Raw genomic sequence first — 72,089 nt, forward strand, 5'->3', positions numbered from 1 at the left:
ATTGGGCGTAGTACCCGGAGCAGTCAATATAAGGCGTATCTTGTGAAGTGGAAGGACAGACCAGTTGAAGATTCATCTTGGATTTCTCGGGAAGAGGTAGACCGCCTTGGTTTTCCTCTGACCCCAGCAAAGTGAGAGACTCAGTTTTTCAACAACCTCGGATGTCTGATGGAGGAGAATCCCTAGTTCATAGCAATCTTGCATCAACCAAAAATATTTCCTTTATGTTTGCAGTTTCAGCATTTCTTTTTGTGTGCCCCGAATTTGGCTCACTGGAACCTGTGGAGTAGGATTTTGCTTGAACGCTTGATCATCTTCCTTATTCCCAAACCGTGGAGCATTTGAATCATTTTCCCGCATGTTATTGCTACCGTTTTCTGAGACAGTTTTCTTTTATCGGTTGTCTAGACCTATTTGCATTAGTGATCTACCAGATCCTTTTCGTAGCTTGCGGAGCCTTGAACGTTCAATCCGATGTTCCTTGGCATGTGGCCGACCTTTCCCCATGATCTACACTTCATCCTTTGGATTTTTCGGAGGAATTTCTTTGGTGGAGGCTGACCTTGTTGGTTTTACATGTTAGGTCTTGTTCTTTGGGTTTTGATCCCTTTTGGACCGATTGGATCCCCTTGTATCATATAAATCATTGTAATAGAGCATTAGAATGTAATCAATAAGTTAGACAGAGCATAGAAAATAGATCTTAAGACTGGAGGTCCCAGTTGTGACTTGTTCTGTATTTTGAGCATGATTTAGCAGGCCTCTGAGCCGGTTACTGTAACTCGGTTGTTATCGGTTGATTGTAATCAATTTTCATGATATAATTCAATTTGTTTTGCATTACCTTCATCATGTCCTTATGTTTCCGTTGTTTTTACTCTTGTTGATCGGTCTGGATTGATCTCATTGAGGTCCCTCCTAGCCAGTGACTGCCTCAGATTCCCCATGTAATAGATCCTTGGATCTTTGGGGTAACAGAATCTGGTATGCTCGAGAAGTAAGTGCATGTAAGGGGGATCCAGTGCTACCAGAATATGTATATGTCCTCTTGTTTGAGGTATCGCTTGCATGAGAGGCCTATTGAATGGTTTCCACTTTCCAGCCTAAGTTGTATATCTTTAAGCATGTTTTCCTTTGTGCAAAACCTATAAAATTTGTTTGGGCTAATCTAGGCCCCGTTCACTTTCATGCTTGTTATAAAGTGTTTTTTTTTTGCGCCAATGTGCTTGTCATTGTTTGATTTCTCTTGCTGAGTCAAACAAGTCCAACATTCCCACATCTAATCAAACCCTTCAAATTCCACCTTGTCACTATAAAATCCCTATCTCCTTGTCTTCATCCAAATGATCATCAATCCCTGACCACACATCTTTATCCCATCATCAATCCATTCTTGGGTAGCATTCCCCTTCTTCCTTTCATCAATCCATAATCATTTTCTTCTACCTTCGAGGACTTAACACATCAACCTAATCAAATCTTTAAAAATCCCAATCAATCAATCAATATTACTTTAATCCAATCATCAATCATCAATCATCAATCTAAAGTCAACACTTTGTGAAAGTTTGATTTAGACCTTTACCTTTAATCAATCATCAATTAGCTTTTGTACTTGGGAAAGAATCTCCCCCAAGTACCTTTTCTTAATCATTTTGGGTTGATCAAAACCCTAATCCTTTTTCCCTATTTTGTTTAGGCACGCAAGTCCACCCTAAGTCGAAGAAGGCTTAATCATTTGGGTCCTTTTGCCCTATTTTTCTTAGGCACACAAGTCCACCCCAAGTAGAAGAAGTTTTAATCATTTGGATCCTTTCACGCCTCACTTAGGTCCTAATCCAAGGGCCAAGGTTTCATTTTAATCCAAATCAATCTTGTCCTAACCCAAGGACCAATCCAATCTAATCAAATTCAACTTGATCCAAGAAAATAAATCAAATCAAATCAATCCATCAATCCAATAAAGTTGCTAAGTCCTAGTCCTCATCTTCATCTAACATCATCTAATTACTTTTTTTTCGATCAAGTCTATCCAATCCCAACTTTTCCCCCCATTCTCATCATTTCGAGGTTACATGGCTACCCAAAATCCACATTCAAACTTCAAAGCATGGTACGAGAAAATGCTCATAGAAGTCCATGGATCACCCTATCAACCATCCACATCTAGCTCATACATGCCTCAAAATTATCCAACTTCCACCTATCCATGTCTCCCATCCCAGCCCATTTACCATGTCAATCCCAGTTCATCTCGCATCTCTTATCCTTCTTGCTCTATTATAGCATATATACTATCCATGGAATTAGATGCTTGAAACAAGTGTCATGTGTAGTTCCACCATCTTCTTGCACTCTACACTTGGGGGAAAGCTTCATACATACTAACCCTACCGTCTGCATTATCCATATCCATTATCCTCTACCCACATCCTATCTAAGTCCATCCTCCATTCCTATCTTTGATCTTGACCATGCTAAAGGAAAAATAATATCCATGCATGCTTTGGGAAAATGCAAGTGTTAATTCCTCCACCATATCATACATCTTTATTCATATCATACATACCATACATCTTTATCCACCATCTGTCTATCCTTAATTGCACTACCTTTAGTGGGGCATTTTGCCTCCTTTGCAACATAGTTCTTGGATCCCCATTCCACCTATCGTCCATACTTTATTCCTCCACATCCCATCACCATTCATCTTCTTAATCCCTTCACCTCCTATCCAAGCAATCTCCCCATCCATCCATCCTCTTACCAAGCCTTGGTTCTCCCTTGTCATTGGTCCCCCTCCATTTATCCTATATCCACAAACCAATCCCATCATATCATATCATATTCCCCATCCCATCCAATCCTATTCAATCCCCCTCCCATTTTATCCAATCCATTTATGACCCCCATCACACTGAGCTTTTCCCATCTATCTGAACTTATAATGACTTTTGCGTAATCCAAACACCCATCCATATTGTGTTAATCAAATCCAAGTGGCAATCCTCTCACCTAGAGATCTCGCGCACCATCTTGTCTCTTGCATCTATCAATTTATCTGTACCCTGCCCATCGGGATGCATCATTCCCATGTCTGGCAGTTTATCCAAATCCGTCTTCCTGCCCATCGGGATGTATCCTTCCCATGTCTAGCAATTTATCCAAATACATGTCCTAATCTTGGCAAGATATATCAATTGGTCATGTGCATGTTGTTTGCATGATTGAGTTTTTCGCTTTGATTTTTATCTTGTGTCCCAGGACTGTTCTTGTTCAGGGCTGCCCTGATCATCCTATATCTCGGCATGTCTTGGTTGGTGTATAATGGGGCATTTTTTTTGTGGTATGGCGTGTTTGATGGTTTCTCTTGTACGATCCTACAGTATCACATGTACATCATCATCAATGTTTGTGAACCTCTGTATATAGAGATACCTATTATTTGGGAGTATAGTCCACGCCTCGAATATTCAAAACATATTGATTCTTATAATCAGTAGTGTGGATAATCTGTGGCAATAACAAAACTATGTTTGCTCTCCACAACTACACAACAAGAAATCTCATCCACTCAATTTCATTCATTCATCCCATTTCACCCATTTATCTTGGAGACTCCAATTTATTCATTCACTCCCCCTTCATCGTCTTCATCTTATCATTATCTAGTCCTCCTATCCATTTCGAGAGCACACCTGTGTTCTTAGAGCCCGCATGTCCTCTCGAGGGGGCATACTTCTACCTCCTCTTTATCCTTCCTTATTTCACCTATGACCGGAGCATCATGCTACTAGTCCGTATTCTTTCCATCTACTATGTTTTATTCTTATTTGATATAACATCACTTCATGACACTATATCAAAGAGGGGCAAAATGTAGGCACCTAGAATTAATTAAATTCATATTTAATTAATTTAAGTCTCTCCACATAATTAATTAATTTAATTATGTGAGTCCCTTTCTTCTTTAAATTAATTAAATCAAATTTAATTAATTTTATCACTATAGTCCAATAATTAATTTGTCAAAATTAATTATTTCTCATTCTTCTAAAGTCATTTCAATCATTAATCCTTCTAAATTCCTCTTACTTAATTAATTCTAATTAATTAACTTAAGTCAAGTGATTCCTACAAATCACTTCTCCTAATCCTCACTTAGCCTAATTAATTCTTCCTTAATCATAATTATCTCTTGAATCCCACACCTTGTCCTCCCAAATCATGTGCTCCATCTTAGATCGATCTCAACTCTTCATTCCAAAATAAATCTTGGCCCTCCATTTTGACCTCCTCCAATCTATAAATTTGAGTCTCCTATCTTCACAAATTATATACTTTTCATCTAATTTAATGTTGTGCATTTGAGATCCAAAATCATCCATCATGTCATCATAATGCCCAAATATTCCTTCATCTAAGCCAAATCCCTCTCATCCATCATCATCATTCAAATCCAAATCCACTAATCTTGTTGTGTGTGGAGAGCAATCCACATCCCATCTAGGAGCCAATCTAACCAAGTGGAGCATTTGGGCATATTCAACTTCATCAAAGACTCAATTAGAGGAAGAGTAGGAGCTAAGATATAATGGTTTACTTGTGTATTTGAATGCATTATTTTGTGTTTTATTTGGTTTATACACTAAGCATTAGGCTTTAGATTTTCCACCTCTTCAATGGGAGAACTAAACAATATCCATATGCAGCTAGCGACCAGCCCAAGAGTCCAAAGTTGCATCGACATTTTTGTAGTTGACATCCCAAATGGATATGGCATGCTCCTGAGTAGAGATTGGTCAAGGAGATTGAATGGATACATTTCCACTGATTTCTCACACATGTGGCTGCTATGGAAAGGAGTTCCTAATCAAATAAAGATGGAAAGCACACTGAAACTCAAGATGATGATCACTAGGTATGGTGAAGATAATGAGACCCTATTTCTCAAAATGGATTTGGGATCCTACAGGCCTAAGGTGGAAGAAATTCTAATGCTACAAGGGTCAACTAAAGAGACCATCTTACAGGAAATGTCTGATTCTATGAAAGTATTTAGTAGCAACAATCAAGATGCACAATCAGATGAGAATGAAAAAATGTTTGAAAATTTCAGAAGCTTTGTCTTGAGAAGTGTGAAGCAAGAAGTTGAATTAAAAAAAGAAACCTACATTCAAGATAAACTGCTACCCAACTAGTGTTGGATTTATAACACTCCCCACTCTAAATTCAAATGCAAGATGTGTCAAAAGGCTATAGAGGAAGAAAGCAAGAGGATTCCACAAACGTTGAATCTTATAAGCACTAAAGAGGTTAACAATGTTGGAAACTCTACCACAAAATTGAGACCAAAGTCGAAACATAAAAGAGTTGAACTAGATTGAGAACAAAATTTCCACAACAAATGCAAGCAAGGGGTTGCTAACCCACAAGCTCAACCTTGTCAACTAGCTAAACAAGTTTGGACCTTACGGTTCGATAGGTTGAGGTTGAAAAATGGAGCTGGAGTTGGTTTCGAACTAATCAACCCAACTAGAGAAGCCTACCTTGCAGCATATAGATTGTAATTTCCATGCACCAACAACGTGACCGAATATGAATCTTTGGTTCATGGATTATTGCTCTCTATCAAAAAAGGAGCCAAGATCTTCCATGTGTTCGAAGATTCCAAAATAGTCATCAAGCAAGTAAGAAAGCTATACGCATGTTATGATAAGAGGCCAAATCATTACCACAATAGGGTATGGGACCTCACTGAAAATTTTGATGCTTTTAATATCAAATCAGTGTATCGGTCAGAGAATCAAGTGGCAAATTTGTTGCAACTCATTAGAACCACTTTCTATGGATGGTTTGAACAAGTTTACAGTAGAGCTAACATCAATACCCTCATTTCCTGACAACACCAATTTCTAGATATTTTTAGATCAACAAGCATATAATTGATTTTCTAACAAACTCTGATGTCTTTATCACTCCAATTATTGATGAAGAAGAAGCTAAAGACGTTAAATTTGATACAAAAGGGATAATGAACTTAAAAACAAATACCATCCCTAGGGATATAGTACAATTAGAGAGAATCTTCGACTCAGATAAGCTAAGTGCCCTCAAGTATCAAAGCTTTGAAGGAAGTGTGAGACCGTAAACCTAGGGACAAGTGAACAAATAAGAAATGTTTTCATTGGAAAGGTATGCACACCAGAAGAAAAGGAAGGTATCCTTAAGAACATGAGATAATTCCTAGATGTGATAGCATGGGGGTATGAAGATTTGAAGACCTACAACATGTCTCTCATCACACACAATTCCGCTCAAACCAAGAAGCAAGCCTTTCAGACAACGACAAAGACCAATAAGCCTATTGTTCGAGCCATTAATATATCACGAAGTTAAGAAATTATTGTCAGCAAAAATCATCTTTCCAGTAAGACATTCGAAATGGGTCACCAATCTAGTTCCAATGAGGAAGAAAAACCATGAAATAAGGTCGTATATTTAATTTTGAAATCTAAACCGAGCTTCACAAAAGGACAACTACCCACTGTCGTCACTAGATGAAGAGTGAACCAACAATAGTGGGTTACACTTTTTTGAACAAAGAAATTGCACTTGTTTGTCCAAAACATAATTTTTATCACTTTCGATCGAATGCAAACTTTCCAATGATTATTATTTTAATATATATTGAGTTTATTAAGATTATTTTTTTTAGGTTAAATAAACATAGGTTTCACACCAAACATCAACTTTTGAGTTCAACACTTATGGAAAAATAGTAAAACGAGTATATTAAGATTATTTTTTTTAGGTTAACTGAACATAGGTTTCACACCAAACATCGACTTCTAAGTTCAACGCTTATTAAAAAATAGTACAGCGAAAAAAAATTTAAAAAAATATTTACGCACTAGGTATTGAAGTCCTCTTTCGAAGAAAAAAAATCGATTTTCGTTACATATACAACAAGTTATATAATATAGAATGGACATATGTCAAAATTATAGTTAACAACTTCAAATATTAATAAAATATAAAATATTGAAGATAATGTTACAAAACCAAATTCGAAAGAATCACATTCATATCTATTATAGAAAAAAGGTTATGCTATATAGAGTGAGTATCACTCATTAAAAATGTTGCTTTTTGAAAAACCTAGTTTTTGAGGGAGATAGAAAAATGGAAATAAATTGATTTCAAAAATTATCAAAAAAATATTTTTAGAATCTACATACAAAATGACACAAATCACTAATTCACATCATCTACAAATTCCTTACGATTTAGTAGTAATAGGTGTCTAGATCTGAAGTTTTATTTGAAAATGAATATTGCAGTGTCAAAGTTCGCAAAAAAGTGTAACCCACTATTGTGGGTTCACCCTGAAGTGCTACAAATAGTCAACAGATCCCAGATGATGTGCTTTTTGGATGGATATTTAGGATACAAACAAGTGATGGTAGAACACGAAGATAGGATAAAGACAGCTTTTATGACTAAATGGGGAACATTCACTTAGAGAAGAAACTCTTTTAGCTTAATCAATTCAGGAGCAACTTCCCAAAGGACCATGGACATAGCTTTCCAAGACTTAGTCGTTAAATGCATCATCATATGCATGGATGATCTCACAGTATTTTCAAAGAGAAGAGAAATACATGTAGGAGACTTGAGGAAGATGTTTTAGAAATGCAAGAGGTATGAAATATCGTTAAAGCCAAGGAAATGCATGTTCGATGTCATCGAGGGAAAACTCCTAGTGCATGCAATCTCTGAGAACACAATTTCAATCAAACCTAGTCGCATTGAAGCTAATTCAAGGTTCATCTTCTGACAAGTCAAAGGGAGCTTAAACCATTCTTTAGTAAGATAAATTTTGTGAGGAAGTTCATAACAGGGTTTGTCGAAATAGTAAAACCAATGAATGAAATGTTGAAGGGTGCCAACATGGAATGGACACATCTAGCTAAGAGAGCGTTCAAGGAAATCAAGCAAGCAATTGCAGATGCTCTTGTGCTCGTCAGTCTTAACTATTCCAAACCATTTTACTTGTATTCCTTTGCCTCAGAACATACATGTGCAGTGATTCCCACTCAATGAACAGAAGAGAAAGACGAAGATCTGATTGCCTTCATGAGTGCACCCTTGAAGGATGCAAAATTGAGATACTCGAACATTGAGAAACAAGCATATTGATGAATAATGATGAACAGTAAGTACCAAACCAGTACTGAGAGGGGGGGTGAATCAGTATAGACAAAAACTTTCCCTCAACCAGTTTGACTGCAAATACTGCACTTAACTGGTAAACCGTAACACTGGTCTAAATCAAGGCACTACCGGTTACACATAGTGAGTGTATGAATACCATAAATCGATAAACACTTAGATCTCTACACAATCTAACATCTCATTTTCACTTCACGCTTATGCATAAACAGGTAATATCATCAGAAATATAATGACTGTCGGTTCAACATGCTTTACCACTTAACAGAAAATATTAAAGCATCACACATGACACACTGATTTTTCACGTGGAAACCCAACTGGGAAAAACCACGGTGGAGATGAATACCCACAAGTTGTTCTTTGAACTCTTTTGAAGTCCGCTCTGTTAGGAGCCTATTCCCGTTAAAGACTTTCACAATAGGTTCTGCTAGGAACCGATCCTGCTAGGGATCACCCGGTTAAGGGATGGCTAAATACCCGATTAAAGGTTAGAACCCTGTTAAAGGTTACCTCGCAAGAGGATTTGAAGAACTCATTGAATTGACTCACCCTGTTAAAGGATTTACACAAAAACTTGTTAAAGCTACCTGGTTAAGGGATTTTCCAACTGCTGAAATGGTTAGAAGTCAACAGGTAATACACTGATTTGATAACAACACTCAATGCCAAGGCAAATCCACTTCAGCTCCTCTTCTTCTGCAATCACACTCTGCAGGTATCAATACACTTCTCTGGTCTGGCAAGAATCAAGTATCTCTTCACTTGGATACACACATAGCATTTGCCAACAACTTCAAAATGAAAAACATCATCGACCTTATAGGAAATAGATAGGTCGGTATCATAAACCCTAAACCCTAAACATTTAGGTTTTACAATTCAATCGGTTCAATCATGACCGTTAATCACATTGCATTGAATAAAATAGTCTTAAATAGATCTCAAGATGTTCTCCAACGTTCATTCTTTGCCGCTTCAGGAAGCTGATAACCCATCACGCGCTCTCCACCGTTTACAGAGACTTTGCACATTCCCGAGGTAGATAAGATCAATCTCCATGCAAGATCCTCAAGGAAATCCTTCACGCGCACAAGGTTGACGTGGCAACACTATCTGGTCTTCATTGCAATGTTAACTCATCACAAGATGTCATCGGTTGAATCACACAAGCTATGCATCAACCGAAAACCCTGAAGCTGAGACTACCAACCGGTAGGCATGCCAAATGAAACCCCGATACAGAACTTTCATATACCGATTCTCATTCCAACATACCGATTCACCTTGAACAAACATACCGCTTCACTTTTTCACATATATCGGTTTACATCATCATACCGGTTCTATTGCCAATTAGCTTACTACAATATATCGGTTCATACTTCAGCATATTGACATTAATGACAACATACAATATCATCATGTCATCATGCTCTGCACATATGCCAACAATCTCCCCCTTTGGCATTGATGGCAATATACAAAGATATCTTTCTCTCCACATCTTTTCCCCAATATTGCAGATATCTTCTCCGCTTCACATCTTCTCCCCCTTTAACAACAATGCCAAAGTGGAGACACAAACAACTATGTTCCACTATGTTGCTCCCTCTAAGGAGTAGCATCCTTCAACACACCAATTCTGAAAAAGATTTATCAATTGCAATACATGACTGATGTGGAGAACACACCTTTAGTTCACCTCTTGAAGGGGCAGCACCCCTAATTCACCTCTCAAATAGGTAAAAGTAGCCTTCGGTAGAGGCTTGGTGAATATGTCTGCTAATTACTCCTTACTGGAAACATGTTTCAGTACGACCTCTTTGTTTTGAACATTCTCCCTCAAGAAATGATACTTGAGTTCGAAGTGCTTGGTTCTAGCATGTAAAACCGGGGAAATGTTAATTGCACTTGTGTTGTCACAAAATATACTTACCGGTTCAGATACAGGAACTTTGAAGCCACTTAATACATGCTTCATCCAAATTGTCTAGGTGCAGTTCATAAATGCTGCAACATATTTTGCTTATGTTGTAGACTGAGAGATACAACTTTGCTTCTTACTCATCCATGAGTCCAATCTACCACCAAAAAAGAATTCACCACCGGTTGTGCTTTTCCAGTCATCCACATTACCAGCCCAATCAGCATCTATAAACACTTTCAGGTTGAAATCATTACTGTATGGATACCATAATCCATAGTCAATAGTTCCCTTTAGATATCTAAGAATTCGCTTGACTGCTACCAAGTGGGATTCTCTTAGACTTTTCTGGAACCATGCAGTAATGCCTACTGCATGTGCAATGTCCGGTCTGCTATGTACTACATAGTGCAACTTACCAATCATTGATCGATATTCCTTCTCATTCACCAACACTGAGTCATCCTCTTTTGATAATTTACAATCGGTCACCATCGGTGTACCAACTGGTTTGTTGTCTTCCATGCCAAAGGTCTTCAACACCTCTTTGACATACTTGGACTAAGTGATAAAGATTTCATCTTTCATTTGTTGAATCTGTAGTCCAATGAAGAACTTAATCTCCCCTGTAAGTGACATCTCAAATTCCTTTTTTATCTCATTTGCAAAATCATGACTCATCTTGTCATCTACACCAAAAATTATTTCATCAACAAATACCTCACAGATTAGAATCTGATCTCCTTCTGACTTCAGATAGAAATTCCTATCTTCACTTGTTCTCTCAAATCCAATCTCCACAAGATGGGAGTGTAAGCGTTCATACCATGCTCTAGGTGTCTGATTCAATCCATACATGGCTTTATGTAGCCTACACACCATGTCAGTGTCTTCTGATAGAGCAAACCCATCTGGTTGCTCTATATACACCTCTTCTTCAAGTATTTCATCAGAAATGCAAATTTTACATCCATTTGATATACTTTGAATCCCTTGAAGGCTGCATATGCAAGAAGCATACATACTCCTTCCAATCTGGCTACTGGAGCAAAGGTTTCTCCATAGTCTTCTCCTTCTTCTTGAGCATATCCTTTACACACCAGTTTGGCTTTGTTTCCTACCACTGTGCCATCTTCATTCAGCTTATTTCTAAAAACCCATTTGGTGCCTATGACATTTGTATGCTCAAGTCTGGGTACCAAAGACCATGTACCATTCTTTTCTATATGGTTAAGATCCTCTTCCATTGCCTTGATCCAGTCTTCATCTTTATGTGCCTCTTTAAATGTTTTAGGCTCAAATTCAAAGATCATGCAAGAATTTTCTCTGACCTTTCTTCTTGTAATAATTCATGCATCCTTGTCTCCTATGATATGCTTTGGATCATGACTCGGCTTTACATACTTAGGAATGATCTTAGTTGTTTCCTCTTTCTTTTCTTCATCCTCATCTTCATCAGCATCGGCATCTACCAGTGTAGGAGCACTGTTACTGGTGCTAGGTTGTTTTGCAACCGGTTCATCTCCTACTTGCTCACTGTCGATTTTCTCAAGTTTCTCAGAGGTTTCATCAACTCTACATTGATACTTTCAACAATTCTCTGAGTCCTATTGTTGAAACATTTGAGAGCTTTGCTCTTTGTGGAATACCCTAGGAATATTCCCTCATCACATTTTGCATCAAACTTGCTCTGATGTTCACTCCTCTTGATATAACATTTGCTACCAAACACTCTAAAGTAGCTTACCACTGGTGTCGTACCAGTCCAATACTCATAAGGAGTTTTATCCTTTCCTTTCTTGATGAGTACCCGGTTCATTGTGTAGACTGCAGTGCTCACCGCTTCTCTCCAAAAAGTGTGAGCAACTTTTCCTTGGATCGGCATTGTTTTGGCTGCTTCAACTATAGTCTAGTTGTTCCTTCCTGCTAGACCATTCTGTTGTGGAGTCTGGGGGGCAAACAGTTGCCTCTTGATGTCGTTCTCTTCACAGTACATGTTGAATTCACCGGAAGTGAATTCTCCTCCTTGATCAGTTCTTAGGCACTTAATCCTCTTACCACTTTCCTTTTCAACCAATGCTTTGAAGGCTTTGAATTTTCCAAAAGCTTCAGACTTGTCTTTCAAGCATGTGACCCACATCATTCTTGAGGAATCATCAGTAAGAATCATAAAATACCTATCTCCCTACACACTCCTAGTTTTCATAGGACCACACAAATCAGTATGCACAAAATCAAGTAAATTGTTTGCAGTGAAAGGTTTACCTTTGAAGGTTGAGGAAGACATTTTCCCCAGTTGACACTCTTTGCACAAAGGATTCTCTGGTTTGCTCAGCACAAGCAATCCTCTAACTGCCTTGATTTTACTAGCCTTCACAATATTATCAAAGTTTACATGGCAATCTCTCCTACACCATATCCAGCTATCATCAAACTTAGCCATTAGACATGTACTGATATTTGCATTCAGCTGAAATAGGTTACCTCTGGTCTGCATACCAGTGGCCATGAGTTCACCACTCTTTCCTTTTATTTTGCACACTTCATCTTTGAATTCCAGAGTGAGTTCATTATCATTCAACTGGGCAACACTTAAAAGGTTGTGCCTGAGACCTTCTACCCAATACACATTATCAGCACTGCTTTTTCCATTCAGAGAGATGGACCCTCTGCCTTTTACCATACATGGTGCATCATTACCAAATCAGACCACACCACCATCATAATCTTCCAGAGACAGAAACTTACTTCGGTCACCAGTCATGTGGTGAGAACAACCACTGTCAATAATCCACTCATTGGAATTATCAAAGCAGGAGACGAGTCTTCTTGTCTGACACATCTTCCTTAACTGCTACAAACACAATGTCTTCACTTTCTTCATCTTCTGATTCCTCATCAGTGACACCTTCATCAACTGCTACAAAACAGTTTCTCATGTTTCCTCCTTTGAACTTCTTGAACTTCTTCGGTTTGTCCTTATTATCACCATTAGGACAGTTTACAGCAATGTGTCCTATCCTATTGCAAGAAAATCATTTCAAAGAGAGCTTACCTCTGTATTTACAAGTTCCCTTAGGAAGACTCTTGGCAAGAAGAGCTTCAAATTCCATCAGGATCTCCTCATCATCCATTTCTCTTCTTTGTCTTGGTTCACAACTGGTACTAGCTTCTTTACCCTTTCTAGATGGTGTTGTAGATGCTCTAAAGGCTGATTCAGTCTTCTGAATACTGAGATCATAATTATTTAGCTCAGAAGTTGTCAACTTAGAAATGATGGAGTCTAGGGATACCTTTGTCTTGTCTATAGACCTCAACTCCTGAATAGTAGCAACCCTTATTGCATAGACCGGTAATAAAGATCTCAAGACTTTGCTAACAACAATGGAATCATCTATTTTACCACCTGCACTCTTGATGTCTCCAACAACAATTTTGATTCTTATTCCATATTGTTGAATGGTCTCTCCTTCAACCATCTGCATGTCTTCAAACTTTCCCCTAAGGCTCTCTTCCTTAGCTTGTTTCACATACTCATCACCGCCATAGATATTCTCCAGAGAATCCCATACTTCTTTGGGATTATCTTTATCTTGAACATCAATAAACTCAATGTCAGATAGACTGCTGATTAGGGCTTCCATGACTTGCCCATTCCCCTGAATCTCTCTTTTTTGGTCATCGGTGAGAGTACCGATAGGAATAACATAAGCATTCTCAACATAGCTACAGTGTTGAGCACCCATGCTTCCAATGTAGATCTTCATTTTGTCCTTCCATATCTTAAAGTTATCTATGTTGAACTTTGGACCTTCCCTCTTCATCATTAGAGTAGGATCTTTTCCTCAAGCGGTTAAGCTTACAACACAGAGGACCTGGAAGATGCTCTGATACCAATTGATGAATAATGATGAACAGTAAGTACCAAACCAGTACTGAGAGGGGGGTGTGAATCAGTACAGACAAAAACTTTCCCTCAACCAGTTTGACTGCAAAGACTGCACTTAACTGGTAAACCGTAACACCAGTCTAAATCAAGGAACTACCGGTTACACATAGTGAGTGTATGAATACCATAAACCGGTAAACACTTAGATCTCTATACAATCTAACATCTCATTTCCACTTCACCCTTATGCATAAACAGGTAATATCATCAGAAATATAATGACTGCCGGTTCAACATGCTTTACCACTTAACAGAAAATATTAAAGCATCACATGAAAAGCATCACACATGACACACTAATTTTTCACGTGGAAACCCAACTCTGTTAGGAGCCTAGTCCGATTAAAGACTTTTACAATAGGCTCTACTAGGAACCGATCCTGCTGGGGATCACTCAGTTAAGGGATGGCTAAATACCCGGTTAAAGGTTAGAACTCTGTTAAAGGTTATAACCCTGTTAAAGGTTACCTCGCAAGAGGATTTAAAGAACTCATTGAATTGAGTCACCCTGTTAAAGGATTTACACAAAAGCATGTTAAAGCTACCCAGTTAAGGGATTTTCCAACTGCTGAAATGGTTAGAAGTCAACAGGTAATACACTGATCTGATAACAGCACTCAATGCCAAGGCAGATCCACTTCAGCTCCTCTTCTTCTGCAATCACACTCTGCAGGTATCAATACACTTCTCTGGTCTGGCAAGAATCAAGTATCTCTTCACTTGGATACACACATAGCATTTGCCAACAACTTCAAAATGAAAAACATCATCGACCTTATAGGAAATAGATAGGTCGGTAGCATAAACCCTAAACCCTAAACATTTAGGTTATACAATTCAATCGGTTCAATCCTGATCGTTAATCACATTGCATTGAATACAATAGTCTTGAACAGATCTCAAGATGTTCTCCAACGTTCATTCTTTGCCGCTTCAGGAAGCTGATAACCCATCACGCGCTCTCCACCGTTTACAGAGACTTTGCACATTCTTGAGGTAGATAGGATCAATCTCCATGCAAGATCCTCAAGGAAATCCTTCACGCGCACAAGGCTGACGTCGCAACACTATCTAGTCTTCATTGCAATGCTAACTCATCACAAGATGTCATCGATTGAATCACACAAGCTATGCATCAACCAGAAACCCTGAAGCTGAGACTACCGACCGATAGTCATGCCAAATGAAACCCCGATACAGAACTTCCATATACTGGTTCTCATTCCAACATACTGGTTCACCTTGAACAAACATACTGCTTCACTTTTTCACATATACCGGTTTACATCATCATACCGGTTCTATTGCCAATTAGCTTACTACAATATACCGGTTCATACTTCAGCATATTGAGATCAATGACAACATACAATATCATCATGTCATCATGCTCTACACATATGCCAACACATATGCATTGGTGAAAGCGATCAAGAAGTTTAGACACTATATCCTGAGAAGTAAAAATTCACGTCATTGATCCTGATGTGGCAATGAAGACACTCTTGATGCAGAATGAAGTAGGAGAGAGAAGAGGCAAGTGGGTTGCCACTATCCAAGAGTACGACATTGAGATACAACCGATAAAACTAGTTCGCGGACAAGCTTTAACCCAAACAATTGCCATTAAAGGACCAAGATTAGTACAACAAACGTATGTGCTAACTTATGTCTCTCTAAATGAGTGGTACAATGACACTATATATTACTTGCTAAACCATAAGTGTCCTCATTTGAATCCTATTAAGAAAAGAGCCTTAAGGATGAAAAGTCAACGCTACACGCTCCAAGGATCAATGTTATACAAAAAGAACCATGAAGGAATATACCTGAGATGTGTTGGAAAAGATGAAGCTAAACTATTTATAGAGCACTTTCATAACATGTTTGGAATAGGTCACAAATGTAGTCTGGCCACATCACATCAAATCTTGAAAGCAGGCTATTATTGGCCCACATTATTCAAAGATGTGTATGGACACGTGAAAGCATGTCACATATGGCAGGTAGTTGTTGTATGCGAAAAGAATCATGTTATGCAATTATAGCTAGTTGTTGAAGTGCGACCATTTGCTAAATGGGGTTTGGATTTCATTGGCATGATTAATCCACCTTCTTCACCACAACATAGATATATCTTAACTACCACTGATTACTGCACCGGATGGTCTAAAGCTCAAGCATTAAAACTTTGCATAACAAAGGTGGTAATCAAGTTCCTAGAAGAGAACATTGTCACTCAATTTGGGTGTCCATATGCTTTAGTTTGTGATAATGGTTTGGCCTTCTCATCACTGAAATTTTCAAATTGGGCCTTTGAGCATGGGATAACATTGAAGTACTCATCGAACTACTATCCACCAGACAATGGTCTAGTTGAATCAACAAATAAGAATTTGTTGAGCATGAATAAGAAGTTGCTATACAAAAATCCCAAGAACTATCACACACAATTGAAATTTGCCCTTTGGGCAGATAGAACCCAAACTAAGCTCCCTAGGAACATCCCCGTATCATTTGGTTTACAGACAGGACCCAATCTTCCCTGTTCAATTAAAGATTCCAACTACATTTTTTACAAGAATTTATGGATGAAGGAGATAGAGTCCAAGCAAGGCTATCACAATTTTACATTTGGAGGAAAAATGAGATCAAGCCCTAAAAAAATTTGCAAAACATCAAGGCATAGTCAAACGTTGGTTCGACAGACAGGATAAAGTTAAGTCCTTCTAGATTTCTGACTTGGTTTTGTGTTGGGACAAAACCCATGAGTGAAGAGGGGATCATAATAAGTTTGACAAGTTATGGATGGGCCCATATCAGATTTCTGAAATCCCGAGAGGTAATGCATTTAAGTTGAAGACTCTAACAGGAGAGGACATTCCATTGACAGTTCCTCGACATTATTTCAAATCGTAGGTTTCCTTTGGGAATCTATTGTGTACATAATTAGATTAGATTTTCCTTTCCGTTTGATTTTAGGTTTTCTTTCCTTAGGCTAAAGTTAGGTTTTCTTTGCTTAGGTTTAGGTTTCAGGTGACTTGAATGTCAGGGGTTTGCATTTGGGAGAAAGGTGATGTTTGTCTTTTCCACAATCTAGTGTACTTTCACTAGCTTGTGTTAACTCATTTCTTGGATATCTCGTCATGAAGGTCTTTAGAACCCGAGGTTTTTTCTTCTTTTCATTTATCATCTAGTTAGGATGTATACTTGACTTGGAAGTTTAATCACTTATTGTGTTTTAACACATCAATCCTAATATTACTATATTACAAACTTAATCAATTGCTCTAAGTCATTTTGATTTCTTGGGAAAATTTATGGCTAGTGAAAATCTTACATCTTGCTTCAACGCCACTATAATTTCCAAACCCATAGTGAGCTTCATTGCTCACAAGCCAATTACGGAATTGACGGAGAAAGGGGAAGGCTATATAAATAAAAAAGCACAAAATGAGAAAAAGAAAAGAAAAACAAGAGAAGGAAGAACGGGTAATAAAAGAAATATTACAAAATCATAGACGATGACTTTGGGAACATACGAATATGGATGCTCGATTGGCAATGGAGCAATATTCGTGGGAATTACAGTGATAACCTTATTGGGGCTATGGATTCTTGACTAGCAAGGAGGCAATGTCCATGATACTTTGGAAGCTACGCTATTTGTATAAGTTTGTCGTGGTCGATTGTAGGAATCATGATAGTCTTGTAAGATGGAACCAATGCATTTGCACACACTTAAGCAATATCAAATGAAGGTGTTTTGATCCAATATCTGATTCTTCTTCCTTTTTTAGTATGTTTCCTCTCCATATGATAGCTTAAGAGGAATCAATTGAATTGAACTTTTATCCATGAACAGTTTTCAAACATTTCACCCATGGAGTTGCCAAATGTTGTGACCCTTTCACACATCGCCTCATTGCAGATGGGGACCCCTCATTTTTGCTCATCTGATCATTTGCTTTAGGTATTTTGGCAGTACCTTTGTAACTCTCACAATTTCAAGAGTTAAAAGGGAAATGCAAAAAAACTAAACATTCAATTTTAGGGTTTTTGTCTTGCCGGTTTTGAAAGAAGAGGCTTGTGATGAAGAGCATTTGAGAAGGTGAAATTTGACTAAGGGGAGTTTTAAAAAAAAGGCTTACCAGTGAAATTTGAGTATTCTTCATGAACTTTCTTTTTTAGTAGTGTCTATTCTTAGCAGTCTCTATTTTTAGAAAGTCTATTTTTAGCAAATTTCATTGTCTCCAATTGGTCTAATTTTTCGTTTGTCCAAACTCTCTATTTTTAGCAGCTGCATTTTTTAGCAAACATGTGAATGTTGACAGTAAATGGAGCAAGTATCCAAATTCAAGTCCCGTAGAACGAAGATGAAATGCAAAGTGTAAAAGGAACAAGTGCAGAAGAAAAATCCTTCCTCCAAGCTAAACTATGCCCATGAGGATAAAAATCTAATGAGGGAGGAATTTGTCGAAATGGAAAAATCCTCCACAAGCATAAAAGTGCGCCTAGGAGTGAAAATTCTTCTACATGGAGGAATTTTCCAGCAAGAGCAAAAATCCTCCACCAAGCCAAAAGTGCACCTAGGAGTGCAAATTCTCCTCCTCCGAGGAATTTTCCACATGAACAAAATCCTTTACCATGCCTAAAACCCGCCCAATGAAGATATGAAACGTGGAGCAATAAATAATTAATATTTTAATGTTTCTTTTTAATGATTTTGGGGTGTGGGGTCCACACATGGAGAAAATTAATTAGGTTTTTAATGAACAAAATTGATTAACCCTAAATGAAACTGATTGTTTTCTCCTTTGGTTGACCAATAAGGCAAAGAGGTGCGAATTCAAGAGCCAAAATTTCCTATAAAGGTAAGTTGGTAATTCATTTTAACCTCACAACTTGGAAATTTATAGCCAAAAGAGTAGGTGCGACTTTAGAGAGAAGGGTAATTTGGAGCGAATTTTACCAAGGAGTTATTTCTTCATTATTTTAATTTTGGAATTCCTTCCTCGCAAGGTTAGTTATTTATTTACATTTTTCGGAATTTCAAGTATGCAGTCATTCCAACCAAAATCGTGCAATAAGCTTGTTTTTTTTTTCTTGTAGTTAAGAATTTCGAATTTATATTTTATCAATCTTTTTGACAATAGATCAACCCATAGAATATATTGATTAAATTTTCAAGTTAAAAAAGGAAATAATTTTAACATTATTTGTCCATGGAATTCGAAGAAATTGAATGGCAGAAGTCAAGGTTGGAGCTGAGTCTAGACATGCACTAATGAAGAAGTAGATGAAAGGATTTCTTCTCGAGTCCACAATCTAGTCAAAGTGGGAAAATGTTGGTGACATCAACTTTGGGACATTCAGTTTAGAAGATTTCAGGCAAAGGATGTTCGGGCATGATGGTGTTGTTCCTTCAACAATGGCATAAACAATGGTCCATAGTGGGATCGTCCATGCAGTTGGATTTCCTCCTTCCATCCAATGTCAAGAATTGATCGTTGAATGTGCAAAACACTACAATCCAAAGAGAAGAATGATTGCAAATCCTAATGGCAAGTTACTAGCTAACCTCACTCCAAGAGTGATCTAGGCATTTGGAATCACCACATGTCGTTCCATGGACTATAAGAATAAAGATAAAGCATTGAAGTTCTACCACACATGAGCAAATGAATGTGCAGCTACTATCAACCACAAGTGGATGGAGAAGCCTAAGCCTCATCATTCTAAACTACATAAACAACTCATCATAATGGACTTTAGGCAGGAGTACAATGATATGGTGATCTTGATTAACACTCATGGGAAGTCAACATGCCTACGCCTATGAACCATGGATGTTCTTATACATTGCAAAAGTTATACAGGGAATAAGATTTATAGACTAGTCTAGATTGATGTGATAACTTGGATGAGTAGTTGAGGAACTTGTAGCAAACTCGTTCTTTCTACATGAGTTCATACTTAGCATACTTGATCGCTAGAATTCAGAAGTATGATAGACTTATATGCCAAGGACCGATTGGACAAGGTGAAGGAAAGTTCAAAGCATATGAATGCTTTCCTTAGTCACAATTGACCAACAACATTCATTACAGGAGAGTGAACGATGCATTTTTAATGCATATTGTTCAGAGTTTGCAAGGGCAAACATTGATCCATATAACAAGATTCGGATGGCAGACGGCTAGAGACGTTGGCATAGAGCACCCCTGTAAGATTACTGGGCAAATGCCAAAGATGATTTTGAGATTAGAAGAAGAATGTTTTCTAGATTGTCACTGAAGCTAGTGCGAACATGTGAACTCTTCAATTAGGAGAAGATGAACATAGAGTGCACCCAGACTTTGAAAGGGAAAAGAAGAAGCTCATTTTTCCACCAAATTGGACCGATCCAAAGATATCCAATCTTGATGCTTTGATAAGACAAGTGACTATAAGAACCAAGATCTGGATTGATAGGCAAGTTAGTAGATTCCAAGCCCTAAGTACCCAATTGACATATGATTTTATGGGCGATCCTGAATCATGATCCACTCAAAATGGAATTACTGAGGAAACAGAAGATGATATGGATGGGCATGAATAGGGCCAACAAGAAGATAATAGTCAAAGGAAAGACAAGGAGAATGTCGGAAGTCCGAGTTCAAGGAAGGCAAAAAAGAAACATGCACCAAGTAAAGGACTAAACTCAAAGAAGCAAAAGATAGTGACCTTAGCCATCACCAAACAATTCTCCAAGCATAGAAGATGTGTACCTATTTACAGGAGAAAAGATATCTCGTCCCAGGAATGAAAGCCAAATGCAAATTGAGTCTAGTGTACTTGACAAGAAGAGTGGAAATGCTTCCATGGAACCTCCCCACCAAGAAAACATTGAACATGAATTCCGTTAGGATAAAGATTTGAACATCATGGATTTCTTTGATCGGTATGATATGACAATTGAAGTGGAAGGCTTGTGGGACCCCAATTTTCCCCTTCCCGGTGGATATTTTCTTGAGGATGAAACTTTGCCATGACAACAAAGAATAAATGGAAGTGCATAGTCAGCCATCAAAAGTACCAATGTGGCTAAAAGATAGAATGAGAAAAAATCCAGAGCATGGGATGGGGTGATCCGATGACGAAATTAGAAGAACTCCTCAATTGAATAAACAAGCCAGAAGAAAAGAAGACAACCAAGAAGTACTCTGAGATGATAAGAGGAAAATCAGGATCAACAATTCTACATGTTGTTCCTAGAGTAGACAAGACAAGGGATGAGATTACTCTAGGGAAGAGATTGATTTAGAACCTACTTCAGGAACCCAAGTCATTGAAGGTTTTGATGATTCCACTCAAGCATTGAAAGATCAATCAAGAAATTGGAAGTAAAGTACAAGAAGCTGAAGATTGACCATAAAGCCTTAGGTGGGTATGTGTGATGCCTAACGAAGCCAGTTAGGCGAGAAGATGAGATATTTGTTCCACCCATTGCCCTTCCAAGGCAATCAATTGAAGCCCTTGAAGAAATGAAGGCAATTGCTATGGGAACTAAAGATTGGTTGACGAATGTTCACAAAGAGGCGGATACATTCATTGAAGATTTTGTGCAAATGTATAACAAGATTTTGGTCATCCTTAGTTTAATCCAGGATATTGATCACGCTTGGGAAGACACTCATATCTACCAAGACAAGACTATTCCATGCCTAGGGGCATTGATGGAGATTCCTCGAGACACATTGATGGAAGGAGTGATCAAGGAAAAGAAGCATATGACTTCTCTAAATGGTACCGTGCAGTGATATCAGGAAAGGAAGCCTTCGAGAAATCAAATGAAGAATCAACATAGCTAAGGAGGATACTCAAAGAAATTCAGATGAAAATCCCCTACTCAACGGAAGCATTGTTGATGCACGAAATGGGAGATGAGGAGATGACTATAGATAATTTGAAGAGAAAGGTTGAGGAACACCTTTTTATGGACAAGAGTTCTTTCTCGAAAAGTCGCTTGGATGACATTTCCATATTCATCTGTTTCATGAAGAAGATTCAAGTACTCAAGCCAGCATGGGAGAAGACTCTCATCCAACGTGAAAAGGATACAATAGTCATGGAGAAAAAGCATTAGACCATGCCATGTGTCTTCGTAGATGCACTCGAGATAGTGATGTCTAGGTTCATTGAATTTGTCAACAAAGAGAGAGATAAGACACTTACTGCTAGATGAGGAGATGTTTAATGCTTAGTTGGCATCTAATTATTAGTTCTTTACTCTAGTTCATTTTGCATAGAAGGTGGTCATTTACTTTGAAACCATAATTAGGGTTTACTCTCATTGCCTTTTGAAGGCCTATATAAAGGGATTTGCCCCCCTCATTTGTAATAAGGAGAGATATTGTGAAATTGTTGCTAAGATACTCTCAAGATAATAATAATTCATTCATTCATTCCATGGTGAATATTGGTGTCATCTTGAAGTTGCATGGTTTCCTATCCTCCAAAGTAAAGTAGAATTTGTTTCTTTCAAAGTTGTTTAGTGAATGAAAGATCTAAATAGTATTGATTGGTGGTGAAATCCTTTGCCCATATCTTTGATAAATAGATGATTTATTTTCATTGTGTAAGGTTAATTTGAGCTTGTTTTTGTGTATGTTTAACTTCTACCCTTAGATAAATATCGTTCACTATGATGGTAATTATTTAAGGTATGAAAATCATAAGCACAACCTTTGAAGACTGCACCCACTTTGTCTAGTTGTTTCTTTCGATGAACCTAAGTGTGGTTTGATTTCACCCAATCATTAGTCGTCTCTTGAATTCTTAGGAGTAGAGTAGAATTCCTAACCTGATCCTTTTTCCCATTTTTTTTTAATTCAATGATCCAAAATCCAAAATAAGAGAACCTTCATTGCTATATCTTCCATACCATACATTCCTGAAGAGCATATCATCCCAAGTCCTCATTGTGATCAAAGAACAATAAAAGCGCAAGTCCCCCTTGAATTACCAACACACATCATGCCAAATAAGCTATATTCATCATAAAGTCAAAACCTTGGAGACAATTCTATGATCTTTGCAATCTTAGCATATGAGGGGTCTTTGCTCAAGAAAGGATAAAGTGTCTTTGGCATTTTTATTCTTTATTGGTGTGGTCATAAAACACCCATCAACAATATGCAACAAAGCTATTTTCAAAATCCAAAATCCAAACCATAGCTTGCTTCTTTTCTAGTTACAATTCATGCTAGAGTCAAGTTAAAGACTATGCACTAAAAAAGAAAACCCTTTCAAAAATAAATAGCCAATGACTATAGAGACAACTGCTCAAGCCATAAACAAGTCAGAGCCTACTAAATATATAGTACATATTAATGCTAAGACATTTCCACAATCCATATTATAGAGCACAATTAGTTTCTGGATTCAATTGTGTATAAGATTTTTGCATAGGAACACACAGTTCCCTCCCATGAAGGGTATCATTCAATGCTAAGAGATTTCCACAATCCATAGTATAGAGCAAAAGTAGATTTGTATTCAATTGTATATAAGACTGCTACATATGTACACCTAAATAAATCTCTTCCAAAAGGATCCACCACCTATCACACCCAACGAAAGCTATTCATTCTATTGGGGAATGGATAAGACATAATGAAGAGTTGTTTGGTCCATTCCGGTTCTATGGTCCCCAAGAATCCAATGACTAAAGATAACCATCCAAGCCAATTAGATTGGAATCCAAGGAACTTACTATTAAAACCCAACAAGTACTGCATTTTTTTCCCATTAAGACTTAATGCTGCAATAATAATTCAGCACGAGGAAAAGTGATTATAGTATGTATTCTTAAAATGTTAAAAAGTCGAAACTATCCACTACTACCCTAAGTGCATATCCCAATGAATGAAATCATGAAAAATAATGCAAAATCCTTCCCACCCAAGCAAAATCTACCTCAAAACATGCATTAGCTTGCTCTTTTAATCTAAAATATGAAAATAATGGAATATTTGATTTCTCTAACTAGTCCCATTGATGATCTAAAATGGATTAAGTAGGGAAATAAGAGGGAGTGAAAGATGGGAAAGAAAAGCGTTTGATAGAACCAGAGGAAGGAGATTTAATCCAGGTGAGGTGGCTGTTTTCTTCCATATGAAATTAATAATTTTGGGATCATAAAGATACTCTAATTTTTTTGTTATTTTGAAAAAAATATAAGGTGAATTATAATTCTGCATAGAATGGCCAATTATAGATCAAGGTGAGGATTTCTTACCTTCCAAGCAAACGTAAATAGGTCTGGTATTTATCTACATATCAGACACAAATAGTACAATGGCCACAGGTCTCAAAAATACCCGGCATCATTGTGCAAAATCGTCCTCTTAACATGAACTGAAGCCATCACAGTTTCTTCTGTAAAAGCAATAAAAAGTGATTACACGACAATAAAAAATGTCTGTATCAGTATCTCATTATCTATAAAGATCAGCAATATTCTTGCATGCAGTATCTTTACTCATATATTGCAAAAATAAATGAATTAATGTACTAACAAGTGTTAGGTCCATCTAATCTATGGAATATGGTGGTTAAAAACTGGCACTAAACGTAAAAGTAACGTTACCATGATGTGATGAAACAATTAACACTTACACAAAAGTGATTATTAAGACAGGTTAAAATGTGTAACTACAAAAAAAGATGCAAGACAAATTGGTGACCACCACTATCAATGAAATTAGTCTAAATTCTACAAAAAAATCTGCTACAAATGTCAAATAAGAGCAAAAAACTAATTGATCCAACTTATAATCTCTAATAGTGCCCTTATCTGACACTGACAAACTCTTGTAGAAGAGAAGAAACAAAAAAAATATATATCCATGATAAAAACAGATCCAAGATCTGATACAATGAATAATAAACGATACTTAATAAATATGGCACTATGTCCATATGAAACTTACATGAAAAGTATTTAAAATGATCCATCATTTCATTGTGTATGGCACCTATTAGGTATGTCACAAGTAGTATTAGATCCAACAACATGCTTTTGCCCTTGGCCTTATACGTACATCCTAGAAAGCATTGTAGCAATCTGGAAGGATATGGAATGGGCTAATGCTTCTGGTGAATAGCATAGTAGCATGTCATTTTGGCATACGTTAGAAAGCTCAGTATTGGGTCAAGACACACTAAGGTTGTTTTCACAACATTTTCAAGTGCCTTAACTAGTATCACTATCAACAGGTACCCTAAATATTTTGGCCTTCAAAGTTGCAATGTATCCTAATCCTTGTATTCTTTAGCTGTTGATGCCCTAATGTATCTGCTTGAGCACATAGCAAGTTTGGGTATTCCTAAAGGAATATATTTCCCATAGTCTGGTTTACTAGTTATGACTAGCCATTTTTGTTAAAAATTCTTTCCTGGTCATCCAGTTTGAGAAAGAATCTGTTACAACAACTAAATTTTTTCTGAAGCTTTTAAATTAAATTTGGGAAACATCTTGATATCTGCCACGATACTAAGCTAAAATTGTCCTGAAATTAGACTGGAGGAACCTCCCCTACGCATCCCTTTTTGGATTCTGTAGTCGTTACATAAATTATGGGGTAAGATGGCAGGTTACCAGGATCGGAGGTTACAATATAAGTTACTGGTAAAACTCTAAATCTGAGCTCGCTTTAGAAATTGATCCATTCAGTTTAACTCTCCAAAAGCAGTCAGTTGAAGCAAGAGACAAATGCTTAGTTCTTCCTTCAAGTTGGTGCTCAACGCTTTCAATTAGTTCCTCCAGTTAGTCTCAAGAATATAGAAATGTCAAAGACAACATCTCCATTTATGAAAGGCTCTGGAATCCTGAACGTTAAAGAGAGATGGCAAGGTTCCCAAAAATGATGGCACGCTTTATAAATTCTACAAAAGCTACACCAGGCTTTCATTGCACACCTCTCCTTAGGATTTACAACAAAGCTTTAAGAGCCCATTTCCTGCATTCAGTAACTAATCTACATTCCTCAGCATCATCCTGTCCTTTCTGTGCTAAAAAACAGACTGTCAAGCATGCTTTTTGGTTCTGCCACCAAGCTCAACGTCCGTGGGAGTATTTTTTTCCCAACCTCCCTACCCTTTTTTCTCAGGTTTGGTCTAGAGCAGCTTGATTATTCAGGCTATCCTTGCACCTAAATATCATATCACAGACCTTCAGGCACATTATTCTGAAGAAAATTTGGAAATTTCACTACCTTGCTGCCTTCTCCCACACTTCCTATACTGTTCAAATGGAAGCCCTGATCATTTGTGTAAAGCTCTCCCCACATCTCAGTCTTTTGCAGTTCTCCCTTCAGTCCAACCCTGACCTGCATGCCACGCTGGGAGAGATGCAAATTCAATTCAACGCTTTTAAGGCAACAATGACAGGTGCTGATTGCAGAAATAATGAGAACGCTGTTCTCCCAAGTGTCTAGTTCTCCAGGTGTGAGTATTGTTTGGGATGCTGAAACTTCTGCCGGTTAATTCGTCTTCTGCTACCCTTCAGTGAGTTGGAGCATTGTGGTGGTTTTTGAATGTACAATCAGTGGAAATGAAGGAGAGCCCTCATCAGTCATGCAAGATGAACTGCAGGAAAAACATCCAAAGATTGCACTCAGGCTTGGTCATGATCCATGGCACCAGTTGGGCTTCCTGCTTGCTTCTATGCAAATTGGTTGCTTTCAAAATTGTACACTCTAAAGAGTTCAATATTTGCACTTGTAGATGATTGACTTTTAAAAATAAGTGGTGCCTGTTTCTTCTATGACAATCAGGCCATCTTGAGGAAAAAGCATGATGCTGCTGCTCAGTTGAGGGTGGCTTCTTGTAGATGTATCTGAAGTTTGTTAGTTTTTGAACTACTTTAGCTTGGTTTTGTTTCTGCTAAGAAGCTTTGCTTTTTTATTCGATCCTTTTGCTGTTGCTGCTGTGCAGCTGTTGTTGACTCAAGAATTGTAACTAAAGTATTTTTACTCCTATAAAAAAAAGAGAAAAAAAATAATAGATTTCTTCACACTGTAATGATCCTGAGATAATTATAACAGGATACCAATCACTCTGCATACTCTTGTCTACAAGATTCTGAATTTCTCCCTAAAGACTTGCTAGGAGAATTAAGTTCATACCAAGAAGGCCGTTGAACTCAAAAAAAATTAAAGCCATTGGGGAAAGCACATCCTAGAAAACACCATGAGTCAAATTGGCTAGAGCATATAGAGGTAATTCATTTTGGCATATGCAAAAAGCTTCGGGTGCTGGCTCAAGATTCTCTAGGGGTAGTTTATGACTCTTCACAAGGGTCCAGTGCCTTAACTAGTATCAACATGAGTAGATCCTTTGAACATTTTAGCTTTCATAGGGCCATAAAGCAATGTTGCACTCTAGCCCCATCCTCATACAATTTTCCTAGGACATCTGCTTTTGGGTATTTTAAAGGAATCTGTTTCCCAAAGTCTATTATACCCATGTTTGCTTAAGATTCTTTTCTACATATATTTAAAGAATTTGTTAGGAAATTATGGCCTTCTAATTAAAATTTTCTGATGCTTCTAGTCCCAAAATTGATCTCAGTTTAACAACTTACATGCGAAAAAAGAAAACAAACGAAAGTTTCCACAGCAGACTATAAGCTACAGATGGTTCTGAATTGAGACTGGAGAAACCTTCAGGTTTCTAAGCACTCCCTTTTGTTTTCAGCTTCTCTTGAAAACATGAAATCAGATTGTACCAAAAAATAACTAGAAGGTTGGGCAGCTAGCAAACAAAATCTTGAATCTGATTATTACATGTTGTTCTTTCTCTAAATCCTGGAAGCCGTTCTTTCTCTAAATCCTGGAAGCCATATGCATAGTATATTGTGCTAGTTTCCATCTGAAAAAACTTAATAACTTTCTCGCTGAGGTGCAAAGAAACATCTAGCAGTCTCTTAGAAAGGACAGAAAAACTTTGCTAAAAGTCGAATGGAATATTTGTTTCCTTAACAAAGATTAAGGGGGCTAAGTTTGATTCATATGGCGAACCATGTCATTGCACTGAGAGTTAACTGCCGAGTGGCAAATTAACAATTATTAAAGCTAATGAAAGTTGGAAGATTCACGGTGGACCTATCACCATTTTCCCTCTCCATCCAATTTTTACTGATAAATTTTCTATTTTCTAGGCCACCTAACAGAATAGCAGAAGAAATTCTATGGCCGATAACCTATGGTCAGAAACTAAGAGATAAGCCAAAGAAATAACTAGCACACTAACTCCTATGCCTATAAAAGACATGTGATAGCATCTCTAATCAGATGCTTACACGCTAACCTGTGGTCAGAGCCTAAGAGATTGAGAATCGTTGTAATAAAAAATTAAAATATGCAATATGAAACTTCAAACAATATTATTCTGAAGAAAGTTTATAATAGCATCTTCGATGGCTTTTTACCTGAGCTGGCAATAGATAATTACAAATCCTGGCAGAAATTGACCATGAAAATATGTTTAACAAGTGACCTCTCTTTCTGCTGATCATATTTATATTTAATTTGAAGGTTACAACGAATTGGCAAAGAGGCTAACCAAGAGATGGGGCTGCTCTATTGCTACATTAAGCAGTCCCCTTGTTGTCACACCCAGAAGTCTCACCTAAACCCCAAAACATATAGAAGCTTCCTCTATTTAGTCCCTTATTCACTGGTGACAGGCTTTTACAAAATGAGCATCTGTAGCCCTAAATGCCCTTTGCACAATTATGAGTCTGTGCAGCAGCATGATGTAGGATAGGCCTACATTATCCTCCTCAGCTAAACACTTCTAGCTTTGTTTCTTGCACAACCAAGAGATGCTAGCCCTTGCTCACTCATTTTGGGCACCGACTGGCAAAACATATTTCTAAAAATTCTGCAAGCATATTGAAGCATTAAAGTAGTGTGATTTTCATTACTGATCAGCTTCATCCCTATAATCATATGACCATTCAAGGTTAGTAACTTATTCTTGCTTCTTTCATATTTCTGTACAGTCAAGAAAGGCACAAGCAGAGTTCAACTGCTTCAATGAGTTACTGGATCCAAATATTTGCACCACTATCAAACACCCCTCCACAATTGTAGCAGGCCTTTGGTGACAGAACACAACAGCCGTGGTTTTCTTTTGTTATGGGGATATACCAAAACAAACCCATCATGTTTCAACCATGAGTCACCCACAAAGACATAAATAAAATGTTATTGTCTAGCAGGCAAATTGCAAGAAAGGCTTTAGTGAGGTGCAAAATGTCCAAGGCTGGCTTAATTCTTGAATACAAAAAATGAACTGGTCAACAAGTTCAGCTAAGCAATGCTCCAAGAAACAAAATGGCTGGGCAGAAAACGGCCTTGTTCATGTTGTAAATCTTGAGCTTTCCTGTGACAGTAGTCGCCTCCCATGAGAGAATAGTTTTTCTTTATGTTAATATTAATTTGGAGAGCGTTCTGTTGCTCTTTCTGGTAAATGTTGGGCTGTGAGGAAGCTATCATTTTCAAATGCACTCTTTACTACAATACCCAAGAATGGTATTATTGTTTGTCAAGAAGTCTACATAGTTCCTTCAGGACTTTTCAACTGCATGAAACCCAGAGATGCTTTCGGTTTGCTCATAAGTGAAATTCAAAATCTGCAACCAAAAGTATATAAGAACTCCCAAATAGATTCCACAGCTTACCACAGCTTTGAATTATTCCAGGAGACCTTGCAACTAATGTATCCCCTCTCATCAATATTTTGCTAACCTCAAACCTTTTCTTGCTCCGTTTACACAGAAGCGAATTTGCATGAACCATGTTTAGTCCATTATTGTATGAATTGTTTTGCAGCTTTCCTATAATGCATGTTTGTATGCCAGAAATTTTCCAAACCGAAGTTGTCAATAGGGAGTAGGATATCTAGCATGCAAATACACACTACATGAGCAACATTTGCTGTACTTACATAAATGTGAATTTGCCTGAACCACATTACTCCATAATTGTACGAATAGTTTTGCAGCTTTTCTGTGAAGCATGTTTGCATGCCAGATATATTCCAAACCTAACTTGTTGACAGGGAGTAGAATACCTCGCATGCAAATGCGCACTACATGAACAGCATTTGCTCCATTTAAATAGAAGCGAATTTGGATGAACTACTTTTATACGATAATTGTATTAATGGGTTTGCAGCTTTTCTGCGGTGCATGTTTGTATGCCAGATATTTTCCAAACCTTAGTTGCTGACAGAGTATCTGGCATGCAAAAGAAATGTTAAATCAACAGCGTTTGCTCCATTTACATAGAAGTGAATTTACTCTATAATTGTATGAATAGTTTTGCAGCTTTCTGTGGTGCATGTTTGCATGCTAGTTATTCAATAGTGTTAGGAGATAATAATGAGAGCTGTTAGTTGACGATACACTCCCAAAATCTCCTTTAGTCTACCCCTATTAGGAATTGGTATGTGACTGCAGTTCTCTCCTGTTCCTTTAGCTCCGTCTCTTCACCCTTGCAAGCTCCATTTAACTTGATCCTGGATTTTGTAAGTCATCTCTTATATAACGTTTATTAATATTTAAAGTAGAGCTTCTGTCAAGAGTATACAGCACAAGGCATACTTGAAGAGTATTACATATAGCAGTTATACTTGTTAATTACTTAATTACAAGTTTAGTACTGCAAACATTTTTAAAATATCATTGGCCTTCCACTGAACACGATATATTGTAACATAAAAAAAATTTAAAAACTGAAGAAACAGAGTGGTGCTTGGATTCTCCAAATGATAAATTGAAAAATATCCACCATATCTATATGTGCATCTAAGTTGTGACAGGACAACTTGCGTATATTGATAATACGACTAGACTTGATGTCATATTGAGCTCCTAAACACTCACTCGAGATTACATTGTGAAAATCAGAATTATATATCCACAACTACAGAAAGTCATTTTACATTTGTTAAACATCAAAAAGTGCTTTGACATTAATTTCATTTTCAGAATATTATCATGAACTTCTGGCAACACTTGAGTACTACGAGATCAATATTTTGGTCACAGACCAAACATACCAATTGTAGGATCTTCTGCTTTGCATCTTGTCTGATGAGAATGCAAGAACCTTAGGCAAGAGTATACAAACCCACCCAGTGCGCTGGACTAGTGTCAATGAGAAGTTCATAAATTACTTGAAAGTTGCTGGAAACCTGCATCCCACAATCATACAGACCATAGAGGCAAGAACATTATACAGTGGACAGAAAGCTTTAGCATAGCACACAACTTCAGGTAAATAGTCCTAAAATAATTCCATCACAGTGCAAAAAGAATTACACTCACAATATAGTCTTAATCTGCTATAAATACAGCAATTACACATAAAATGTATATAATAAGCAAATAATAAGAGATGAAGGGTCTGAATCTTTTGTCATTTATTTTCCCAATTTAATTTGTACAATCCTGTTTATTTAAGAAGGTTAAAATGTTTACGTCTTTCAACAACACCAGTGAAACCAATTAAAGTACAAATGCAGGGGTGCTTTTGCTGAATGTAAAATATTGTCCCTCATATTAAAACCACTTTTGTTTCATTTCTCAAAAAAGCTTCGAATGAGCAGCATGTTATTTCCAGTTCCTCCAAGTGTTGCCATACACATCATATACCAGTCAGTAGATGCTAGATAATTATATAATAAACTAAGTGTCTATCAAACTAAACTAAACCCAGAAATGCCATTTTCGTGTCATTAACACATTCTCTCTAAGTGTGTGTTCTTCAGGCATCTAATCACAGAAATTTTCCCGTGTTGAACTTGATATAGCATTTTTCTTTAAATAACTTATCAAGGTGCTCAATACAACAACAGTACTTGTTCATGTAAATAACTGTGCCATTGCCCCAAACTCACATTTCAAGCACCAGGCAAAAACGCTAACTAGTGGCCTTTACTAATTTCTATATCATACGTCAGTCTTCATAAAGTTAAATGTTGGACAACCATTAGCAATTCACATTGCAAAGCAAAACCTCCTTGTGAAAGAAAATGGAACTTTTCACACTAATGACATTTTTTGGATAGTGTTCGAAGGGTGTTTATTGTATTATATATTCAATGAAAATTTACATCAAAATCAAAAACTCAATAGCAGTATGTCCAGTTATCAGTCTCTGTAACATTCCCAAACAGATTTCAAATTCCAAGTTTAAACAAATCCACCACAATCAAAACAATTACAATGCATCTAAACAAACCCTATTCTAGGCACACCAGAGGTCTCAGGTATTGCATAAGAATTGAACTAAAACAGATATCGCTCTGATTTCCATACGATTGCAGGTTCACAGACAGATGTCATGTTTCATCTAGCCATAATACATCGTCCAGAATTTGATGCATACCGCAACATTGAGCTAGTTTTACAAAGGCGCGTGTCATATAATCTGACAAGTAGAAGGCTCCACAATTGATTATTATAAGGACACTAGTTTAAGCTTAGTGCATTGATCATCTAAAAGGAAACGATGAAAATCTCAGTCAACAATGATAAATGTGTATAACCTTTAGCAATTTTGAACAAATGATTTCCGTGCGCAACTCGACTATAAATTTCAATTTTTACTAAAACATGCAACACAAGATTGACGAGTCTTGCTAACATTCAAATACAGATAATATATGTATATAACTTAATTCCAGGTATTGTCTCACTACACTTTATTTTTATTATTTGAAAAGCTTTTTTCCCAAAAATTAAAAAACCAACCATGAGGGTGTTCCCATATATATAGAAGCAGAGAAGAAAAGATAAGTTTTTACATAGCATGTTTGAAAAGCTATTTTTATTTAGCTAAGTGTTTTTAGAGTTATTTTAGTTTATTGAAAATTATTTAAGTATTATTTAGAGTTATTTTAGTTCATTGAAAATTATTTAAGTATAAATTTTTGTTTAATTTATTGAAGTTATTTTATTTATTGAAAAAATATTTTATTTATATTTACTTAAAATTTGTTTAATTTTATTTATGGATTGTTTTTTAAAATATGTCAGTTCTTAATATTTTTTTGTTGATATGTTCACACCATTACACTAGAATCCTTGCTTGCTGCCCCACTGAAATTATGTCTCTAAGAATTTGTACATTGTTTACTTTATTTAAAGAGCTATTTTATTTATTTAAAAAATATTTTATTTGTATTTATTTTAAATTTGTTTGATTTTATTTATGGATTGTTTTTTAATATATATGTCAACTTTTTAATATTTTTTTGGTTGACATGCTCACACCCCATTACACTAACCCCTTGCTGCCACTGTAATTATGCCTCTCAAAGAATGTCATTTGTCAAATTAAACAAAACCCAGAATTAGTATTTTCATGCCCTGTACAAATTCTCATTCTCTCTTGAGAGTGTATACTTCACTTCTCGTTCACTCTTGAACGTGTATACTTCAGGCATCTCATCTGATAATCCCACCAAGCAGCTTAACTTGTCGGGGTGCTTTCTTAAATAACTTATTGAGATATTCAATAGAACACCCATACTTGGCTAGATATATATAGTGCCACCTTTCCTAAATCTCCATTGCAAACATTAGGCAAAAACACTTGCAAGCAATCCATATTCCAGAATTAGCTTTTCCATAAAGTACCTTAGTCTTTATCAACTTAAAGAATAATACTCAAATGCTAAGATAATCATAGGCAATTTATATTGCAAAAGCAATTTTTCTTGCACTTTAAATAACTTCTTGTTAAGTTAGATTACTGTATAGAACATTATTTGAGAATTACAACATTGACATCTAAACATCAACAGTAGTCGCTAGATTTTATGAGGTTGCATGACAGAATTCGAATTCCAATATCAAGCAAATACCCACGGGAAAAAATTACCACCAAATACCTTTGATATTCCATAAGATTTGAATTGAAAAGAATAATACCCCTTGTTCCCATACCATTGCAAGTCCAATAAAATAGATGCCAAATTAGATATCATCCAGCCATAAAATGTGCCATTCCATATTCCAGGATTTGGTGCCTACAGCAGAAATAAGCTAGTTTACTGTCTCATCACTCTCAACAATAAAATGTTTAACAAGTTTCAAAAGGACTTGCCATATAACAAAAGAGTAGAAGAGTCCACAGCTGATCAAGTTTCAAGTCATAAATCTAAGTTCAAACATTGATGACGTAAAAAAGGTCAAAAATGTCAGTCAACAAGGACATTCGGACAGACCCTTTTAGCCCCCATTTTGAAACAAATTCTATCCATGCACCGCCTCAATTTGGCGATAACTTTTGGTTTATAGTTGTACATAATAGGAGAGCAAGAAAGAAAATCTCGCTTGTATTAAAAGCTTTCCTATAATCAGCAACCAAGCAAATAACCACAGTGATATATTCTTGCTCCTCCTTTAGCTTGTGCAAGGCAACCAAGTTGTTTCTCCTACAACATATCTATCCTGGCCTCTAAGGCCTCTGTTTTACATGGTTGTTTTTCAGGTGTAACAGAAGTACGTTATATGGACAATACGTAGATTTCAGAAATGGCTCTCCTATTTTCAAGACAGAAAGTCTGAAATCGAAAACACAAATTATCCTCATCATTTCCATCTTGTGGGGTAAAGAAATGAGGATGAAAAAATGTAAATGGAACATAGGATGGATACAAAGCCCCCAAAGATCTCGAGCTACCATTTGATTGTAGTTGTATCTTGGCTGTTGCAGATTCAAATCAGCCTAGCAGCTCTTCCTTTAGCGTTTTGCTAACACCTACAAAGGTCTGATTTTTAAAATTTGTTCAATATCTATTATTTTGTCGGGTAACGGTAGAAGGATGTTAGCAAATAAAAGGAAGGTGACCGAGTTGCTTAGAAGGCACCCCTCTTTTTGGGATAGCCTACATACAGAGAAAAAATAGTATTGCTTGCAGAACTGAGCTTTCCGGTACTTTAAGAAATGTCTTTAGAAGAGCATATTCATTTCTGAAAACGGAGAGACTTTGCACAAGACGCCAGCTTGCTTTCAGTGTTGATCTCTGTTAAGCCCACAAAATTTCTTGATTCATTCATACTTTTGAAACTGTGTCACAAAATTTGATATCACATCACTTTCTAAACACCCACTCCCAGCCAAGAAGACTTAATTGAATTTTCCTACCAGCTAACAAGACTTGGTTAAATTTCCCACTTTTATCTTTGTTCAAAAATTTAAGGGACTTGGGCGATTGTCCCTTAAATGGACTGTCATCCAATTTTACAAATAATCACGTCTACTTAACTTATTCAGGATTTCTGGGTTCAAAGAGGCAATACAGCATACGTTTCAGCACCATTTTACCTGGGAGACCGACCTTCTCAGAAAGTTTTAGGGCATATAAAAACAATTCACAAATGTCAGTCCAGAACCCAGACACTTGAGTAATTTTAGTGATAGATTTTCAAAGATGGCCCCACTTTTGAGGCTTCATCCAGTCTTCTTCCGTACATCTTGGATCTGCAATTTTCAAACTATCAAATGCTTGGGCATGGACTGCACGCTTTAAAAATTCCAGAAACTGTTAAATTCTTGATGAAAATTACTCCCAGTTTATTTCCAATCTTGTAGTCATCTACTTTATTGTAATTCTGTATATACACTTGGCCCAGTTCAATGGAGGCTTACTGACAGCACGAGAGTTAAAGACAAACTAAGTTTTTTATGATCAGTTCAGGGCTAGTTTACATTCTCTTGGGCATATCCAGCCACCACACACCCTCATCTATATCTCTTCTGGGCCTGTGCTAACAGTGAGTGTAAAATTATAAACAAACATCGATCTCCATATGCCCATCCTCGTTCTTTGGAATGCAAGTCAGCTTTTGTTCAGAAACATATATAACAAAGCAACCCATTTTACATTCTTTTGGCCATATCCGGCCACCACACATCCTCATCCATATCTCTTCTGGGCCTGTGCTAATAGTGAGTGTAAAATTATAAACAAATTCTAAACTCCATATGCCCATCCTCGTTCTTTGGACTGCAAGTCAGCTTTTGTTCAGAAACATATATAACAAAGCAACCCATGATTCTGTTGATCATTGTGATCTCTAGGTTTGCCTCAGTTGTCAAACCATGGTTGTTATTGATGTCATATCTACCACTCATTCCTATTGGGCCTTATAAGTTAAATATAAAAACATCTGCTGGGCAGTTATGCATCAGTTCAGTGTTGTATTCAAGCACAAGTTGACATCACTGCACAAAATTGTAAGAAAAGCAGCATAATAGCATCGATTGGATTTCTTATAATTGAGTCTAAAGGTGGTGACAGAAAAATCACCACTTAAAAAGGATGTTTAATAGTGCCCTTATCAAACCTTTAGATACTCCCATATGGAGCTCTCTTTTTAACATTGACCACCTTTTTCCCTAAATATGCATTCCTCTATTTGAACTCAATTGCTAAAGCCTGACTTATGCTGTGCTTAAATTACCGTAGTTGCTCCTTCACATCAAACTGACTTGGATCTAAACCACAACTTAATTAGATTATCTCAACAAACAAGGTATAATCACAATATTAAGGTTCCCATGTTCCAGATTATTTAAAGATCAGTTTAACATATTCTTTGTACCAGTACCAACATAAATTGTATACACAATCAAGTCTAGGTTCAATCTCGTCAATTGTAGTAGAAAATTACTTTAGTGCCATGTTACTTGAGCTTTATGCTCTCCTTTATGCTCAAAGTACTATCGTATGCCTATCCTGTCTGACTGACTGAGTCCCAGAAAGTTTAATTCCGACACAGGCTGAATAGATTGCAAATAAATAAGGCTACAAACATTTATAAAGCTACAAGCATTCTAGATAGTTAAGGCAAGCATGGCTGATCAACCTAAGCTTTGAGCAAATTTAGTTTTCCTAAATTGTAAACAGCAATGATGGAGGATCATTGTACTAAGGAGAATATGATCGAAGTTTACTCAATACAAACTGTTCTTATGCAGTGATGCAACTTCGGTCTTTACCTTTAATAGGCTTTGGGAACAGAAGCACGTCATTATATCAGATCTTGCAAAGGTAACACTGTTCATCCATGCCCACAAAAAAAAAAAACTCACCACCACGTCTTTCTGTAACATTAGCCAGCAATCAGCATTCACTTTTGCAACATTACTCATTACATGAAAATGCATATTAGCAGCAAGAATATTTACATGATTTCTAATTTCAAAAGCTTCGTGATTGATGGCATCTGAATCACCTGTATAAATAGCGACTACTGATTTCAACTGGCATAAATAGCAGTTGATTTGAACAGGTGTAAATATATGTTTGTGTGAATGTGTTTTATTGTGTAGAGCATTACATCCACATGAAGTATTACAAGGATTCAAATACAAGTACACAATGATACATATAATGATTATCAGCTGTTCGTTTTATGTCAATTTGAGAGACAGGCTATGTCAAAACAGGAATCGGAACTGTAACAGTTGATTAATAAAGAAAGCATTTCGAAGATAAAAGCTCAAAAAAAAATAGGTTCTTACGGAAATTTCCGAGGATGCAGTACAAAATAAACAATAATTTTTGTTGATAACATATTGGAATATTTATTGTCAGGGACACTAGGAATTCGTAGTTATACATTGAGCCTTTGTTACAATTTAAGTAAACATGTAACATATGAATTAATGCTCCTGATCCCACGTATACATTAAGCTGTATACAAAAAAATTACAAAAATTGACCAATCTACAGAACAAAATCCTTTACAAAAATGACAGATTGTGACCGTAAAGGTCATCTAGTTAATAAGTGACTTACACACGTTCAGTCTCGAGAGGAATTTCATGAATACAAAAGATTGTAACCAAACCATATAATATACCAAAAAACAAAGACCTGGCAATGAGAATATTTGAAACTTCTCCAGTATTAAGTCAGCAAACTTCGGTGTATTGGTAATTCAGCTTGTCTGAATGCAACCGAACATGTTTTTGATCCAGTACTTGCATGAGAAGACATTCTGAAGATTTAATATCATAACAACCTCAGTATCTATTGTCTCGGAATGATGGACATTTTAGGAGTTGAAGAACTGCTCGATAGTATTTTAGTAGCGAAAAGGTGAATTTCTATCAGCTCCTCCAATCAATCAATCTTGGATCTCATGTTTATATGGGCAGCAAGCCTGATGATTGAAGCATTCTACCTTTTTTTGCTTGCACAAATGACTCGCGACAATATTTACTTCTAAATTCTTGAAGATATGCCACCTTAAGTGGTGATGATCAAAGGATCGAAAGTTGTAAAATAGGCAGAGGAGAGTTATAAAGGCTCCTCAAATCTCAACATACCAGTTGATTTAAGTTAATACTTATGAGAGTTCAAGCTGCGCTCCCGAGAGTTTCACCAATTCTAAAACTTTTGATTTTTTGTATTTGGCATATTATTATTTATACGATCTCATTTGTAAAATTACAAACTTCGTTCAGTACGTTGAATACAGAAATATGAGAAACTGTAAACGAACCAGCACACAATATCAAGATAACAATCTCTTAAGATAGTTCACAACTTCACATGAACAGACGAGAACTTTGCATTCTCAGATTTTCAGAACCCGAAAATAGGTCTTGGGGAAGTCAAAACAAATAGAGCCAATCCAAATACGAAAATAGAGCATCCTTGCATCAGACGCCAGCTTCCGAGAGGTTTCTGCTTCTCAGTTAACAAATGGTTACTCTCTCTTTGAGTTAATTTTACATAAATAAATAGAAACAAACTAACAAAGGCAAAATAAAAGCTTCACAAATCTTTCATTAAATAGAAATAATCAACCACAGATGCCCGAATACTATCATACCATAAAAGTCGAAACCTAACATCAAAATTTGGTGGCTCAGATTTAAAGGCCCGAACAACCCCTCACAAATTAATATCCATAGTCGAATAATAATGAAGGAATACATCATATGTAGCCTCATAATACAGGTAAATTTTTGTCTTGTGGACAATAGATAACTATTGCCACTAAGTATAAAATATAATACACTTTTGAAGAAGAAAATTCAGAAGTAGAGAACATGTTGAAGAATGATATGTTGGATAATGAATGAAGGTTTTGGTAGATGAGTATGAGTCCTAGATAGCTGTGTAGACTAGAGAGCAACACATACTTATATCCTCCCGGATCCCACACACAAGAATTAAACAATTTACTGATAATGCAAATGATTTCAAAATGGAATTACAAGATAATTGTATCATGAGAAGCACCCTCCCAGATAGAGATAGCATAGAGATCAATGAAGAGGCATTGGTAAAATGTTTATTTTTAAAATATAAATGAAATACATATAACAGGTTCATAAAACTCCCTAACAGTCAAAACAAATTACATAGCAAAGATACATAGCTCACTCCTCAAGAAAGGTAGTAAAGAGAATGGAAATCGATATTCAACCATTTAGATACCCTCCCAGATAGAGATAGCATAGAGATCAATGAAGAGGCATTGGTAAAATGTTTATTTTTAAAATATACATGATATACATATAACAGGTTCATAAAACTCCCTAACAGTCAAAACAAATTACATAGCAAAGATACATAACTCACTGCTCAAGAAAGGTAGTAAAGAGAATGGAAATCGACATTCAACCATTTAGATTGCATTGCTCAAATTTAATAGCAAAAACAAGTCTTATATACAGAGGCATACTCCAAAAAAATAATGGGATAGTTCTTCCAAAAATGTCAGTCCTGTCATCAAGTAGTCAGGACCATGCCCCTAATCTACCGCCCTATCGATCAAAACTAGTTTACATAAGGCACCTTCCTTACTCTTGATATTGCCTAAACCACAAGCAGCTTTGGCAACAAATAGTTAACAATCTATAAACTCCAAAAACGACATATTTTCATTCTCCATGTATGCCGGAAAGTATGTCTTCTGTTTCAAGAGATTGAACCTCCATATAACCCTATATAGAGATCAAGTTTCGAGTCCCATCATGAACGTTCAGCAACATTGTTTGCAATTTAATTATCAAAGTCGCAAACTTGCAGATTGAATCATTTTCATCACTTGTCCAAAATGCGAAGCCTCCAACGGCTCAATTTTTGGGGCCAAGACTCATCTTTTCATTCATTGGAGGATGTGCCTGACCTCTAAACATTTTTATAGCTGAAATAAGCAACCTATCACCAGCAATCATTCTCAAACTTCTTATGAGGTCTTCTCGACTAATTTTGCTTTCCTGGAACGCAACAAAACATCTAAGTTTGTTTAGTATTTACTACTTTTTATTTAGTACATCAATGACAAACCCTCTTCAGCATAAACATTAATGGAAAGATCTACCTTGTAATCAGCATAATGCTTCTTCATTAAATTGATACTTGATGAAGGTAAGAATTTTTCAATGACGTTAAAAAGCCTTGGAAATGACATCCAAGCAGAAGTTGGCATCAGGAGATGCTCCTGCATATTATGTCGCGATTCCTTTACTAAAGCAGGACAAGGTTGCTCTGATTTCTTATCCGAGGCAGGATAAGACTGCCGACCTCCATCCTATATAAAAAGTCCAATAAAGAGTATTCATAAGAAAAGTTGAAAATAAATCTATGTAAGCCAAAAAATGTGGTAAATTAGAACTAAAACTAAATGATAAACATATGTAAGCCAAAAAGGGTAAATCTTTGGTATGACACTTATTCATCGGATATTAGCAGTAAGGTCGTGATATAGGACGGGAATGACATACATTACTTGTGTCGCATGCCATCAAAAGGAAATAGTATTTCTAATCTTCAGGCGGTGGATTTGAGGCTTGAGCATATGCAAAAGACTCTGTGAAATCTTACACTGGAAAGGAGTGTTTGAAGGATATGTTTGAATCATAAAGGAGCTTCCTAAACAAGTGCGACATACTGTAATTTATTGTTGCAAATTTCTTTCCTAAGGAACTCAACCTTTCAAGAAGATCACTCTTTCTTTGCAGTTGAAAAGGATGATTCTGCTGGTAGAGACTCAGTAAACAATACTTTAGCTGGAATTGCGGTTGTATAGTTCATTAACTCGGTCTGGCGAAAATTGGAGATAACGGTAACTTGGTTCTTCTCTTCTTGTAAGTAGGCATTATTAATCTAACAACAATCCTATTAATTATAAAGCTGTTTTCTTTCAAAGCCATCTAATTGTGACCCGGCATCCCTTGCAAGGGGTCAACAATACTGGGCTGGTTGCACAAAATAAGAAAAACAAAATGAACTTACAGTCTCAAGCATTGATCTTGCATGCTGTCTTGCTTTCAATCTAGACCAATACTCTGCAAAACACAAACCGCAAAAGAGAGCGATCAAATATCCGTCGATTGCTACAGATAATTTCTTCTAAGCAATCATCCATTTCAATAAAGAACAAATAACAAACAAAACAACATTCCAAATTTGGGCACAAAGAAATACAAGACATTACCTTTTAACTGTGGAGCAACCTTAAAGCTTACAACATATTCTGGCAAGATATGCGTGTTCATGTGTGTACTCCAGACGATGTAACGCCTTGGATTAGTGAGATCATCTATGCCAGTATCGAATTCTTCATTAGTAGGATGACATTGCTGAGAACCAGATCTCACCAGCTCCGTATTTCCCAATATTACGCGACACAACACCATGTGTTGTTCGCCATTTTCGTCAACATCAGAGTATGCTGCACTGCAAAGTGCAGAGCTACCATTCAAAATACTGGAAAGCAACCCTTACAACACATATACTGCATACAGAAAAGCTTTCGAGTAACATCCATAAAAAAGCGAATCATTCAAATGGGGAGATCAAGCCCATATAATCAAGACTCGTGGTGTGTATCTATCAAGCAAATTATATTATTTATGCCAACAAAAGTGATGCATATGCAAAAATTATGGGGTTTGCGAAGTGCGTCATAAAGTTAAGAGTGGATCTGCGCACTCTACGGTGCACATAGCATTTGCTACATGGGTACCTATTATTGGAAGATAATAAACTTACATAACACAATTTGAAAATATATATCAGCAGTTTTTTAAAAACTTTCAAAGAGCAGTATAACAAAATAGAAAAAAGAAAAATCTCCTTACCTCACATACGAGCAATTTACAGGTGCAAGGTAGACTCCTTTGCCAAGAGCTGCACCATGTTTCGGGGTCTTAGGCTGCCCAAAACCATGCGTTATTATTCCACAAACAGCATCCCTGGACGTTCCATGCCAGGCGCACTGGATATTTGCATCACCCCCATTCTTTCTGGTAATAAAATCCGCATGCCGCTCAAAAGCATGCAATCGGGATTGCCCTGCAACACCGCAATGCGAGTTGCGATAAATTGCAACAACGCTTGTATAACTCGCAAGCGTTGTAAGACCGGCCAAAAACTTGTCTCGCACGTTGAAAAAATCCCGGTCATGATCATCCAGCTTAATCAAATTATCACCCGTGCCCACAAAAGCCTTTACAGCGAAAACCCTAACAGAAGTGGGGCATTCGGAGTCGGACACATCGGAACTGCCGACGCATGAATCACTAGAACCCTGCTCCGATGAATCCTCCACTTGACCAGATTTCGGATCTCCGTCACTAACTACTCTACAATTTTCGACTCCCAAGCGATCGGCGCCATGGAATCTGACGTCAATTTCAACATTATCAGATGAATTGCCCAATTCAACCTTCCCATCACAGACATTCCTCGGGAAAAAACAATTTCCATCAACGTCTATCCAGGCAATCGATCTCTGCGCAGCAGATTTCAGATCAATCTGAACCATATGGAGAAAATCCACCAGGCACGAAACCCCGTCAACGGCGACCTCGACTGCTGTCTTACCGTCTTGGAAAGCCTGTTTGAGGAGTACAGCAACATCAGACTGAAAATCCGTCCAGCCGCCCTCGAAGAAATACATAACGCGGGCCGGAATACCACTTTTTCTAAAATTGCTGTAATTTTCCACAACTGCCTTCCCGTCAGAGCAACACCTTACAATTCCACCGGGGATTTTGGCCCTCTTTGCAGGGGGCACCGACGACCGCTTTTTGGCTTTCAGAAATGAAACTACAGCCTGTTTGCGCTTCAATTTGGCCTTGTCGACGAATAAAGGAGACCGAAGCTGTCCTTTGGCGTCCATTTTAAAGCTAAGCAAAGAAATTTCCTCTTCCTAACTATAAAAATCTTACAACATTGAAATGAGAACAAAAACTGCAATATAAACCGCTATTTCCTTCTACTTACTGCTCATACAAGGCTGCTGAGATTCACAACTCCAACGCCCAAACCAACCAGCAGAACATCAATACTCTTCTGTGTACTACAACCTTATCAAATCATACACTGTTGATTTGAATCGCAGAGCGTTCAAACAAGTCTGAGATATAAACCTGACTGTATTTAAGAATAACCACGGCCGCCCACCGTCACTCGGTGCCGTTTGTTTTGACGGTGATAGACGGTGGGCTGGTTGCAGAATGCTATTTTTGATAAATACAAATTTTATTTTCCTTCTAGTGCTTATCACCTTGGGGGTTACGCAAACCGAACCGACCACCACTAAAGACTGACAGATTTCTATTCGTGTCAACAGACGACGGTTTGCGTTTCAAATCGTTTGCTTGCCGCAGAAGTAAGAAAAATGTTGCGATTTTATCGTTGAGCTGGCGGTTTCCGTTACGGCGCGGATTGTCCAGCGGTCAAGTTTTACTATTTTAAGTCTTCTGCGAGCGTGAAGCGCGTTTGGGGGTGCTTTTTTATTTAAATCAACTTGTCTAGTTGTACCTTTAATTTTTTCTTTTTTTTAATTTTGTTCTTAACTGAATTAATGAATTTTGAGTAGGCCAAATTGTACCATGACTTCTTTGTTCTGTTTTTATACAGATGATACCTATTCTTCAAGTGTCTTAAAAGCGTGATGATAGTTTGCGTGTTGGTTCAGTTTTGGTGAACTCAAAAAGAAATCTTTGATGATTTCTCACATTGGAGTGCCATTATTGTGTGGAAGTACAAGCAAATGTATTATAAGCGTGGTCTACACTACATACCTAGAATTGGATAAATTGGATTTACATGGTGGAACAAATCTGATTGTCTTCACAAGTTGTATATTTTGTATTTGTAATTAGTTTTCGATTTTTTTACTGTAGATTTGACTTTAGTTATTATTTTTTTAATTGAAATAATTAGAAAAAATTACAATAGAAAGACATCAAAAGAGTGTCAATGGGACTATGAACAACACATGAAAATGACAAATGTATGACAATCAGATAGTGAAGACCAACAACATAGGCCATTGCAACACTTAACATCAAGCAGCATAAATATAACATTGTTTGTAGCAACATAAACCATAATAAATAGCATAATATGGTTGTCCATGGCAACACAAAGCATAAATAGCATAAACAAAACATTGTCTTGATTCCTAGTAGTAGCATAAACCTTGTTGCCCATGAGCAAGGTGAATGTGTGATCTTGACCTTGTTGCCCATGAGCAAGGTGAATGTGTAATCTTGACTACCCAGGGGAACACATAGACAACATAAACAATACAACCAACAACATAAACCACAATGAGCATGAAGAAGGGAGAAGAAGTTGTTACTGACAAGTTGGTGATAAATGGAAATGTTAGTAATTTGGTTCTTCTCTTTTGTAAGATAAAATGCAAGATCAATGTTTTGAGACCGTAAGTTTATTTTATTTTTCTTATTTTGCACAATAAACTTAAGATTTGTCGACCCCTTGTAAAGGATGTCACATCACAATTTTGTGGCTTTGTTTCTTATAAGAAAACACCTCTATAATTAATAGCATCTTTTAGATTAATATTGTCTACTTACAAGAAGAGAATAACCATATTTACCAAGATCTCCATTTTTCACCAATTTCTCACCTTTCAAAATTCAAATTTAAATTGGACAAATTTAATCATTGTATACTAATTTGAAGAGTGAAACAATTCAACTTGTATTCTCGGGGGGCGTTGTATAAGAGGACAAATCATAATTCATTTTAAGATATTTGACAGAAGAAGATGCATCTAGAGCTCTCACTTATTACTTATATCATCATTCAAAGAGCCCATATATAAGCATTCACTACTACATCAACTTCTACATACATAGCAACACATAGGTAGACTGCATGGTTATCTGTTGTCTTCAATCCTTATTCACAAGTTTTGAATCAACCCACTCGAGGGTTCAACCACAAGAGAATACATTATACCTAGTATTCTTGTAAAAGGTGTTTATAAACCCTGTAAATTTATTTACACCTAATTAGAAGGTGTGGTAAATTTGTATTTAGATTTATAAACCCACCAAGTCAATTTCAAGAAAAGATGATTGATTTTGTGCACTAAGATTGATTTTGTGTTTAATTTTGCCCCAAATCAAAGTTTAGTTTATAATCTATTACATCATCACAAAACCGAATCTAAAATTAAAGCTTCATTCTGGATTATAAAGCAATGATTTGTAGTTCAATGTTTTCAAGTGCACTTAAACTAAAAAATCTTGATCCTTTTTTGTCATTTTGAGAAGTATGCTTGTCAAATCTCTATTTACTATCTTAGCTCGGTACCTAAGGTTAGATTTATTTATTATTGTCAATTAATTAAATTACACGAGATTTTTAAAATTATTTTTTATAGTCCCTTTCAATATTTGTAATGGTAAAAATAATATTATCATGTCCTTTTCCCTTATATGTTGGACTATCTCTTATTAGATTGTCCTAAATACGATAATTAGCTTACAAGTGGCATATTCATGTGTAAATTTGACATGTATTCCAATCCTTATTATCACAAATCACTAAAAAAATATTATTGATTCCTAAATTCATCATATGCCATCCCAAATCAATTTTTTTGGTGTAAATTTAATTTGATTTAACTCCACAAGCATGGATTTGATCCTTCATTTTTCAAACTTAAAGTTCAAATCCATTTGTTTCCAATAATTTTTCTAGTCATTAAGATTTTAGATATGCACATTTGCTTGACTTGTGTGCTTGGTTGTTGTATTTAGAGACATATATGTATTCATTTGAAAATATTAGGGAATTACAAAATGAAGCACACTAGAGATTTGATTGATAGAATATGTATTATTAGAATTATTAGAGCATTAATCATAGCACATCATCTTAGGTTTGTTGCATTTTTGTTTGTTGTCTTTAAATATTCACTTAAAGTTGAGTCAAGGTAGTCTATCCAAGGGTTCGATTAAGGAGAACTCAACCCTTGTGATTCAACAAATTGCTAAAGGTTTTTGTAAACATGTAGGCAATCCTTATGCAATATCAATTAGCAAATATTGGGTGATAGAAGTTCAAAAGTTTATAGATTACCAAATCATTATTGTGAATTATAAGATCATTATCATGCATCAAATCAAATTTAAACTTGCAAGGATCACCTTAGTAGTCATGAGTTTGATCCCAAATGTAGTTCCCTAGGATTTTTCCCTAGACATCAATTGAACAAATATTGAATGAAAAAAATGTGTTGCACATGGTACACTAATCACATTGCACACCAACAAATGCATATGGTATTGTGACTAGAATAATGACACACAAGACAAACAACACCAATTCATCGAGCATAGTGTCACAAGAAGACCTTCATAAGATGTGGTACATACGTCACCATGATGACCATATAAGAGGGTGGACCTCCCTCCATAATTTAAGATTAGACACTACATTGTGATATTTCTTTCTCCTATATGCAAGGCCCTCACTAAACCCATTCCAATATGTCATAAATGTCACTCAAACGCTTAGGAAACACTGCATAAGAGTTAGGTCAAGTAGAGGTACTAGGGATAATCCATTGAATTGATAATTGGTTAAATGTGTTAAGGCACACTTTCCAATGAAAAGTGGGAATAACTTCCAAGGTATAACACATTTCAATGAAGTGACAGGATAGGAAGACTCAATGGACCAAGGGGAACAAGTTTCATTTAGAAAGTTTCTCCCATAGTTTGAGAAGTGCATATTGTTCAACGAGCAAAGGGTAAACACCAAAGGACACCAACATGCTAGAGGGACTATAGCATGCCAAATGAACTCTAAAGAATTGAACTATAGTTCAAATATGTTATAATCTATACCATGCGTTGTAGTCTTGCAAATTATCTAAATAGATAGTTTTTTGTAAAAGTCCATACTCAAGACTTCTTATCTAACTTCCACAAGGACTCCTACTAAGAACCCAATTCCTTGGCCACAAACGAACCCCAAAATGATTGAACAAATTTTAAGAATAAATCATAAGGTCTCAAACTTGCCTAACAGCTAAACCACACACTAGAAAAAGGCACACTAAAAGCATAATTAAATTTATAAGTGGAACAAGGTATAAGGATAAGAGAGAGAGGGAGGTGGGAGGAGCTAAGGGAACATCCAACACCAATATCGATAAGTTATATTGACACAATACACTACTCTAATTCACATAAGAGTGTCCAACACTTTGAAGAAATACGACAAAACACACAAATAATAGGGTATAATAAATAGAATCTTCATAGAAATTTAACAACACTCAAGAAAAACTAATTTCCTACATATAAGGATACTTATTTGTGATTGAGAAAATAAGCTTAATAGGGGCACAACCACTCTAGGGATATCATTCTCAACTATAATTGGATTTTTTATTTTCTTAATTAACATGGGACATTATATTCACATACTCATTTTACCCAAATGATAAATTAAGAGATTTATTCCATTTTACAAGCACTTGGAAAATATGATAAGAACCATCTAAAATATCATGCATGTTCAACACCATCATTCCAAAAGTAACAATATAGCCTTTCCCACTAATATAGATAGATTACATTTCATCAACATTAGAGGATCAAATAATAAATATATTTTTACATAAAAGGACACTAATATCCTAAAGTATACTTTTTCTCTAAAAATTGTTTGAATAAGAAATTATAAAAAAAGAGATGATAATCTAGTTTTGGACGTGATCCTAAGATATTGTGGACCAATGATTTACAAGTCTCTAATGGTGCTTCAACTCTATCCAACCATGTTCAGAAGCCTCAAGTCCACCCTTCCATGCTAGGAGATAGTCATATGCATATAATCACACTCATGCAAAATAAGAAGAATATGGTCACACACATGTCAAACAACGCATCACACAAATTAGCATTTACAAGGGTAAATAAGCCATCCACACACATACAAGGGTCACAACCCATGTGTTAGATGCAAAATCCAATGATGGGATAGGATATGGGTCTTAGAGGTAAGTTGATGAGTGTCACTTTAATGACATGTTGACCATGTATAATGTTGAGTTAAATTTCAAGAGTTGTGACATGTCCCTTACATCTAAGTCTAAATTTTCAAGAGGCATTCAAATCATGGTGTAGTTATCTTGATTAATCATATTTTTATGTTTATCACCATCTTGATTAATCATATTTTTATGTTTATTTAATTTGTTATGTTAACACTTTTTTAAACCCTTAACTAGCTCTATTCATAAATTCATTTCAAATCTAAGCAAGAAATGAAAGACTACTCCTTTCTTACCCTATACATCAATCCAAAGTCTCCAATGTGTCAAATTTACCATTTGGATGTGGCATGGAAAACAATTCAATGACAATACCAAAACAAATTCTAAAATTCAAGAGAGACTAATCATTCCACAAAATAAAACACTACTCTTGGTTTGAATTTTAAATTTTTAAATTTTTTAACTTGAAAATCATAGATAATTCTTAAATCCACCATTAATTGAGTTGATTAAAACCTCAATTTTCTAACTTCTAAATTAAAAATAAAATTTCAATTTCAATCACACCCTCTTATATCTAAAATGCACAATTACAACTTTTTACATAAAAATTGCATCTAAATTTTTTTTTTACATTACCTTGACTCTATTTACATTTTTTTAAATTTGAAAACATGCAAATAATTAAGAATTTTAAACTAAATCATTCCTATAATATGAAATTAATGTGCATCCATCTTATTTAAGAATGACATTCGAAGGAAATACATTTCAACTTATTTTTTTAAATGGGAGAAATATCTTCCCAACAAAAACTTGAATAGTGAAAAAACCTCTTCTCAAATTCACACCAAATCAATTTTAATCCTAAAAAATTAGAATTCAATCTTTCAAAATTTATTGCCACTAGAGTAAAGAGAGGTTTTGAAGAAAAAAATTAAAAAATCTTGAAAGAAAAGCATATTCCTTCTTTTTTAACAATTACTATTTTTTTAATATTTTTAATAGATTTGTTTTTCAATGTAAATTGTTTTTTTAGTTTGTTTCTTTCAAATATTAATAAATTATCTTCCATAATAAAAATTAAGGCTAATGTATTATAACTAGCTTATCAATAATATATTCTCATATAATAATCGAAATAATATAATATCATAATTTCATTTAAATTTGATAATATTTCAAATGTTAAAAGGAGAAGAAATCTATTAATTTTATACATTTTCAACTATCTCAACTCTACTTTCATATAAGAAAATTGCTTATTTTGAAGATACAATTAAATACACTTTACTTTTCTTCCACTAGAAATAAAATAATGTAATAGATAGTTTTCCATTAGAATGAAATTAATTATCTTTCAATTTAAAATATTTCATATTTTATGAACAATCTAAATATGCATGTTAACATAAGTAAAATGTAACGCAACAATATAAAACAATTACACACAAAGGGCTACTCACTTCAAATCTTTAAACAACACATACAAAATCCATAACTACAACATATTTAAAATTAGATTCACACAAGCATTCACAAAACTCATCTCACACTAAAATTGAGTGAGATAGAGGTTAACAAGTTTTTTTAATCAATGTGATCATCTCCAAAGTAACCATTATTGGGCACACCTTGTCGAAACATCAAGTATACCTATGTCATATAGAATAGATAAAGAAATGTCTAAATAAAAAACATGAAATAATATCAATCTAAATCAATAAACCATCACATCTAGCTGGAAAATATTTATGACTAGCACAAAATAGCCATCAAGATGTAGACACAATAATAATCCAAAATGTTGAATCAATTATAATAATCACGCCTATATTGTATATAGAAAAAATAATGAAGCTAAAACACCATAATAATTCAAGGATAGATAGGGATAGCATGTGCATCCCATAATACATAGTCAAAATTATATGCATATACAAAACCTCATTGAGAGCAAATTGATAGCAATATAAACATCATCACTAAGAATAGTAATAGAACCAAAGAAAAAATCAATAGATGTATAAGGCACAAACACCTAAGTTGGTACACCATAAAGCATATTATTTTATTTCTATTTAAGTGATAAAAGACAAAAAAAAAAAATAGAGCCTTGATGAATAGATCCTTAACATCTAGATAGACATTTTTGCATCAAAATTAAAATTAAGTACCCATGCATTTATGTTATTTTATTTAACATTTAATTTTTCAATTATTTATATTTGTGGCATCGATTATCCCTCTCATTATATAAGGGTTAATCATTTTTTTATGAATCTCATGTATTTAGTTAGCCTAGATTTATGTAAAGGGATTGCATTCCCTCACATTTTGGTGGAAACATCTACTATACACAACCCATAGGTTTTACCTTCTAATTAAGTTTTTTCATACTTAATTTTTTTGAGTATTTTATGCTATTTTCAAATCTTATTAAGGTTGCACTTACTCTTGTGTGTGATCAAAATGATTGAAAATGGGATCCTAGCCTAGAAACATAAACTAAGATCCCAAATCAATATCATTCATTGGAGGAAATAACCACCAAGATTCAACTTCACTCCCAAAGTTGAGTGATATGAAACATCAAATTAAAAATATTCACAAAATTTTATCCAAAAGATTATATTCCTACAATTTATGGATTGTGGAAAAATGATACCAAGAAATAATAATAGTTAACTAAAACATCTAATTCGCAGAAATTTATAGGACAAAAATTTATGCCAGAATAGTTTGAGAATGCAAATGTTTAAGAATGTGCAACAAGTTGATAATTTCCTTTTCAAAAGAGGTAATCTATAATAGTGAAAAACAGCTCAAAAATATTATGCATGCTCTGCTAGAGACAATCTAAGCAAGGATTCTTCAAGAATGGAAATATGTACTCAGTCAAGAGTGGAGAAATCAACCCTATCTGCCTCTGCATAATCTAAGCCTCCTCTTGCTACCTACGAATGGTCTCTAATGTCTCTCGTAATTGCAATGTTTTGTGTCTGTTTGATTTGTGTATCCCCTCTTTATCCACGCCTCCCATAAAAAAATAAATAATGTTACCCTTATTCTATATTAAGAGGCTAGTATCAAAAGAGCATGGAGGAGTCATGCACACAACCTCTTTGAAATTCGCACAGACAATCAACTTGCATGTTTGAGTTCAGTCCATGCTTGGAGCTAAAAAATATCAATTCATTTATATATTTAAGGGTAGATCCCTATATGAAATCAAACAAAAGAAAATAAAATCTTTTATTTCTCTAATTAAGTTAATTTTGTTGTGTTAATAAATCATAAGGCAAAATGAATATTCATTTTTTTTTTTTTACTAATTTAAACAATGATAATGCATAATTATCAATTGAACCAGTTATAATACATAGTGCATAATACACAATTCAACCAATCATAAGGCATAATGCACAACATATTCATGATAGAATCAATCTATATGTATGACTAATATATTTGCGTGTGTGATTTCATCATGCCATTTGTTGCCAAACAACTAAATCGCCGCTACCTTAACTATGTTCTCATCTTCAACCTATTCACTGCACTCATTTAAACTCAACTTTTGGTCAAGATGTTAGCACATGAATCTATAATCATAATCAAAATCACTTGCAACAAATAATTCATCACCATTTAAATCTCAATTTCATGCATTTTTGGTAATCACATCTAATTACCACACACACACACACACACACACACACACACATTTACCAATGAATCAAATAACATAAGGCAATCATTCCAATGGTCTCATCCAACTTTTATGAATTATTAATGTTAGGTTTATGTAAGAAAAAATCAATATGTGACATGATGCTCCTTGAACTCAAATTTGTTCTTGAATGAAAGAAATATGATTTGAAATGAAATTGCTAGATTATGAAATATGACCAAATGAATTAGAGATGATGCCTTTATATTTAGGATTCTCAAGGTATTTTCACATTTAGGCTAATTTCCAATGGTCATATCAAAATATCGAGATTAGATCACAAATTGTAAAAACTGACACTTTGACATGTTCAAATTTGGGCCCCTTTTAGAGGGGTTGTGGTGTTAAGCACCATAGTCCACCCATAAAAGGGAAAACTAAAGGTAGTTGTAGAGTGCACAAGCTCAAGACATAGGATCAAGTCACCTCGTGAGCATATGACAATAATTTGGATGTGATAAGGCCCAAATAGGCTCAAAATATTCTAGATGGAGGCACACTAAAACAAGGGACCAAAAAGGAGAATGAAACTTTAAGGGGTTACAATTTATGACACTACATTTAGCCCCCACTTTAGAAAGAGTATGAAACTATACTCATATTCATCGTAAACTAGAGATGAAGAGATAGATCAGCTCAGAGTAAGACAAGCTAGGATAGGATGACACTAAGTTTGAGGGATTTATAAGCTCCCAAGCATAGGATTCTATCAATCCATGCAAAAACCTTCAAATATACACAAATCAAAGAAAATTAGTACTAAAGCAAACAAATGGTCCAAGTCAACTAGTTGAAGAGACCTCGATGTCAAAAATGGACCTCAACTACTATCATTCTCGACATGTCATTGTAAGAGAACAAGTGGACTTATAAAAAGAGATGAAAGCATACACCAATTGATGATAGAAGGTATGAATTCCACTAGTCAACAAGGCATGTTATGTTGGGTGATTAATGTAGTGCAAAAAGTGATCACACTAGCAAGCTACACTATATCGAGTAATCAACACCTAAGAAGGTGTAAACAACAACGATCTCACTAGCAAGCCACACTATACTAAATGACTAATATTTGAGGAGGCATAAACAATAACAATCACACTAGAAATCCAAACTATACTAGATGGCAAAGAACAAGAGGAAGATAGAGATCCACATCAAGGATATTAAAACACCTTCAACACCAAGGAGACATCTTCAACAAAAAATGAATGCATTCCAAGCTATTAAGAATATACTTATAAATAATACAATGCTTCAAGCAAGGAAGAGATAGCTGTAAAGATACCTTGCAACACATGTAAAAGGATCCTTATGAAGAGATCTTTGTCTAAAGATATCTACTTCCATAAAGAGAGGAGATATTTAATAAGGATTGCATCTTCAATAAAGAAAGGGGATGGAGATTAATAATAGACACCTCCCAATTGCTAGGAGAAGATATTCTCGATGAAGGATTTCACACTTTCAATACCAAGGAGAGATCATTTAAAAGATATATGCTTTCAAGAAGAGGTCCTAATCAAGGATAACATCCTCATGAAGGACAAACAATTCTATGCAAGAAAGGAAAACCCTTATGAATGATACAACTCAATAAAGGGAAAGTGGATCCTAAAGAAGGATAAATGTTTGAAAACTATTATTTCCCAAAGTATAAAGACAAGAATAATTGAGATATTATGTTGCTACCCAAGTATGATTGCACTTGAAATTGTACCACCATGAATGACAATGAGCCCCCAAAAGAAAAAGCTACGAGTGTCACATAGTGAGGAGCAACATAATAGGAAAAAAATGTTATTTAAAAGGGACATGACAAAGGTGCCACTCATTGTCACTTGTCATTTAAATGATACTAGTTATGATAAGTTGTTGAATTTTACAGTCCAAATCTCAACTTTCATTAATGGAATGGCCGTGAATTTGATGATACATACAAAAAGATTTTCTTGATTTTGTTTATGATTCTTCCTTCAATTTTTCCAAGGGAGAGTAATCAAGTTGTCTTGAACAAGTTCAAACAAAATATTTTCTTGGTTAGATGAAAAGTTAGGAGAAGAAAACATAAATGTATTAAACAATGGAGGGGGATGTAAACAAAGGAGGAGGTTGGAAACTTAAACCTTTTTTAGAGAATCACGATGTAGATTTCTCACGAGCCTCAATAATTTGTTCCATACATCCTAAACCATGTCCATTGTATCCATGTTTAGAAAGAATTTTAAAACCAACTCCATATTATTTTTCCAAACTAAATCTAGGATACTTAGTGGGTGTTGAAATGTTAGAAGGAGAGGGGCCACTCTTAGTTTCAATTGGGTTGAATTCTAAAGAGCACCAATCATCATTAAGACATGTGTTGTAAGAAGAAGAGGTTGGAATTGATTTAGAAGAAGAATGGATAAATGAAACACAAGGTTCCTTCAAGGCTTAAACTTTAAATTCAAGGAATTTATACTCTCCACAAAAGGAGGGTGTAAAGCTTAAAGGACACCAATTATCTTCTAAGGGAGCATCATCAATAGGAGATTATGATGTAGAAGGAATCATAGTGTTAAAGGAAGATATGAATCCTACTCCTTTTTCAACATCACTATGCAATTTTATATCAACAACTAGTGTCCACATCTTGTTATTGTGAATGAATTTGAGTGAGAGATGAAGAGTAGAAGGGATTGCTTGCATAGCATGAAGCCACAGTCTACCTAAAAGAAGGTTGTATGTGAGAGTATCAAGTATGACATGGATAGGTGTGGGTACGATCATAGGACCTACTTCAATAGGCAATGTAATTGTACTTAATGACTATCTATTAAGACATGGCTTGTATAAAATGGGAATGGATTCGAGACTATTTTATCCATTAATAAATAGTCTCTTTTGTGTTCTCTTATGATCACTTGCAAGGATAATCCTTTTGCCAAAATTCCCTTGGCAAGTGCTTTAAATTTTTGTAAGAGAGCTATCAAGACATTCTTAAGTCCTTTTTAGGAGCCACTAGGAATTTTATTTCTTAGATTGAAGCTAAAACAAAGAATAAATTCACCAACTAATATTTTAAGTGTTTTTAGATTGTTGTTGTTCTATTCTTGTGGAAGTGCTACACAAAACTGAGTTTATATTTTTTAAGCTCTAGTGGAAATATTAGAAATAGTGGAAAGATTAGAAATAGTATATTGATATGCCATTTTGTAACTATAAGCCTTACAAAGGATACACGTGGATTTCACCTCATTTGTATATGGTGCAAAAGTTGAAATGATGGATGGACTCTCCAATACTTAGTTAGCAAATGACAATAGAAGATTTAGATTGTTTGGAAAACTATTATTAAGTTGAAGCTTACTCATTTTGCCTAGTAAATTATACACCAATTTATTTCTATATTGGCTTACTTGGGAATCTCCAAACCCTATGCTCATTTTGTGGGCATCTATAAATTATTAGACATCTCTTTTGGTTTTAATTTAGAGCTTCATACACTCTAGAATTGGATCTGTGACTTCTTCAAACCTTTTAGATATGAGCTTTTTATTGGCATATGATCCTTTTGAGAGTTTCACCCAACATCCCTACAAAATTTCTATCGATATGGTATGCTTTCAAAGTGGAAATCCTTTTTAGCATTTGGGAAGATAGAAATTATACATTTTTTATTGAATGTGTTGTTGATAATAAATTGTATATATTAAATCCATGATCTCTTCTAATGTTTTACAACATATACAATTATAAGCTAATAAAGTTGCACTTGAAGTAGCCCACCTCTAAGTGCTTCTTGATCATTGGGGGAATGTGCCTTATATAGTCACTAGGTTGATATTGATCTCCTCTCCTTCTACTAATGAGGACAAATCCCCTTAGTGAGGTTATTGATGTGGTCGAAGTCAGAATGCTCATATGCATGATGGTTCCATACTCCTCAACATAGAGCTTGTGGTAACAATGTTCATGATTGGTCCCAATCCTCTCACTGATGTTCAACTTCTCCCTAGCATTATAAGAAAGCAACTCCTATTGACTAAAAAATGAGAATTTTCCTTGTCTTGCACTAGCTATTTCTCATCTTAGGGCTTCTAGTCAACTAGTTGAGGATGTGTAAGATACTAAGAATCAAGTACATGATGGTGCTCTTATTATATGAGAACCCATTCTCAATGTTAAGAATAATTTAATTGACCGAGAACTAGATGACCATGATACACCTCTTTCTACAAGATTTATATCTCTTATCACTTAATAACTTTTTTTTAATTTTAATATTTAATATAAAAATCTTTTCTAAATTTTGAAATGTGTTTATCCCTCATCTTTTTATTATATATTTATTTTTTATAAAATAAATAAAAAATACATCTTTCAAAAAATAAAATAAATTTAAATTATATTGACTTCTTTCTTAACAAACTTTCTTACCAAACATCTATTTAAAATTTAAAATTAAAACCTAAAATGGATCTTGAACATAAACAACATACATATATCGGTTCATGTTTTTTTTTTTTCCAAGAGTGACATCATAAAACTAGATTTGTGATAGTTTCAAAATTTTAGTCCCAAACACTCCTTAATAAAAAGGGTGTTAATATTAAAATTAATATTAGAAAGAATAAAAAAGAATGAAAAACTAAAATAATTTATGAGCGTAGGTGATGTCATAATTAATATTAGAAAGAATAAAAAAAGTCATGAAACACTAAAATAATTTATGACTGAAGGTGATGTCATAGCTTTCATGTCATTTTGATATTTGGTGAGAAGGGGCCCATAATGTTTAAAATTAATATCGTTTAGATATATTGTCAATGTTGTAATCAATTGACTTCTTTCTTAACAAACTTTCTTACCAAACATCTATTTAAAATTTGAAATTAAAACCTAAAATGGATCTTGAACATAAACAACATACATATATCGGTTCATGCTTTTTTCTTCCAAGAGTGGCATCATAAAACTAGATTTGTGACGGTTTCAAAATTTTAGTCCAAAACACTCAATAAAAAGGGTGTTAATATTAAAATTAATATTAGAAAGAATAAAAAATAATGAAAAACTAAAATAATTTATGAGCGTAGGTGATGTCATAATTAATATTAGAAAGAATTAAAAAAGTCATGAAACACTAAAATAATTTATGATCGAAGGTGATGTCATAGCTTTTGTGTCATTTTGATCTTTGGTGAGAAGGGGCCCATAACATTTAAAACTAATCTTGTTTAGATATATTGTCAATGTTATAATCAATTTTGTATAGTATTTTTATATTGATATTTAATGAACATTTACCTTTTGGTGATTTTTTTTATTGGATGAAAAATGTGATTTTTTTAATTTTTAATAATTTTTGTAGTTATGCATTTATTATTATTATGATTTAATAATTGATCATCGTTTTTATTATAGTATAATTTTTTTGGCCTCCTCTCAATTGTAGTTTTAAAATCATAGATTTATATAAATTTTTATATTTGTAAAGATGAAAACATTTTTTTATTATTAATTGAATATAAATATGAATTATTTAGATTAATTATTATTAGTGGGAAATGGATAATTGTAATGAAATACTTGAAATGAAATAGAAAGGATAGTATTTTTTGTTATGGATTATGATAAAAAAATTTATGCTATATAGAATTTAATTATTAAATTAGATAAAATTAATTATATAGAATTTAATTATTAAATTAGATAAAATTAATTATATGGAATTTAATTATTAACTTTGTTGTTTGGGAAATATGGTTGTTTTAAAATTTTGTAGATCAAATTTACACTTTGGAGGATTGAACCCATGTGTTGTGAAGATATTTTGAGGCACACAATTGATCATGTTGTTTATGTGCTTTTGAGACCTAGTTATCTCTATTATTTGTTGAAGCATAAGGATTGATAACATTGAAAACTACCATCGAGAAACCACCAATTGCAAGGGTTGTGTTCTCATAGGTTGGCTCCCTCGATTAGATCCACTTCATGGTTGTGAAATAATATCAAAGACAACAATTAGGCATGCAAGTGTCCTAGATGAATTTGATGTAGATTAGGTTCCATTTAATGCTCCAAAGTGAAGTGTTCCTATAGTGATTCTCCTTTAAAATGAATAGAAATTTTGGATTCCTAAATTTATGAGTTTACAATATATTGGATATTTTTAAATAACAAAACATAACAATAAATTACACAAACATGTACACTAATTCACTCATAACAATTAGTTAAATAGGTAGGAGCCAACAAAATTTGACTTTGAATATTTGAACTTCAAGGGTAACATATGTATGGTGCAAGATTAAACCCACATGGCTTGGGAATAACCTTTTGTGAATTCAAAGGTGGTGAATGAATGCTTAGAAGTTGGTGCAATAGTAGGCATAAAAATGGCGAATTGATAAGAATAAGTGCAAATATGTATAGGATGAGCTTGAGTGGATGGAAGTATGTGTGAATGAAAATTAGTAACAAATTGAGGAACAAGCCCAACTTTATATAAGAGTGTACCATTTGTTGATATGTAATTACATCAAGTCATTCCATCAAAATGGACCTAAAACCAAATGGGAATCAATATGTAGGAATGAAAATTTTATCATTATACTTTGCTCCTATTTTGAGGTCCATGTGAATCCTAAATGTAAAAGTATCTCAAAGTATATGAGCAATACAAACATGCATGTAAAGTAAATATTTAGACATAAAAAGATATTGGGTTTCATGTAAAGTAATCAACTCAACTATATGTCTTCATGTGTTCCATGTAAACTTGCAAAATAATGAAAATATTTAGAATTATGTAACATTTTTCACATAAGTAGAATTAGGCACAACCACAAACTAATTTTTTTTTGTGTGTGTGGGGAAATTACACATGTGTGAGTGAGAGAGAGAGTGATTATGCTTGTACAAAATGGTATAGCATATTAGGCACTGCCATGTCATGTGGTCAAGATCCATTTGAACTCAATGATGAATCTTTGTATAGGCACATATAAATATTTATAACCTCAACATAAGAGTGTTAGTAATAGGATATGCCCCATTCAATTAGTTGTATCATAATTGGAGGATGGAGAAAATAACACATGAAAAGTAAATATAATGTAATTATTCCTAAATACAATATGTGAAAAAAAAAGACATCTTAAAGGATAAAACTGAAAACTTATAGGTTAGAGATAATAGGGAATCTATATAAATTTGCCCCTAATATAGGTAAATAAAAAAGGGGAAGTAAGCCTAATTAAAATTAAAAAATTATGAGTGTATATATCACAAGGAAGGTACATGCCTCCAATGTGGCTCATATATAATCACTTGAATGATATGGTGAAAAGAGCCCTCGAAGGCTATATGTCAAGTGGTGATAATGAAAAATAGGTTATTATATAAATGGGTAAGTGTGTGTATATATAATACATGTTTAAGAAAGTGCACACAAATATGATTACCCCTAATAGGGGAAATGTGATAAGATAGCTTCAAAAGCATGATAAAAAAAGTGGAGGGTCAAATGAAAATTATATATTGTAATGGGATAAGAATAAGTCAGAGACGTGATAAGGCTCATAAGAATGTGGTGTAAGCAAGGATGAGATCATAACATAAAGGTGATAAGTGTAATATGAGATTATAAGCATGATAATCATTATAACCATGAGATACAAATATGAAAGTGTCCAAAATATAAAATTCCAAAATTTAAACATGAGAAAAGTTAAGATCATGATAAAGCTATTCATTAGCATAAAATCAACATAATCATAATGAAGGATAAGGATCACAAGGATATTATAGATCATGCATCATCATAAAATCATGTCACAAGGAACAATATAAAACCCAAGGTGGTAAGAGGATATGGATGTAAAAAAGGGCTTGTAGACAAGTATGGTACATTAACATAAGAATAATGTAAGAAAGATGCCTCCAAGTGGGAAAATAAAACATAAATCACAATATAGAACTTAGAATGAGAGTAGGACCTATGCAATAACAATATAATAATCAAAGGTGCCAAAGCATAAGGACACACAAGGTAAATAAATGAATAGGAAATGAAGATCACAAAATACATGGCACAAGAAAAGGCCAAAGTAGGAATGGTATGTAACACAAGGAAGAAGAGACATGAACAACATAATAATGTTCAAAGTAACCATGTCAAAACTTATCACTAAAGGTGTCTATGTATCCTCCACATGTTATATAAGAATATGGATACATAAACATAATGCTAAGAAAAAAAAGAAAAAATATAAAATATGGTGAGCAGTGAGAAGGATAAGTGAGGATATTTATTCAATGAAGTCATTCTTCATCATGCGTATCATATGTTTCTCTTTTATGTCATATGTAATATCAATATAGGATGTGTTATAGTGTATAAGAATAATATCTTGATGCACATGCTTTGTTTCCATGTGCTCCACCCACGCTCCACCTCATCAATTGAGGAGTTTTTTTATTATCTCATAATATGATTAATTTATATATTCTATTTGTTCATAATTTTTTAATTTCATATTTGAATGCAATACCTCTATGCATAAATATCCATGGTGGTAAGTATAAATACATTGAGCCTTGTGTAGTGCAAACATATAATTATCCACTAGTTTGACAAGAGGTAGGGTAATGACATTATGTTTCAAAAGTTATTCTATGTAGTGAGCAAGATTAATGTTTTGATGCACATGCTTTGCTTCCACATGTTTCACCTCATCAAATCAAGAGTTTTGATCTCATTAGTATGCTTCATGTATATCTTCCATTTATCTAAAAGTTCTTTAATTTTATGTTTGAATGCAATGCCCTTATGCATAAATATCTATGTTGATAAGTATAGATGTATTGAGTCTTGTCTAGTGCAAACATGGAATTATCCATTAGTTTGCAAAGAGTCAGGGTAATGGTATTGTGTTTCAAAATTTATTCTATGTGTAAGACTAGGAGGTATAGAAAGTTTTTGCATTAGAACCTCTTGGTCTCTAGATAGTTTAAGAGAGCATATCATAAGAGGAAAGGTATGTTTAGTAGATGTATAATACAAGTGGATAATGTGATAACAAAGATCTTGAAAGTTAAGTCATGAGTAAGTATCATTCCATCCATACTATCCTCATGGACAAGTCATGTTTATAAAAATGAGAATGAAGGAATGTTGTAAATTTATAAAAACAAGTATAAGGAAATAGTATAAATCAAACCATTATAAATATCTACTATTTCTAAGATGAAGTATAAACTCAACAACCAATAAGATATCATCATCTAGTCATAAGCAAAAAAGAATGATTTAATATGTAAATAAGCATAAAAAGTACCATCATAATAATCATGTAATAATTCCTCACTAAGAGCTATAATGCCATCATGTAATGTATGGAAAGGAAATGCAGTGTTAATACGAGCCTAATGAGAAACATGAAATAACATAAAGGTGCGCATTATCATCATGTAAGACATCACTATGTAAAATAATATATAGGTTCTACATGATATGTAGAAAAATGATCACCATCATGTATACAATAAAATAATTCACCCAAATCACATGAATCTATGGTCTTAACACTAGCATAACATAAACATAAGTATTATCAGGAGCTATAATATATCCATGTACATATGTGAAGAGGGTATAACATCATTAACACCCATTATTCTAGATGCATCAATAGTATATGACAAATATTTAATAGGTAAATTATCATCACTATTACAAGCCATGGTCAAAGTAAGATCGATATAAGACTCATGGAAAAATGAAATAAGTATGTCTGGAAGGAAAGGATGGGCACCAACCAACTTAGCGAAGGATGGAAAATTAAATACATTGTAAATAATAACTCCATTAAAAACACATCCTTAGTAATAGAATGAAAGGTCATTAGAGTATGAAGAATGGAACCTATTGCAACACAATAGTATGCCACAATTTTGGGCCAACCTTATTTTTTTCCTAAATTCAAACTCTATTGAAAATAAATAGGGGGTTCAATTTAAGGGGTATGGATTAGATATAAGACTATGGGGGTTAGCTTGAACCTCCCTAGTCTCTGATTAAACTCTACTTTGTGGAGCCTCTAGAGAAGTCTCCTTTTTCTCCTATTGAAATGCTAATAATAAAGTTAGTTGACCTCAACTTTTTGGGGGTTCAATGAGATTTTATTCATATCCATACATCTATGTTATCTTTTAAAAAATTATAATATATACTATTTTTTTAATATTATATATTTTATTTTTATAATCAACATAGGTCCATTATGTAAAACTGATTACCTCTATTCAAAACACTAGGAAACAAAATATGTTAAAAATAAAAATGAAAATCCATTACACTTTGCATGGATGACCTTGTAATAATGAAAAACTAATTTTGATAAATGTTAAGAGAAATGTGTTACCATTAAATACAATTTGGAAATTTCTATTAGTACCAATTAAATTAATTAATAATACATTAATAAAAAGTACTAAAAAAATATTGTTGCATCATATTTAAACATCTACTATTGAAGCATATTTAACTACATTTACTCATATGCATTAAACAACATCTACAATATTGCATAAAACACCTTAACATAACCATATTCATAACATCATATTTATGCAAGAGGAATAGAAATACAACAACTATCATTCCCTAGGGTACTTCAACACCATTACTTAAGTAAACTCTAACCCATAAACACATCCACATCTTTGATAGCATTGCATTAATTACATTAATTTACTAATCAATTACTTCCTTCTTAACATGAGAATCATTAACTATCGAATGCATATCCTAACATATCCCCATTGACTCTTAGGTTCATTTTAAAGCACTAAACCAAATGTTCCTAATTCCACTTCCCAAAACCATCTAAAATGATATCATCTTTTCCATGCAAAGCATCAAATAAGGTAAACTTAGTTATTTCCTTTAATATAACCATACACGCCTACAAGCTACTCATACATTTCCATATTCAAGAGATAACCAATAATAAGGAATAACATCTTTTCCACTAAGAACATTCACTCTAATGCATACATGATCATTTAACATCCTCATTACAATCCATAGATACACATAAAGATAATCCAATAACATTACTTAATCATTCAATTCCTTCCAATCTATGATTTACATTCATGAATATCCAAATTACAATAAGGGCTGCTAAAATGATTATAATAGCATAATCCATTACAATACTTCATAGCCTTAACCTACTACAAGTCCTATTAGATAAGATTGCATGTTACAAGGTACCTATTCTCTTACACTTACAATATGAATTTCCTCATGATACATGATACATTATTACAATTTCAATACATAGAATATGCTCCAAGAATCTATTTACATGAAGAGAAGACATGAATCCACATCCACACATGCTAGTATCCAACGAAGAACATCCCAATGGAAGAAGGCATCAAACCACCCGACCATGTGGAACCTATAAGGAACCACCCCTCGTGCTTGGAGATGACACAAGTTTCCAACACATACACTCTAGACCTAAGTTGACACCTAGAAACCAAAGGATATAAACATAACAACCACATAACTATAACTTAATTCACACCACAAGGCTAAAATGAAAGTGTAAAACTCCCAAAGGCATACCAACAATCAAGGCATAAGGACCCTAGACACATGTAGGGAAAGAGTGTCATCACATGCTATCCTCACAAAGAAGGTAATACACCTTGATAGACATGTCACCACATGTTATCCTCGCAAAGAAGGTTCAACCCTGATAGACATGTGGAACCACAACTCAACCTATGTGAGAATCAAGGGAGTATGGTTTGTCATCTCTATGGCCTTCCCAATCTTATCCCAAAACAACCTCCCTGGGACTAAGCATTGGGGCCCAAAACTCTATTCATTATTTTGATTAAATGAATCTTAAATTCCCAAACCATGTAACTAATTATTAAGGTTATCACTTTATTACATAAGGAAAACTTTCATGAGCTCCTAGAAGTCTAGACCCACAAGCATCCTCACAAGCAACCATCTTGGTGGTCTATTCTCACATGACCCCAGCCGACACATGAAATCCCACTCCCCCTATCCATGTTCCAAGACCTTAGGGTACACACAACATCACAAGAGGCTCATACAAATGTATTCCACAAGAGACATCCACATACATAAAGATATGACATCCAACAATAAACATAAGCCATAATTCTAATATCATGAAATAACCAAGAGCCTCAATAATCAATTGCAAGACCAAACATAATATCCCATTGCTCAACCATATGCAAATCTATCCTCCACAACAAGGCACATCAACTTGCTGGAGCCAAAATACATAAGCCAATTATCAGAATATACCAATACATAGATTTGGGAACCTCAAGAATATCATCAAAAGGCTTTGGTACAAAGCAAAATTCAACAAATTGATCACGGAAAATTCAAAAACTATCAAAATACCATAATAGGGTGATTTAGCACATCCACAGGAAATAATAGCGCATAGACCAATTCTTTTAGTGCATAGACCAATTCTTTTAGCGCATAGACCAAATTAGCCATCCACATAGAAAGACTCAGAAATTAGGATTAAACACATTATTTAACCAAGACTCAATCAGAACATGAACATAGTTCCATGACAATACACAAGAACTAACCAAACACAAAGGAAGCCATAGAGATACTCCCAAGGAGTGAAAATCTAATAATAGGATTTCCAAATAACCCAAAAGACAATCAACAAAGCTTCTTCATACAATAACCATCACAAGGTGTTTTCTGGAAATCCATAGGTAATACAATGCAGAGATACAATTCACAGTGGTAGCCCAAATAGTAATATAAATATATAAATGCATTGATTCCCCAAACCATAATAATATATCTTGATAAATATATTTATATATACCATTCCCAAATATTTTCCCAAATCTCATGCATCAATCGTTACATAAACACAGAGCAGACATTTTTTTTCCAGAAAACAAAATGCACAGAGAAAGGAACAAAACCAACCTGGAACCTGAAGTGATGGTAAAAATGTAAATTGAAGTAGAGCAATCCCAAATCCACAATCCAACAATCTTCAACAAACCAACCAAGCTCCAAATCGAAAAACCCAAAAATCTTCAAAATGTCCAAAAATTCACAGAAAGGCCAACCGCGCAACACACATGAGAAAACCAATAAATAAAATTTGCATCCAGAACTATAGAAAAATCCCTGCCAATCAAAATATTTAGAGAAACTATATTCTATACCTACCATGCATAAATACGAGGTAAATAATATAAAATAATATTATTTACTTACCCGCACAAATTAACCAATAGAAGAATAGGGTAGGTAAGGAATCTATTTTTATTATATTAATCAATCCAAATAGTAAAAAGGGGGTAATAAATTGAAAAGGCAATTAAATAAAATTAAATAAAATAAACCTTATGGGCAAATAAAATAAATAAACCAAAGGTTAATAAAATAAATACCACAATTAAATATAAAAGCCACAAACTATATAAAATGAATAATAAATCCAAAAGGCCCGATAAATAAAATATCCAAGGGCTCTACAATATGGAAAAGGGTTCTTGCGGAGGATGCAAGAAAATTCACTAGGAGTATATGCCATGGAACGACCGGATTTCAGTCCAAATTCCAGAACCTTCGGCGGCTTTTCACGGACACATCAATGACAGGGACCTCGACCAACTTTTTCTGTTACACAATCCACAATTGAGAAGAGTTGTCAAAGACTTCATCGGCGAGGAGATGTTATCCCCGCAAGATAAAAGGATTTTGTATCCTCATCAACTTCTTAGTTCCTTTCTGTCAAATGCTCTGGATCTCTTGCAATCTATTCCTCTGTTGGATTTAGTATTCTTCAAGTTGGTAAGACAAGATGTGCTTCCCCCGGCCCCGTTCCATGAAGCCCTGGCAAAATATAATCTATGGCAGGGGTTGGCTCTCCTTGGGGGCCTCTTTCCATGCCATTTTATTCAATCTAGCCATGCTTACATGGTACTCTATGACCGAATAAAGCATGCCCTGGAACAACAAAATTTTTGCCATGTGAAGAACGACTTGCATCAATTCGGCAGACAATTGGATGACCACATTGTACAGAGAGTGAAAATTAAAGTTGGGGCTCTAAAGGAAATCCTGGAAATAGAAAACGTTGACCCTTGTTTGCAAACATTGCAACCCGTGGAAAGGGGTCGAACTACAGATAGGGTTCCAGACCTCAACGTACCGGCGCATGATGAAGTCATGGGATGGACTACTTCCTTTCTGCCCATTTTCGATGCCCCTGCAATTCAGCCCCAGGAAGACACCACCATGAACGAGTAAATTTATTCCGGTTTTGTTTTTTGCTACCTAGAATATGCTCTTTTTTTTTTGTCGGATGGAAAATCTAATGGCAACCGAACCGGTAGAGGAGTCATATTCTTTGCTTGTCGACTAGCACAGGTATTGGAGGCTTCTCTCTTTATGAACCGGTCATAATGACATCATACCAGTATCAAAGTACCGGTACAATATAATGGGAAACCGGTTGGCACAACTCATCAGTGCTCAGACAATCAGGTTCACGCTCCTAAGTCGCCATGGTAACCAGTTAAGGGGTTTGGTTATTTTTTGGTTTCCTTCGGTCTCGTCCCAATCAATTACTCTTTTTTGTCCCCTAAGAGACTCATTCTATGGGCAGTACCTATTTATCTCTCCAGATCGGGTGGCTTCTTCTCATAGCCTCCTTCCTTCTTCGTCACTATATCTGAGCAAGGATATAGGGTTTTCTTCCCGATTCTTTCCCTATTGAGCTCTTGAATCAGTTTTTCTTATTAATATATATATATATATATATATATATATATATATATATATATATATATATATATATATATATCAGTGGCTTGCCACTTTTGTTTAAATAAATAAATAAAATAACCAAGGGCAATATAAATAAATTAATAAATAAATAATAAACCATTAAATCAAAGCTTAATTTAAATAATAATCGAATAATATAATTAAATATTAAATCTCATCAATAAATCTCTCAAATAATAATTAAATACTCAACTGAGACACTAACTGACAAGGATATCAACTTAGACCTAGAGTACATATAAGGAACTTGTGCCAACTCCAATCAACTTGCCATTGGGATTAAGACACGCTTAGACCTATGAAGCCAGGTGGAGTCGATGTTTGGTACCCACAATCCTGCAACCACTGATATCTACAAAACAATATATACAACATATATAATAATGATCAGACGAGTGAGGGAGAATCACGATGTCATATCAAGTTCATAGCGAGTGGTATGACATCACCTTCATCACAAATATAGTAGTAAGACAGTCATACAGTCATAGCATCAACTCATCTCATATCATCATGAAGTGGGGTTAGTACCAAATAGATATCATTATGCCATTATGAGCAATATAAACCACATGTGAATAATAAGTGCATATAATAGTCCTAACTTCAATAATCAAGCTAGAGCACAGAATCGACATCTTTATAGTAAACATACTATTGTCAAAGAAGATATTGATACAAAGAAAGAAATGAGAGACATCATGAATACAAACAAATCCAAAATTATTTATTGCATCCACTCATAAAAGATGGATCAGGGAGAGGCACTACATTGCACTCATGCAGGTTTTGGGTCTGCTATCAACCTTTTGCAAGGATTTTTAGCTGAATTGGTTTGATATTTTCAATTGGTTCCAAGGTGTAGTTTAGCAATAAAGTAATTTTTTGCAAAGGCTAAAAATGAAGCAAGAAATGACTAATTCCATGTGCAAGGTTTAGTTGGATGTGATTTGTTTGTATAGTTTAGTAGGGCCTTAGACCTCTACAAAGGGTTGAGCTAAAATAAGGTTGAAATTTTGTTAAAAAGAGCTATGTGAACTAGTTCATTTGGCCATATTTTATAATATTCATATGTAATATAGGTTCCCACAGGATTGGTTGGTTAGATTTTTTTCGCAAAGATGTAGTTGGGTGTTGACTTCCCGTAATTGATTTGGTTGGAATCTAAAAACCCATGAGGTTTCATTTCAATGTGTAGAAGGCTCCAATGGCAAATAAACATCTAGATTTTTATTATTTTCCTTCATGATTCTCTCTCACCCACTTCTATAGTAAATTAGGATGCTTTTATTGCATCTTTCAACAACCATGTATTTAATTGTCAATTTCATAAATTTGTTTGGGTGCCAAAGTTTTAGTGCCTAGTTTTTTATTTCCAGTTACCCACCATGGATGCTTCTACTCATTCAGCTCCCAAAATTTATTCTAAGTGTTATCTTTCAATCTAGAACACCCATTTTAGGTACAATTCATCTTTGACTGTGGATTCAACACTACTACATTGCAAAATTAGATTTTTATGTCCTACGAGTATTAAGGCCTGCATGTCTTTTGATCATTTTGAGGAGGTTGGTTTGCTTGTGCTTTTTTAAAAACCAAGGAAGTTATAGGGAAACCATTAATGCTAGTCTAGTTCATTTTGTGAGTACAAGCCATTGGAATCAATAATATTAATATTGGAAGTGGGTTTTGTTGCAAAATATCAAGCTAGGAAATTAGGTGTATAGCTATGAAGATTTGTTGGTTGTAATCATGCATTTTTCCTTGTCACATTTGCCAGAATGACTATAATATTAGGTCATTGTGTTGGAAACCAATAACACTAAGAGGGGGGGGGGGGGTGAATCAGTGTTATACCAGAATAAAAGATTTTAGCCTTAACAAAACATTCATACACCAACTGGTTAGTGAAACCAACCAATAGAGTGTCAATTGCCAATAATCTCCCTCTTTGGCATTGATGGCAACACTAATGGTCATGGTTTCATCTATCGGTTTCATCTTGCCCTGCTCCCCCTGAGCTAAATATGCAAAATACTCCATATCTCTAAAATTTCAAAAACTCTGTAACTCCCCCTAATGTATGCAACCCTTTATCCTTTTTCACATCTATACTACTCCCCCTTTGACATCAATGCCCAAAAATTGTAAAAAGAATGTCAAAGAATAAGAACTGTACACTGTATACCTCCAAAAATGTCTTACTGGAGCTTGACCAATTTCAAGATTTTCGGATAAGCTTTCTCTAGTAATTCCAAGTATCCCGACCGGTTTTGAATGTGCCCAAAATAGATACAAGACTAGTCAATAAATGTGCAAAAGCTTCTTTCTCATTGACCTCTATCAGTGTGGGCTTTCCCAACATATTCATGCATTCCTTCTTATGTACACAGAGTGAATCCAATCTTGGACTCACCAAAACTCTTAGACTTTTGGCTCTCCGAATGATTTTATCTCTTTCCTTCTCAAGAGCAGAAATTTGGTTCTCCAAAGTCAAAATTTGACCATAAATTGATGTTGTCAATGAAATTAATCCATCAAAAGAGTTAGCAATACTAGCAATTTTCTCCTGTACCTCCTTTATCTTTTTATCTACATTTTCTATAAGTATATCAGTATTGCAACATACCTTGTATATGTTAGTACCTTGTTTCAAAGAATTTTCAATTGGAATTATTTTTTCCTCAACCTTTTTCTTCTCTATCTCAATGATCTGATCAAAAGTGACTCTCTTAGCCTAAGTGAATCTTTCAAGTGCTTGTCGGTTAGAGATCTGTTGTAAGGATTGAAAGTCTTTTGATATGTCCTCAGTGATTACCTTAAGCTTGTCGAAAGGGCTTGCTTTATTTTCAATCTTACATTCTGGGACCAATCTGTGCAAAACAATTATTGATTGATCTATAATCCCCTTGTCCATGGATCCCTCCTTCATCAGTTTCAAAGCAACCATCATCATCGGTTCTATGGGACTCATCTCTGTGATGGTTTTCTTTTCTACTAGAGAAGTGTCAATTGTCAATAACGATGGGCTCCCAAGTAGTACCCTATTGGATTCCCCATTTTTCTCTGATGATTTATCCTTTATTACCTCCTCACTTGCACCGGTGGCTTCACCACTTGGTGCAGTCTATGCAGCTGTTGGTTCCTCTCTAGGAACAATATCCTCAACCTATACATTAGTATCTAGAGGACAATTGTCCTCAATGTTAGTATCCTGTACAATGTTCTCAGTAGTAACCAGTGTTCCAGTATTTGTCTATACGTCTTTATTTATCGGTGGCTCAATTTCCACTATCTTGATATTTTTCAAAACTGAGGGTGGAGTACCCATAATCCCTTTTCCTTTCCCTTCAACCGAGGTATCTACAGTGTTGGTCTTTGTCTCTAGTGAAGTAAAGAATCCTCTGTGTTCTCCCAAAAATTTAATCCATGCCTTCTGAGTTTCCTTAATTACTTCATTCATTCTCCCTAGCATCAGGCTAGTTATCCTATGTTTTCTATTGAAAACCCGTTTGTCAGCCGCCTCACATGTCTTTTCCATTTCATCTAGAGCTACAGTAACACAGATAGCTAGTAGTTCTTGCATTTTAATATGTTTATCCTTTTTTATAGCAGATAACCTTCTAGCATCTAACATGTTATATAACTCAACCGGTATTTGATTTTCTATCTCTATTAATGCTTTCTTATAGATATCTAAGTATAACATCACTGCTTCCTCTATCTCTCTATGTTCATCATCCTTTAAGTTTTCGTAATACAATTTAACATTCTTCAACATGCCATCTTTAGTTATTTCATCTACAATTTATACACAAGTTTTAGGTTGTATGACAGTAACATTACTAGTTTCAAGTGCCAAGTCAATGTCACTCTTCTTCCTCCTCTTGCCAATATCGAATGCAGCTGTAGGAGTAGCCTTAGGTGCTTGCTTCTGAGTTGGTACCTTGATTGTGACCTTTCTAACCAGTTGCTTCTTTACTTCTACCTTAGGTTCTTCCGGTTTCTTCCTAACAACCCTCTTGAAAGCTAATGGTGTGTCATCCTCTAATTTAGATTCAACACTTACAGGTTCAATGTGAATTTCTGGATCCTTCCTCTTTCTCCCTTTCGCCAAGACAACATCAATGAGTGCCTTAATGTTCTTTGAGACCTCCTGTACAAATTTGCTTGCTTTTCCTTCTTGTTTTTCCCTTCTCTTGCAGTTGAACTCTGTTTCAACCTCTAGAGTCTTCTGTTGTGGAGTTCCACAGGGCTTCTCTGCCTCATCAATTTCAGCATCAATCAGAATTTTTGCATAGGCATCAAGGATTAATGCATCTACCTCATAGCCCATTTCCTCTATCCAAATCTTATGGGGCTTGACTGCCTCCATGAGAGTCACATCCTTCTTGATCATGAAACATATGTCGGTAGAGTATTTCTCCACTATATGCTTAGGTATTCTTATCCTAGACCTCATAGATTTTTGAAAATCCCTGAAATAAACCCATATCTTATCATCTCTTTAACTTCCTAATGCATCAATTGATTGTCTCAGTTGTCTTCCTATTGGAATGTCAAAAGCCCATTGCTTCCTACCAGAACTAGGTGTATCATTCAGAAAGTATTGCATTAATCAGACTAACAAATTTCCATACCGGAAGGTTCCCTTCTTCTCACCTTTAATCTTTCACAAGTTGATTAACAACTCATCAAGCATCCAACCGCAAAGATCTAACTTTACATTTTTTGTCATCATCTTATATGCAGCCAAAATACATGAACTAGAAACAAATTCAGTCGGTTTGACCGAGTTACCTTGTATCCTATAACCATGCTTCCAAATTTGATGTTGGTGTCGGTGACAATGCTCACTTTCATCGATCTCTTATTAGAGTGGTGGCGGTAATCTGCCTCACGAAGTTGTTTGACACTTTCTTATCTAGATGTTGCCCTACCGATGGCAAACCAGTAATTGCTCGGATGGCTTCCTTAGTGATTTTATAA

General features: G+C 35.0%; 1 protein-coding gene across 3 annotated transcripts; it reads right to left on the bottom strand.

The window, feature by feature from the left end:
• Positions 1–23,629: 23,629 nt before the first annotated feature.
• LOC131032475 (probable inactive poly [ADP-ribose] polymerase SRO5) lies at positions 23,630–43,670 on the bottom strand. 3 transcript variants are annotated; one of them, XR_009103461.2, is made up of 7 exons: positions 42,287–43,670; positions 41,641–41,882; positions 41,439–41,491; positions 40,525–40,734; positions 31,227–31,361; positions 24,394–24,533; positions 23,630–23,916 (listed from the first exon to the last, which is right to left on the bottom strand). XR_009103461.2 is itself a non-coding variant. In XM_057963454.2 (5 exons), the coding sequence occupies exons 1-5, from the start codon at positions 43,327–43,329 to the stop codon at positions 40,277–40,279; spliced, it is 1,692 nt and encodes a 563-aa protein (XP_057819437.2). In that variant the 5' UTR covers positions 43,330–43,668; the 3' UTR covers positions 39,796–40,276. The 3 variants fall into 3 exon arrangements, 1 of the variants encoding a protein (XP_057819437.2); XR_009103460.2 differs by having other exon boundaries at positions 23,630–24,533; XM_057963454.2 differs by lacking the exons at positions 23,630–23,916; positions 24,394–24,533; positions 31,227–31,361 and adding an exon at positions 39,796–40,420 and having other exon boundaries at positions 42,287–43,668.
• Positions 43,671–72,089: the final 28,419 nt, after the last annotated feature.

Source organism: Cryptomeria japonica, chromosome 3 (assembly GCF_030272615.1).
Source record: "Cryptomeria japonica chromosome 3, Sugi_1.0, whole genome shotgun sequence".
In the NCBI taxonomy this organism is placed as follows: Eukaryota; Viridiplantae; Streptophyta; class Pinopsida; order Cupressales; family Cupressaceae; genus Cryptomeria; species Cryptomeria japonica.

Bases quoted from the DNA above. Each gene is read 5' to 3' on its own strand.
- LOC131032475 (XM_057963454.2), bottom strand. From the start codon at position 43,329: ATGGACGCCAAAGGACAGCTTCGGTCTCCTTTATTCGTCGACAAGGCC. The intron at 41,883-42,286 runs GTAAGGAGATTT...TGCACTTTGCAG, and splicing joins GTAAATTGCTCGTATGTGAG to TGCAGCATACTCTGATGTTG. The intron at 40,421-40,524 runs GTAGATCTTTCC...GTTGCGTTCCAG, and splicing joins AGCATTATGCTGATTACAAG to GAAAGCAAAATTAGTCGAGA.